General features: G+C 37.7%; 1 protein-coding gene and 1 long non-coding RNA gene across 3 annotated transcripts; both read left to right on the top strand.

The window, feature by feature from the left end:
- The first annotated feature begins 37,396 nt into the window (after positions 1-37,396).
- LOC145626995 (uncharacterized) lies at positions 37,397-38,072 on the top strand. The gene is made up of 2 exons (XR_014111245.1): positions 37,397-37,464; positions 37,634-38,072. It is a non-coding gene; the product is annotated as an uncharacterized LOC145626995 (long non-coding RNA).
- Positions 38,073-43,828: 5,756 nt separating this feature from the next.
- On the top strand, positions 43,829-66,522 carry LOC145629135 (pyruvate kinase 1, cytosolic-like). 2 transcript variants are annotated; one of them, XR_014111580.1, is made up of 17 exons: positions 43,829-44,126; positions 44,368-44,464; positions 56,781-56,878; positions 57,171-57,326; positions 57,783-57,860; positions 58,249-58,380; positions 58,625-58,705; positions 58,835-58,906; positions 59,008-59,097; positions 61,931-62,075; positions 62,287-62,375; positions 63,681-63,776; positions 63,907-63,974; positions 64,269-64,368; positions 65,052-65,144; positions 65,259-65,318; positions 66,037-66,116. XR_014111580.1 is itself a non-coding variant. In XM_081681664.1 (16 exons), the coding sequence occupies exons 1-16, from the start codon at positions 44,058-44,060 to the stop codon at positions 66,187-66,189; spliced, it is 1,584 nt and encodes a 527-aa protein (XP_081537790.1). In that variant the 5' UTR covers positions 43,829-44,057; the 3' UTR covers positions 66,190-66,522. The 2 variants fall into 2 exon arrangements, 1 of the variants encoding a protein (XP_081537790.1); XM_081681664.1 differs by lacking the exon at positions 65,052-65,144 and having other exon boundaries at positions 66,037-66,522.
- Positions 66,523-72,089: the final 5,567 nt, after the last annotated feature.

Genomic DNA, 72,089 nt, shown 5'->3' with positions numbered 1-72,089 from the left:
TTGCTTCATGAGATTTACCGTCTGAGAATGACTAGAGCCTACAACAAAAAAGTACACAAGCGTCCTTTGAAAGTTAACGACTTAGTGTTACGAAAAATGGAGGCAACCGGTAGGGCCAATGAGTTGGGAAAGCTAACACCAAATTGGGAAGGTCCCTACCGGATCTATGAAGAAGTAAGGGAAGGCACCTATCGCCTGGAAACCCCAGACGGCAGGCGCCTGCCTAGAACTTGGAATGTAGACAGTCTAAAAAAGTACTACTTCTGATAATGTAACTTTTTGTAAACAATGAGTCAATTATTGAAGATTAAGTCTTTGTTTGCAAATTTGAGTTATCGTTTGACTATCCATCCGGGTAATATCCAGGCGGATTCCCCATCTACCTAACTAAGTTCGATACTTGGTAAAGGTTACATTTGTCTATCCGCTTGGGTAATGCTCGGATCCCTTGTTTATTTACGTTGGATACTTTGTTTATTCAACTGCTTGACTATCCGCCTGGGTAATACTCAGACGGATTCTCCATTTATCTAACTAAGTTTGATACTTAGCATGATCAAATATTTGCCTGTCCGTCTGGGTAATACCCAGATAGACTCGTTTGCTTAAAAAACTAAGTTCGATACTTAGTGTAAATTCAACACTGATTAAGAAACTAAGCACAAAAACGTTTAGTGGCTACACTACCGGTCTCAAACAAGACCAGAGGCTAAAATGGCCGGATGGTTGCTCTTTTTATAAAATCGCCTGTCCCAACATGGACAAAGGCGTCCGGCGACACCCCTCCGGGTGCAATCGTCGCAGAGAACAGATTATCTGTCGGTTCTACGTATCCATGCAGACGGCAAAAATTGAACGACCAAATTGGTCAACTTATAGCCGTCTGACCGAAATAACCTACGAAGAACGAATAAGTTCCTAAATACCGGATGCCCATAGGCATCAGTCGGTCACCGGCTGAAGTTCTCACTTACAAACATATCATGCTCTTTGCAGCATCAGACGTTTTCAAGTCAATCAACCAGCTCCAATTGAAACCAATCACACAGCCGTCCAGGGGCAAGGAAAGCCAGACTATTGACTAGTTAGGCAAAAAATCGCCGCATGCTTTTCATAAGATAGGCAAAAATTAAAAATTCAAATGCAAAATAATCAAAACCGACTTAGTCGGTGCAATTCATAAAAGTCCATCCAACCAAACGGTTGTAATGGATCAAATGTTAACCGGACCCCGTCCGGGAGAAAGAAATTGTTAATTAACACGGCTCCACAGCCGGTAAATACAAGAATACTCGGCACGCAGGCCGGAAAAAGCAAGTTTTGGCATACAGCCGCTGAATAAAAAGGAATTAAAAAAGCAAAGACTGGCATATTGCCGCTGAGGGGTCACTTCTGGCCTGCAGACGGAGCCTCCTGGTTCTCCCCCTTCTCCTCATCATCTGAGAGAATTTGGTGCGCTTCGCCGGGACCAGAAAGCTCAGGCGCGGTCGGCTCATTGTTGCTGAGCCAGGCTTCAAAGGAGGCAGGCTTTGGCTCGCCTTGCTCTCTCAAGTACACCACGTACTCGGCATAGCTGTGTGCCATTGTCCAGATGCTATAATCAGCGTCTGGATACAAGGCAGCCCAAGCAATCTTCATACGGGCGTCGTTGTCAGCATCACTCTCAGCAACAAGGCGGTTTTGCTCCGCCTCCAGGGTTGCTGCAAAGTTTTTCTGAGCTTGAGCAGCATCCTTCTCAAGCCTCTCAACCTTGGATTTCAGTTTGCCAAGGTCCGCCTGGGCCTTCTTGAGCGCCTCATCAGCCTGTTTGGCGCTCTCGTCTGCTTTCTTCTGGGCCTCCTCCGCCCCCTTCTTGGCCGTCTCAGCATCCGTTACCCGCTGGTCGGCCGCCTTCAGATCTAGCTCCAGCTGCTGGATTTTAGACGCCTGTGTCATAATTATTGCTTTAGTTTCAAGTTCATTTACGATAGTTGAGTGGAAAGCAATATTATCAGCGTCTATGGCGGACTTCTTGGCCCTTTTTACCTCTTCCCGTTTGCGGGAATAAGGACGTTTGAGCCCGTCCACCCGCAGCATGGCCTGCAAAAAAGCAGGCGGTATAAGAATTGCAGGCGGGGTAAAACACTTGGAAAAAATAACATTGAATTGACAAGTTTCTTACCTCAGCCAGAAGGGATAGAATGCGTTCAAGATTGAACGTCTCTATCCCAGGGATATTGTCCTTATCCCTCTTCCGGACAGCATCCAGCATGGCCTTGGCGTGCTTCTAGACGTCTGGCCAGCGGGGAGATTGATCTGCACCACAATCAATACGTGATGAGTGCGAAACTAAGGCAGCACCTATCTGTTGCCGACCGTCTGAGGATGACGTCTGTTGGGAGTGGGATTTCACCCGTAAAGGCCACCCCAGCTCAAGCGGGGATTCAAAAGGGTTCTTACCTTTAGAGCCGGCCAAGCGGGAACCGCTTGCAGGCGTGGTGAACCCCGCGGCTGCTGAGAGGTTGACAAGATCAAAGCACAGGCTGCCGCCTACCTTCTCGAGTCGCCCCGCTATCCGCATCGTCTTAGCCCCGGCTGAGGCGCCAGGAGTTGACGTAGAGGCGGACTTTTTTATCTTGCTAAGAACGGCTGGGGCCTCCTCCCTAGCCCGTTTGAGGTTCTTCTCAAACGATTTCCCAACTTCTCCCCCCTGTGAAAATAAACAAGTCAAGGTTAGTATCCGGGCAAGACAGTTTATAAAATAAACTTAAGAAAGGGTCAGGCGCTCGTTACCTTGGCCCTGAGCTTGGCCGCAGCTTTCTCCGCAAGATCTTTGCGGATGGTCGCAGAAGACCGCTTGGGGGTTTTCTCCGACCGCAACATGTTTAGTGCTTCTTCTGCAAAAAGAAAGAAATTGGTCAAAATCATAAAACAAACTCCGATAGAAAAATACTACAGACGGTGTGAACCCAGGCGCATAGTTTATTAAACATGTGCCCTAGCCCGCAGGCGGCTAGGAAACATTCATCCCTGAACCAGGCGCTCTTGGGAATCCAATTCTTAGGGACTTTTATTGTTTCCCCGGTTGACAGAGTTGCGTCCGTGAGGCCGAAAAAGTCTGCCTCAATCATTTTGTCAAAGTCTTCCTCTGGGATCCGGGGAAGAGCGCATTTCCTGCCCAACAAGTCAGGCTTCTTATTGTACAGACGGAATTCATAATTTTCCCGTCTGGTTGGGGCTGACATCAGGTAGAACCTGTGCTTCCAGCCATCGAACTTTGAGACCTTGTCCAAGGTCATCATATATTGCGGCTGCGTGGTCAGAGTGTACCACGCCCTCCAGCCGCCTGGGCTTCTGCTGAGGTAATGCATGCTTGCAAAAGCCTCCCAGCCGGGGTTAAGCCCTTGGAACTCGCAGGCGGCAACATACCCCAGAATGTTGGTCCAAGAGTTGGGGGTAAGTTGCCAGAGCCCAAGGCCGTAGCCTCTCAAAATTGCCTTCACCGCCTGGTGAAGGGGGAAGCGAAGGCCGGCTTTGAACGCCGCCTCATAACAGCCAAAATAGTTGTTGGCGTTCTCTTGATCATCCCCCCAAGCGATGGTGCCCAGCTCAGGCGGCACCCGGATCTTATACCCGTCTCCAAGCGGGTGCATTTTTTAAAGTTCTCTAAGTTCTCCCCCATCTGGATTCGGTCCTTGGAGGAGACGTGGATGCTGAAGGGATCGTCCTTCTCACTCCACTTTTTCCTTTCTTCCTCCTCGCTATCCAGAAGAGGGGGCAAGTCATCGCTGCTCTCGGAGGTAGAGGCGGAGCTGTCGCTCTCCGTCTCCCCCTCGCTTTGGTCTATGGGGGCAGAGGCGGCCTCGTCGCCGCCTTAGTCGCACTCTTCCAAAAAAGAGTCTGCAGGGGTTGAAGGGGCGCGCGGAGGGGATCTCTCCAGAGCCGTCTGGTTTCCCTGACCAAACGTTTCTCCCTCAGGCGTTTGGCCGCCTGAGCCTTCGCTTTTATAATTCGGATCCGTGGCCGTCTGCATTGTCCGAGCCATGGTGTCCTGCACAGACACATAACTGGTCGGAATCCATGGGAAAGGGTGGTCCTAACACCCCGAGCCGGCACTCCCAGTCCTAGACTCAGCCGACCCTGGTGACCGGCTGGACTCTAACCTAGGTCGTGTCGTGTGTGTTGGTGATGCATCCATTTATTGCAAGAAATATGTACAAACGGTGAAAAAAGAAAAGAGCTGAGAGAGACAGAGAAGGTACCTTTCGATTTGGTATCTGAATATAGGCGGGACCGGCTGTATTGTTGAAGAACAAGCTTTCTTGCTCACGTCTGACTCAAACAAGTGACTTCTGCTCTCTCGAAGTTTTTCTCTCATAAATTTTTGTAAACGTACAAAATTATGAGGGTAAAATGGCTATATATAGAGGGTAAATTTGGGGGAATTTCCGTAATTTACCCAGAAGGTGAACAGTTACTTTGTAACGGTAAAAATACCGCCAACCGGAGCGTGACATGTGTCACAGATGCCACGTGGCGTGCCACGTCACATCTGTGAGGGGCAAATGTTTAGGGTAATTTTACCCCGCCACGTGGTCCAATCAGAGGATGACACGTGTCAGCCTCAGGATGGCCCAAAGTGGACCAATCCCTGCTTGACACGTGTCACTCCAGAAAATAAGGGAAAAAAGGCGGCCTTCAGGCCCAAATCCCAAGAATGCCGCAAAACGGCGCAGCCCACCAATGATTAGGGTTCAGTGACCTAATCAGGGGCACAACTCCCAAAGACCCTATAAATAGGGATATACCCCTCATTTTGAGGGCAGAACGTTTTATCATTTAATACACCTGCATTCTCTTACATCAGAGAAACACCTGAGCTTGGAATCCGAGCAGATACCCACCTAAATTTCCGTACTCTTTATTCCTTTTCAAGTTACTAACTTGATCGTCGGAGGCGGAGCACCACCCAACAGGTGTCTCCGTTTGTTTTGCAGGTACAGCTCATCCCGGATCAGTCTTCGTGTTGTAACTCTCCCGAGGGACAAAAACACCCAAAACAGCTTTAACAATGTACGGGCCTGACCAATTCGGTCTGAATTTTCCTCTTGGATCTAACACATTTTTACGAAGTGCCTTAAGCACTAGGTCACCCTCTTTGATGTTCCTAGTCTTGACTTTTTTATTAAAATGTCGCGCCATACGTTGTTGGTAGGTTTGGACATGATGCAAAGCTGCCAAGCGTTTTTCATCAAGTAAGACTAGTTCATCATATCTTGCTCTAATCCAGTCGACTTCATCTAGTTAGCTTTCCAATGCGATTCGAAGAGAAGGGATTTCGAGTTCTATTGGTTGTACAGCTTCAACTCCATAAACCAGAGAGAAAGGAGTAGCCCCCGTTGATGTACGAACAGAGGTTCGATAACCCCAAAGGGCGAAATGTAGCTTACTTGGCCAATCCTTGTAATTTTCTGTCATCTTTTCGATGATGGTTTTCACATTTTTGTTGGCCGATTCGACTGCACCATTTGTTTCTGGTCTGTAACGTGACGATCTGTGATGTTTGATATGATATTTCTGTAATAATTTCGCGCATTCGGCTTGGAAACGTGTTCCATTATCACTGATCATCTCATGAGGTACCCCATAGCGGCATATGATATTTTTCTCAATGAATTGAGCTACGTGTTTCGCCGTTAGCTTAGCATATGAGGCAGCTACGAGGATGAATTCATGCCCCCCTTGTCCTGGTGGCGTTATCTTTCCAATAATGTCAATGCCCCAAGTGGAGAAAGGCCATGGAGAAGTATATGTGTAGAGAAGCGAAGGTGGAACATGCTGTAAATTTGCATAGACTTGACACTTCATACATTTATTGACGTATTCGTGTGAATCTCTCTCCATAGTAGTCCAATAATAACCTTGTCGTTGAATCTTTTGGACTAACATCTTTGCATTCATGTGCGTTCCAGATATACCAGCATGAAGGTTTTCCATGGTTCTGTGTGCTTCTTTCTTGGCTATGCATAAGAGATTTCTCCCCATTGTAGTTCTCTTGTGGAGTTCTCCCCTGATGAGCACATACTGTGAGGCCAAGAGCCTCAAAGCACGGCGTGCCCTTTTATCAGTATTGGGAGGGTATTCTCCTCTTGTCACATAGTTAAGGATATATGTATACCATGGCTCTTCATCTTCTTCTTGTGGTTCTTGTTCATCGTCGAGTGCGTGAACATAAGCCGGTTCATATCTTCTTTCTATAGTCGGTGGCATTCTGATTGTATCCGTTGGAATTCGCACCATTGATGCTAATTTAGCTAGTACGTCGGCGAATTGGTTTTCTTCTCTCGGCAAATACGTGTATTCCACTTCATCTAGTTGCTCCGTGAGAGTTTCTAAATGAGCTTAAGTAGCGAGACTTTCACTTCTCACTTTCCATCTCTTGGAGATTTGGTTAATGATTAGTGAAGAATCACCGTAGATTCTGAGCTTCTTAATTCCCAAGGCGACGACTGTTTCTAACCCCAAAATACATGCTTCATATTCTGCGGCATTGTTGGTGACATCAAAGTCGAGCTTCATGGAAATTGGGATGTGCTCTTCATTGGGTGATACAAGCAAGACTCCTACACCACATCCTTTTTGGTTTGAAGCTCCATCGAAATAGAGCGTCCAGCTATCATCTTCGGTCATGAGTAAATCTTCGTCAGGGAAATCGTACTCATCATCTTCTTTCTCAACTTCTTCTAGCGGAAAGTCTGCTAAGAAGTCAGAAACCGCAAAACCTTTGATGGCTTTTTGTGGTACAAATTTCAAGTCAAACTGAGCAAGATTGACTATCCACCTTGATAATCTGCCATTGAGCGTTGCTTTTTCGAACAAGTATTTGAGAGGATCCATCTTGGACACGACATGCACTGTATGAGTGAGCATGTAATGTCTTAGTTTATGTGCGGCCCACACAAGTGCGAGACACAACTTTTCAAGTGGTGTGTATCGTGTCTCATATCCTTGAAGCTTCTTACTGAAGTAGTAGATTGCGTTCTCCTTGCTTTCAATCTCTTATGCTAGCATTGCCCCCATCATTTCTCTTGTGACCGTAAGGTAGAGTCGAAGAGGAAAGTCAGGTATTGCTGGCGTTAGCACAGGTGGGTTTGCCAGGTACTCTTTGATTTTGTTGAAAGCTTTTTGGCAATCGCCGTCCCATGTGACTGGGACATTTTTCTTAAGCTTCTTGAATATAAGATCACATATCGCTGTGAGCTTTGATATGAACCTACTTATATACTGCAGCCTTCCAATGAAACCTCGAATCTCTTTCTCATTCTTGGGTGGTGGCATGGCCATGATCGCTTTTACTTTTGTGGGAACTATTTCAATCCCTCGAGAACTGATCACATATCCAAGTAATTTACCTGATGTGACTCCGAATGCACATTTTGCTGGATTTAATCTCATGTTGTACTTGCGGAGTCTTTCAAAGAACTTGAGAAGTGCAATAATATGGCCTGGGCGATATTTAGACTTAACGATCATATCATCGACATAGACCTTCACCTCTTTGTGCATCATGTCATGTAACAATGTTGTAGCTGCTCTTTGGTAGGTGGCACCCGCATTTTTCAACCCGAATGGCATTACCGTATAGCAATATGTACCCCATTGTGTGATGAATGTGGCTTTCACCATATCTTCTTCAGCCATCAGTACTTGATTATATCCGGCGTAACCGTCCATGAATGATAGGAGTGCATGGTTTGCTGTGTTATCGACTAGAATGTCAATGTGAGGTAGAGGGAACCCATCTTTCGGGATTGCTTTATTGAGGACCCTGTAATCAACACACATTCTGACCCTTCCATCCTTCTTTGGAACTGGAACCACATTTGCTATCCATTCTGGATACTTGGATACTTTGATGAAACCTGCGGCCAACTGTTTTCTGATTTCTTCTTTGATTTTGAGAGCCACATTCGATTTCATACGGCGCAGCTTTAGCTTGACAGGCTTCGTACCTGGAATGAGTGGTATTGTATGCTGAGCTATATCCCTGTTAATTCCTAGCATATCTTGGTATGACCAAGAAAATACATCAACAAATTCACTAAGAAAGTTAATTAGCTCTTTGCGTTCATCTTGACTTAGTGTTAATCCAATTTTTACTTCTTTAACAGTCGTATCATTGGAAATGTTAACTATTTCTGTATCTTCGATAACTGCTGTTTTATTTTTGTGTTCTTCCATTGCTTGTATTATTTCTTTGTCATTTTTATCATTAGCAAAGCAATATTGATCAGGGCTAGGGGAATGACACGCATCGTAAGCAAAGGTACTCATTTCATTGAATTCATTGGCTAATACATCAAGAGGGGCAAGGTCAGTTGCGACCTCACCGGAATTATTTGGACTAGAAAGAGAGGACTCAACAAGAGACTTAGGATTGAACTCTATAGCATAAAGAGGGTCGGCCTCAGACTCTAAGGACTCGTCTACAGACTTAGACTCAGACTCGGAATCGGACCCAGACGACTAAGACTCATCAAACATAGGACCTTCGCCAGCAGTTATTTCCAACTTCTCTCCATTTGGCGTAGTGATCCTCAATGTCTTGCGCCATCCCCTTGAAATATTATCAGCTTGGACGATTAACTCGGAGGGGTCAAAATCCTTGTTGGCTATAACTGCTTGAACGAGCTCGGAGTTATCATTGCAGACGGGTTTAGACTCATTCTTCTCCATTCCAAAAAGCAGGTTGATGCCTAGATAATCAGAGTTTGGGCTAGCTGGTTTCTCAGTTGCGAAGAACTCTTCGTCTTCATCAACAAAGTCACAATCGAGGAACATCTCGAATCCTGGTTCACGCATCCCATCGTGGACGAATGGCTCAGGGAATTCATAGCATGGAAAGTTTTCCCCTTCTTTGATGTACTGGCCATTGAGTGTTAATGGATATGGATCCATGGCCATTTCCTTCTTCATGATTCGAGCGTTATTGCGAGCCTTCATCTTCAATAGAGCTTGTTTCACATCTTCTTTTGTTGGCTTAAATCCCAAGCCAAAAGTATCCTTCTTGAGTGCACCGGGATGGCCCCAAGATTCAGCCATTTTCTTTTTGAGTCCGAGGGTCATTCCAGGGAAATGACCTTTCTTCTTCATAATGGCATTAATGTTGGTGTTTGAATAGGGATCAAAGTCAAGATGGCACTTTTTCTCTTCTTCAATCACGAGAACATCATCGAGTGAAAACCCCCAAAGATCTTCGTCTTCTTCGTCATGTTCGACATGGACGATAGGAGTGTCGATAACTTGAATGCGCATAGGAGAAGCATCGATGGTAATTGGAACCCCTCCAACTATGGCTTTTACCTTCTGGTTCAACGATGATGGAATTGCCTTTAGCTCGTGAAGCCAAGGGCGTCCTAATAACAGATTGAAGGAGGCCTTAATGCCTACCACCTGAAACTTGGTGCGACGTTCAATGGCCCCAGTAGTTATGTTTAGTGTGATAGTACCCATGGCTTGACGGCGAGTATTATCATAAGCACGAATCCCTTGGGTCGAGGGAGTCAGTTCTTCATTCTTTATGCCCAACTTCTTTGCAATGCGGAGTGGGCATACATTGATTGCAGAGCCGTTATCAACCAGGCTCATAGGAACATTCATCTGCCTACACACCACAGTGAGGTGTAAGGCCTTATTATGTTGATCCCCTTTCGGGGGCAGATCCTTGTCAAAAAACGAAATCAGATTGCTAGTACTTGGCAATTTAGTAGTGAGAAAGTTGACCAGTCCTTGAGGAGTCATGTCATCATCAACTCCTATTTTCACCAGAGCATTCATCACAGCCTTTCGATGCTTGTGGGAGGTGGCCAAAAGCTTCCATACATTCATCTCCACCTTAATCTTTTGCAATTGTTTGACCACATCGCTGTTCACAGGGTCGATGGGATCAACTATCAGATGTGATTGTGGTGGAGGTGGCTGTGGACTAGGTTGTTGCAACCGTCCACTTCTGGTGAGAACCTTGACCTCAAAGTCTCCCCAAACATCTTCACTTGTGCCAAGAGATGAACAGGCTATATCCTTGAGATAGACGTCTTCATCGTCACTATCCCAAATTCCATTCACTTCTTCAGAACTCTAGACAAATACAACTTCCGGCAGAGGTTCATTCACAGGTTGAATGAGTATTGACGGATCAAAGGAAACTTCATCTCCTATGATAGCCAAAGCATCAGAAAGAGGACTTGTTTGAATGTTAGGCTTCTTACCCCCTGGAGGGACAGGAAGTTGATTAGCATCAATTAGGTCTTGGATTGCATCCTTCAACTTCCAACACTTCTCAGTATTATGACCCTTGCCTTGATGATACTTGCAATAAGCATTGGGGTCATAGCTAGAGGTCCTATTCTTTGGTCGAGGTTCTGGAAATGGTCCAATTGGCATAATCAGTCCTTGACCATGCAAACGGTCATAAGCAGCATCATAAGTCATTCCCAAAGGCGTGTAAACTCTCCTTTGCCTTTGGAATCTTTGAGGAGGAGCATTAAGGGCCAGCACATCATTGATATTGATATTGTTGGTAGCATTATTGGGCTTGGAAGACGAAGAAGATGGAGTGTCGTTCTTCTTGTTTTTCCAAGTGCTGTTATTATTGTTGCTACCAGCAGTCTTCATCAGTTCATCTTCGATATTGATCCCAATATCATATACAGCTTCAAAGGTACTCAAAGGCAGAAACTTCAAATGTTGCTTGTACTTATGAGTCAGATTGGCAATGAACAAGCGAACCATCTCCTTTTCCTTGGGGGGATCCACCAAGAGCGCGACTGTTTCCCTCCACCTGCTTAAGTAAGTGGTGAAGCCTTTATTCTCTTTCTGTTTGAGAATGGAGAGTTCACGTTCAGAAGTCTTGGTCTGAATGTTACACTTGTAACGATTCATAAAGCTTTCAACAACATCCTCCCAAGTCGCAACATGTTTAGATTCCAAATAATAGAACCATTGTCGACAGGCATGCTCCAAAGAAAGAGGGAACACTATAGGGAAGAGTGTCACATCTACTCCCTTAAGAGCCATAGTTGCAGAAAAAGCCTTCAAATGGGAAAGCGGATTATTAGTAGGCTTGAATTTGGGAATGTCAGCAGTGGAAAACTTCTCAGGTTGCTTGTCCCTTATGGACGAAGAGGTGACAGGTTGTTCCACATAAGTGAATTCTTCAGAAATTTTGCTCATCTGTTCCTTAATCTTGTCCATTGCAGCGGTAGTGACATTGTTTTGATTGTCTTGCTCTACCGTGCTGACTCTAGTGGTGAGTGTTTGCATCATGTTAGAGAACATTTCAATTAACTTGTTGATGTTCTCGATATCTTCCTTAGTAGCCATTGGTTGAAAATAGACTTGAGATGGATCTTGTGGAGATGATTGTGGTGGTTTCCTTGTACGCCTCTTTAGTATAAGAGGTTGTTGAGGTATTGACTCGAACCGTAACAATCTACCCCTGCTTCTTGACCAAGTGTTGTGACACCGAAACAAACACACCTTTAATGACCAAACTTAACCTTAACCCATCCGGATTAAAAAAAAAAAAAAAAAAAAAAAAAAAAAAAAAAAAAAACCAAAAAAGAAAAATGAATTTTTTTTTTTTTTTAAAAAATCTATAATTTTGAAATTCTATTTGTTTATATTTTTATTATTTTAAAAATATGGGAGGATACCATCCGACTTACTCCAAAAAAAAAAAAAAAAAAAAAAAAAAAAAAAAGACACAAAAACAAGACTACCCTAAAATACGGTCAAAAAGTAGTGCACGACTAAGGAAAAAGGTGTGTGAACACGATATGTGAGTGATTAAGTGAGGTTATGGACGCGTGTTTTGACCGTACAGCTAGACATGACACCAAACTGGACACATCAACCACATACGTACGCACAAAAACAGAAACACGACTGACGGGACACTTTTCCTGGGCACCGTGTCACGATGCTGACTGTCGTGACACGTTGCAGTCTACCGTCAGACGGTAGAAAGCCCCGTGTCACGGCACTATTCACCGTGGCACGGCGGAACATGCCGTGACACGGTGCGCAGTTCCAGGTCAGTTTTGTGATTTTTCCAGATTTTAATCGATTTTAGGTCCGTACTAATTAATATGTGAGAATAAAAACCCTCGGTCATGGGTTAAACAAAAGAGTAAACACATGAAGGTTAGCACCAAGCAACCACATAGCATTTAGGCACGATGATGTAAAAAAAGTTCGCAACCTAGAGTCAAGATCTATGTTCAACTATTGGTCAAGCTTTGGGTGTCAAAAAGGTACCATGGTTAAGAGTTTGGACGCGTTGGCAAGGCAGCCTCCCTTGAGGGTGTATGCAACGGGCGGCTCCGCGAGTTCGTGATGAAATCGAACTTGACTCCATGGTTTGGGTGGATTTAATGACTCGGATGAACCCTTATTGCCATGAGCGTTTTTGGGTTGATAGAGCTTAAATCCCCCGGGGCTAAGACGCATGTAGAACACATACGTTTTTTTCAGAAAAATCGAAGGAAGTTGACTGTGAGAAGAGAAAATAAGCCACCGGACTGATTTTAGGACTGCCATGACACGACAAAAATTCCCGTGACACGGTACTGTACACCGTCAGACGGTGCACTGTACCGTGACACGGCTGATTTTGTCGTGGCACGGCAGTCAGAAGATCTGACTGGTGCCCTATTTTCCTTCGTGCGCAACCAAGTTATTCGATTTTTCCTACGGGACAGACCTAAATGCGACGTTAGAACGTCTATGCATATGCAAAAATGCCAAATTAATCACAGGGATATTTTTTCAAGAATCTTTCAAGTCTCGTCCACTCATCTTAATTAAATACCGATCACTCAAATCGATAAATAACCAAGAATCCTCCCCAGTGGAGTCGCCAAATTGTAGGCGTCGCTCGAAGTGCGCCTACGTAAAATCATGTGTGAATATGCTTGGCACTCATAGGAAGTGGGAATCGACATAATACGATAAGGGACACGATCGATTAGGGACAAGGGAAGTAGGGAGCCGCCAACAAGTTTTTAAGGAACTTGTAAACCGTTCACGGATCATAAAAGGCAACCACGATAAAGGGACAACGAAGGCAACAACGATTGACCCGTGAAGGTTACACCCCATTCATAATCCATGAGATTACTAACTCCATATGGTTCGAAACCACGAAAGGAGGATCGGGGATGATGGTACGAAGTGAGTCATGGAGTCACATTCGCCCGTATTGGCCTCTACTCAATTCTTATAGTGAAAAGTGATTCCTGCGATCTCAAAGGCATGAAAACAAAGATTCAATTTGCTCCAAACTATTATTATGATAAATTGGTTTAATATTAATGGAACACATAATTCTAAAATATTGTGATCACTTGATTTAATAACAAGATTAAAAAGGAACCTAAACCGGTTGTCCAAATTATCTTATTAGGCGTGATTTTCAATTACATATTCCCTTTAAACATGCAATATGGTGATCAATAAATATAATAGAATAAACATTAATATTGGAAGCAATTTAACAATAATTCCAACAATATAAAAATCGTTAGAAAAATAATAGAAATAAAAGGAACATAATTCTTACTTTGATTCTGTTTGTTTGCAACTACAAAATAATAAACGAGTTAGTAACTTCAAGGAAATAATAATAAAACAACAATTAAATTAAATTAAATAAAGTAGAGTTGATTTAGGGCTAAACCCTCAAACAGTTCTACCTTTCACGCCTTGGCTTAAGGACAGAACCACGAGTAAAGTATGGACTCCTTTGAGCACTTGAAGAAGGAATTTTGAAATAAGAAGGGTAGGCTAGTGTTTAGGCTAAAGCATAGAAGAGAAAAATAAACTTAGAGAATTAATTGATGCCCCGTACATCAGAAATGAAGGGGTATTTATAGAGAAAATGTGATGAGGGAGCACACGGAACCGTAAAATGATAAAAAAAAAAAAAAAAAAAAAAAAAAAAAAAAAACCTAAAAAAGTATCCCGCGACACGGTAAACTGTACCGTGGCACGGGAAATCCCACTGTCAGACGGGAAACATTCCCGTGACACGGTGCATTTTTGGTGTGATGCGGGAAATTTTCAGTAAACGGGGAAGAAAACGCGTTAAGGGTTTACGCGGAAAAGACACGGAAATTCCCGTGTCACGGCAAATTTCCCGTGTCATGGGAAATCCCACCGTCAGACGGGAAGGATTCCCGTGACACGGTGGGTGCCTGCCGTGGCGCGGGAATTCCCAGCCCGTTTTCATCCAAATACATTTTTTAACCCTAATTTCGTTCAGCATTTTAAGTGCCGATTGATAATTTCGGGCCATTTTCTGATTTATTATTATTTGGGCTAAAATAAGAAAATATTTAAATAAAAGGTTTAGGCCAAAAATAAATAATAAAACAATAAATAAAAAAAAAGTTTTGGGCTAGAATTAAATAATAAGTTTGGGCTGAAATTAAAACTATGCTTTTACCAAACATCAAGACTAATCCATGGACTGTTCAAAAATATGAATTTAATCAAATACAATTTTTTAAGCACTCTCGGGATTAAATACTGAACCCGACCAATAGTGGCGGTGAAAGGTTGTTCATCATCGGGTTTGGTTTTGGGGAGACATTTTAGGTGTCTACAGCAGTCATTGCCCATCTTTTCCCTACCTAGTCCTGATTTGACCGCCTTTCCCCCCGGGCAAGAGTCCTACACGTACGACCTTTTAGCTTCCAACGCTAGGGGGAAAGCACCACAAATAGCACCACCAGTTCCACCACCCCTGCCTGAGCCCGAGGTAGCGTTTTCTCCACGTCGCATGTCTCATTCTGTCCCCCATGTTGACTCTGACCAGTTTAGGACCTTCAGAGTATATGTTAGGCTTTAGGCCGTATCGAGCATTCTCACACTGTCCTTAGGAGGATGGTAGGCTCCATTGACCATAGGTTAGGGTACCTTGAGAGGAACCAGGGTAGAGCTCTTTACCCTATGTATGATGATTATGCTCGTTGGGACAACATTCCTGACGATGTTATTTACCCTGAATGGTTTCAGCCTCCACCCCAGGGATACGATAGGGATCCCACTGCCCATGGTATTTATACTGCTTATTCTGCCTTCCATGGGTACGGCCAGGAAATTCCTTTCGGGGGACCGGCGGGGGGGGGGAGTTTTCATGCTGATTATTTTGGTGGTAGCTCTTCTGGTGCAGGTGGCAGCGGAGGTGGAGGTTTCAGCTCCATGGATGAGGATGATGAGGACTAGCTATGTTGGGCTACTTCCCGAGCCAATGAGGACATTGTCTGATTTTGGCTTGGGGGAGATTTTGGATTTGTTATCTTTCTTTTTCTCTTTTCTTTTGTTTTGGTGTGTTTTCTTAGTTTAGATTTATTACTTTCTAGGTTAGTTTTATTTCTTTCTTATATATGAAAAAATACAAAAAAAAAAATGAAAAAAAATTCAAAAATACGTTCCAATGAATTATAAATCATGCTTCCCTATGCCCCATACTTGAGAAAATTTATTTTGATTCTTGGTATATGATGATAAGCATTGTGGATTAGTTAATCATTATTTGAAGTTTGATTGCTTAGATGTCCTAACATGCGTCAATTTTGCCCAACTGCTTGTGAATATAGTGCTTGACTAGTTGATTTTGTTAGGAATGTGTGATAGTTCCTGGTATGTCAATGAATTTGAGTATTGATTTGCAACTATAAGTAATGTTTATATGACTCAATTTTATGCACATTGTGGAGGACGAAGGCTAGGGATGGCAACGGGTCGGATCTGGACCGGGTCTAAATAGACCCGAATCCAGATCCATTTTCCAACCTTGGATCCAGATCCGCCCCGGATCCATTGGGTCTGGAAAATGAAGACCTTGATCTAGATCCGACGGATCCAACGGATCCGGGTCTGGATTTGGGTCCAAAACGGGTCCTGCATGTTTTGCCTACTTTTTTAAAACAAATGTAAAGAAATACGCATTTCAACCAAGTTCAATACGTAAATTAGAGTTATACAGCTAAAAATACCAAGTAAAACACATTTTGTCTTTGTAAAAATAAAATTCCAAACATTAAAAAAAAAAAGTACGATGTTAACCCACAAAGTTAACCCAAACAAAGATAAGAAAGAGAACATCACAAATTAACCCACAAAATAACTTGTACAGAAACATCAAAAACAAATGAACTACTACTATCTTACTTTAAAAACAAAAAAAAAAAACAAAAGATGAAAACTAGACAAAGGACCATAAGACTTATTGATGATCAGAACGAAGTCATGAACTCACGAGCCTGCTTCTTTACTTTCTACTCCGTATGTTTCGTAGATCTCCTTCAGGAGAATGTTTGTCGCCGCCATTGGAGGTCGCGCGCCGATTTGACAGGGAGTACGGCGTGAAGAGGTGGAGGATGGAAACTAGAGAGAGAAAGTTAGGGTTTGTAAAATTGTAAATTGTATGAATCTCTTTGGTTGGGCCGAAAGTTGTGAGTTTGTGAGTATTATGACCATTACTACTTTCAGTTTTTTTTTCCAGTATATATATATATATATATAACGGATCCACGGATCCGGGTTCGGGTCCGAGGGTTAGACCCAGACCCAGATCCGTTTTTTTCAGAAGGACCCGGATCCAACCCGGATCCGTTGGGTCCAAAATTTGAGGACCCAGATCCATAAAAAACGGATCTGGATCCACGGATCCGGGTCGGTTCTAGATCCACTGTCATCCCTAACGAAGGCATTTGTTCTCTTAGGTGGCCTTCAGATGATTGTAGATACATTTGTTCCCCTCTTGCTACCCATGTTGTTGTCTTGACTTTTTGTTGTTTATTAGCCACATTACAAGCCTATTTTTCCCCATTGGTTGCTAGTCCCAAGCTTGGCTTGGGGGAGCTATTAGTGAGTGCAGTGAGGGAGTTTGTGGTGTGCTTATTATTTGCACAATTTGGGTGGGTTTTGAGAAGTTATTTGTTCTTAATCATATTTTGTTTTGATGAGTTTAAAAGTTAAGTGTTCTTGAAAAAATAAAGTATGATGATATGAAAAAAAGAGAAGTTCAAGGAAAAAAAATAAGTGAACTTCAAAAAGAAAAAAAAAAGCAAAAAAAGGAAAAAGAATGGTTCAATGTTCAAATGTTCTAGTTGGAGGTTAATCAAAGGAAAGAAAATTGAGCTTCAACGAAAAAATTCAAGTTTGGAAACTAAAGTTTGTTTATTCACTCCAGTTCTTCATTATTATATCTTATGAGTGAAATTTGTAAGTGTTGGGATTGTTGTTTATAATTGGAGTACATTTGGTGGATTTTTGTTAGAGTTGGTTATGTAGGAGATGTTGATCATTATTTATTTTGATCAAGGGTTTTACTAGGATTTGCTCCCTTAAGCATAGCTTTTCTCTCACTTGTTCCCAAATGATTCCTACCCTTTACCCTAGCCTTACATTACAAACTTTAAAGACCTTCCGACCTTTGTGCATAGAGTTATATGAATGTGAAAGTGTAGTTTATCAGTGCAAGTTGTGATTTGACATATTTCGAGTCGACTAGTAGGTTGAGCGTATATCTTTTTATACACACGAGAGTGTAAGTTGGGAGGGCATTGTTCACATAAAGGGGTTGGTTGGAGAGCGATCGAGTACATCGTTTACTCGTCACATAAATGAGAGTTGAGTGTGTGAGCACTAGTCTTGAATTCTATATGCTCTTGTGGTTTGCTCTATTTGATAATTGTTAGGGAGGAAGAGTAATTGGATGGATTTGATTGGTTGACTTTGAACCATGTTTATTGGATTTACCTTGAATTGTTTGTGCTTGATTTTTACTTTTTGGGGTGAAGCATATTTATTTATTCATTGGTGAGATCTTTGCTTAGGGACAAGCAAAGGTTTGGCTTGGGGAAGTTTAATATGTCTATTTTATATAGTATTTTACCCCCGTCCCTTGGTCATAATTAGTGGTGTTTTTGGCTCTTTAGAGCCACTTTTATTACTAATTGGTGTTTTCTAGTGTTTTCGTAGATTTGGTTGACTTTTGTAGGGATTTGCACTTTTGGAGCATTTTCCCGGGATATTATGGAGCCACTACGAGCATTCGAGAAGCACGACCAGTTTTTATAGCCCATGGCCGGTTAGAGCCATTGAATCGGTGATTAAGGGCTCGATATATGTGATATCGGGGCATTTGGACCGAGTATTCAAGACCCGAAGAGGAAATCCGGATTGACCCGAAGAATTGGAGCCCAATCAAAGTCCAAATAGTGGCCCAAGAGTGCCGCCCGGCCAAAGAAGCTACCCCCCGAAGGCGCGCCCGGCCGGGCGGGGGAAGCAAGGTCGGCGCCCGAACTCGCGCCCGGCTGGGCACGAGAAATGTACCTGATGAGCAAAAAGGCGCGCCCGATCAGGCGGTGCCTCGCCCGATTGGGCGCGTGTTAGTGTTAGGAGACGATTAGCGTCGTTTAAGTTTGTTTTAGTTTAGGATTCTTGTTTAATATAAATACTTCTCCGTTAAGCGAGTTTAGTATACTCATTTACTCTTTCTTAATTCTTTTCTTAGATTTTCTCTCTCTACTTAGCTTTTAGATTAGTTTCTCTCTCTCATATACTTTGTTCTTAACTCTATTCTTAATTCCATATTTCTTTGGTAACGATTTCTTTTCTCTTAATCTTAGTTATTTATTTTATTCCTTTGATCATGTCTTGTTTTATTACTTTGATTAATTTAGATTTAACTATGTGTGAGTAGTTTTATTTTTAGGGTTTATGGGGATCCATAAATAATATGAAGGGGTAATTTATTGTTGTTAATTATCAATGCTAGATTAATTTCCTATTGATTGATTTAATGCTCTGTGACTAGATTAGGCCTGATCTTTTATGCATGAGTTTGACAATATTGATTCGAGATTCGAGAGATGAGAATTGATGTTTAGGTCTAGTTTCAATAGGCAGGTTAATTAATAAATGGTTAAGTCGAGATTCGAGAGATGAGATTTAATACCGGTAAATTAATTGTGTGATTGTAATACGTAGCGAAAGCCCTTTATGATCTGATTAATTTATGCATTGATGATTGATTATTATGCTTTACCCTGGAATATTATTTATCGGTGAACCTATGCCCTAGGCCTTTTATTCATTGTTTTCTCTTTACTCTTAATCTCTATAGTTTAGTTTTATATTCATATTAATACATTGGTTACTTTATAATTTAGATTGCTTGAATTAATTAGGAATAGAAATACCAGTTTCCCTGTGGATTCGACCCGACTTCCTTATCTATTATTAGTTAGTGGTTTTAGGAATTACTTTTGATTAGGTGATACGACTTTAGCCTGTCACTAAGCACAAGGTACACCAATGATTTGAGGCACCTTTGCAACCCTGTCGTTCCCTGTTACCCGTTTAATCACATTCCATTTCTTCATCAACCACTTTGATCCTCGTCTAATGATTGACCTTTTTTATTCAACCAACATTCACTTAACCCTGGTATTGGAAGATGTGTAATTGTATAACATTCAAAAGGCAAGTAAAAAAAAAGTAGCAAAGCAACAATAAAACAATGTCTAAACGCAAGTGTTCCAATGTCTTTGATATGAACACGTCTCAAATTGCGTCTCTCATCGAGTGCTTGGTACCGTGCCTGAGAAACATGAATGCTAAGTGAGTGATGGACCGCATGATCTGAGATTGCCTACATTGATTCAAAAGAATTAAAAAAAAATTCAAAACAAAAAAAGAATGAAAATAAACTTGCAAAATTCAAAATTTTCAAATTCACAATTACACATCTTAGGGATTCTCTCGGGTCTTTAGTCTTTTACCCTTTTCTTCTTTAAACCATCAACTTAACCACATTACAACCCTTGAAAGACCTCTTTGAGGTGTACATACACTTGTGCAAAGTTCGGTTAGAGCTACGTTCGGCCTGATTCCTAACGGATACGTAGGCAACCTCACATTGAGGTGCGGCTTTATTCATATTAATATCCATGCATGATCGAGTCAAAGAATATCCAATGCTTCTCTATATCCCTACCCATTTAGAGCTAGACTTGGGGGCTTGAACCCACATCACATTAGCTTACCCAGCCTAAAGAGTCATCATCTTTGACTCTTCACACATATATTTCCATCACCATAACCGTTGTAGCCAGCCTTAGTATCACATTCACACACTTTACTCACACATACATAGCCATATCATCTTTCCCTTAGGAACCCTTTATCGTGAAATCTTGTTTCCCTACTGTGCATGCTTCATCATCTTTCAAGACAACATTCATTAGAAGAAACATTGTATACTTGCTTAGCTTCCTGACCTGAGCAATGTTCATTGTTTCATGCATCGCATAATGTGCTGAGCAACATTTATGTATCAAAGATTTGTAATCATACAAAGCATGTCGTCTTGATTTGTAATCATAAAAGCATATCGTGCCTAGTTCCTTGACCTAAGCAACGTTCATAATCACTTCATTTATATACGTGCTTAAATTCCAGACCTAAGTGACGTTCAAGATCGCTTCTTTACACCATATATGATGCTTAGCTCCATGACCTAAGTTCATTAATCTATCGTGTCACATGATGTACGTGCTTAAATTACAGCCCACGTTCGGGGACAAGCGAACCAACTACAGCCCACGTCTGGGGACAAGCGGACCATCTACAGCCCACGTTTGGGGACAATTGAACCACCATCATTTCATGACGCAAGGTTCTCGATACACAGAGACTTGCAATCTCATCATCTGTCGACTTTCCTCAAGCATGGAAAGTATTATCCGATGGATTTCTTCAAGCATAGAAAATCGCCAAATTCCTTTGTCGGCTTTCCTCAAGCATGGAAAGCATTATCGGTGGATTTCTTCAAGCATAGAAAAACGCCAAAATCATATGTCGAATTTACTCAAGCATGGAAAGTGTCATCCGGTAGGTTTCTTCAGGCTTAGAAAGCTACCAAACTCATTTGTCGGCTTTCCTCAAGCATGGAAAGCATTTCAACAAACGTCATCCGGTGGATTCCTTCAAGCATAGGAAAATACCAAACTCATTTGTCACCAATACACTGGTGTCAGATAAGCGTTCTATCCCTTTACTCTTTTATCTATAGAATTAACAATTTTTGCAAGTATCAGCGTATACAGAGTGATTTAGGATCGCAGAACGTCTTAAATCATTCTCCGTCCTTATCGACTACTTTGACTATCGTTTTCAAAACTGACGTGTCTACAAACTCAGTCAAAGTGGGGGCTTCTGTAGACACCTAAAAATGTCTCCCCAAAACCAAACCCGATGATGAACAACCTTTCACCGCCATTATTGGTCGGGTTGAGTATTTAATCTTGGAGTGCTTTTATCCATATTTCCATTTCATAAACCAACCCAAATCCTATCCCATTTTCCTAAACCATAACTTAATTTCCTCTTTTCGTGCCTTTAAACCCAAAATAATTCATTTCGTGTCCTTAAAAATCATTCATTTCATGCCCTTTTTATAAAAACGTTTATCCCAGTTTATTTTGGTCCATAATCTGGGTCCAATGATTGAATAGTTGGATGGGTCTTTAAAATATCTTTCCAACGATATATTATATGCCCAAATCCGAGTAATAACGAATAAGTTGTGGCCAAAATATTAAACTGAGCCCAAACCGAACCTAAGCCCACCTTACCTACGACCCAGTGATCATGTGGAGGGTCAAAATGATTTAATCCAATTCCTAAACCAATTAGAATTAATTAGAAACTTCTATAATTTTCTAAAAGATCCTAATTATCCTTTTTGAAAAGATAATATTAAAGAGTTTGAAATTGAATAAAACTTTTTCTATTTTTGAAAGTCCTAATTCTATTCGAATTGAAAGACGTTCAAAGATAGACAGATATTATTTTCATGCCTCATACTTTTTATCCAAATTTTATATGGATGGATAGCCCTTGAAATTATCTTTCCCATGATGTATTATAATATCAATTTTGAGCTATAACGAAAAAGATATGAATAAAATATCAAACTCTATCCAAAATTGACATTGTCTCACTATTTCGGTCATATATTTTATTCTATATAATATTTTAATCTTATTCTAATAGGGTTAGAAATTAGACTTCAAGAAATTTCCAACGATATCTTATTCATCTTATTTTGATTTCTGGATCAAAAGATATGATAAAAACAAAAATTGCAAAAACTGCGGTCTATCGAGTTTTATTCCGATTTAATTCGGATCTTATCTTAATTCTTCAACCCTTCTTTTTTTTCTCTATAATTAGAGGTCATATCACCCATTTTCCAATCATCAACAAGTTTGATCATCAAATAATTCTCTTCTCCCTCTTTAGCCTAATTACTAGCCATCCTATTCTCTCAAAATACTTCCCTTAAACACTCCAAGGAGTTCATACTTAACCCGAGGTTCCGTCCTTAAACTAAGGCGTGAAAGGTATAATTAACTGAGGGTTTGGACCAAATTAACACTACTTTTATTTAGTTTAATTGTTTCAATTTGATTTATTTTTTTATTGAAGTTACTAACAGTTTATTCATGATGTAGCAATTCAAGGAAACGCAGAAAGTGAGTAATTAATTCACTTAATTACTCTTATTTTTATATTGCTAGTATCATGATTAGGATTATTATTATTATTTGATTTGAATAATGATATTATTGTTGAATTGCTTCCAATATTAATGATAATTCTACTATATTATTTATTGATCACTATATTGCATGTTTAAAGGGAATATGTAATTGAAAATCAAGCCTAATAAGATAATTTGGACAGCCGGTTTAGGTTCCTTTTAATCTTGTAATTAATTTAAGTGATCACGATATTTTAGAATTATGTGTTGCATTGATATTAAACCAATTTAGAATAATAATAGTTTGGAGCAAATTGAATCTCTGTCTGTATGCCTTTGAGATCGCAAGAATGTTTTTCACAATAAGAATCGAGTAGAGGCCAATACAGACGAATGTGACTCCATGACTCACTTCGTACCATCATCCCCGATCCTCCTTTCGTGGTTCCGAACCATGTGGAGTTAGTAATCTCATGGATTATGAATGGGGTGTAACCTCCACGGGTCAATTGTTGTTGCCTTTCATTGTCTCTTATTCGTGGTTGCCTTTTATGATCCGTGAACGGTTTACAAGTTCCTTAAAAACTTGTTGGCTGCTCCCTACTTTCCTTGTTCCTAATCGTATATGTCAATTCGAACTTCCTATAAGTGCCAAGCATATTCACAACATGCTTAACATAGGCGCACTTCGAGCGATGCCTACAGGGCCCCACTAGTTGCCATTTCATAAAACCTGTGAGAGAATATACATTTCATTCATCCATTCACTATTTGTGAATGGCCCATGCATTTTACAACGATAAACAAGTAACAATGCATAACCGCGCGAGAACTAGTAACTAATCTAGGTGGTTAATCCAATTAACACGTCTAATTAAAACTAGTCAAAGTTGTTTTAACCGGTTATGTAAATAAACACAATTAATATTTGAAGCTCCCACAAAAATCCGCATCCAACTCAATTAATCCAATTAATTAAGTCGGTAAAACCCAAAACTTGTCAAAATAAATTTTGCCAATGTCGCTCAAAACCGAGGCCTAGCCTCCAAAATTTATTAAAATAATTAAAACAAATTAGATGAATAAAATAATTAAAACGACAATTTAAGCAAAAAAATTACGTAGTCCAAAATGTCTAAGTGCCTTGCACTAAGACATGGAGCGCTCACATTCCGCACAACCGTTTGATGCTCAATGAACGTGGGAGTGGGCCTGATATCGCTAAGCGTTACACCGCCCACATCAAAGAACTTTCACACATCAATAACGTGGCCCTTGATGGCCATGTTGTACGAACTCATTGCACTACATTGCTTCGCAAGCAACATCTACGTATATTCCCTATTACTCGACGCATGCACCAAGTCCAAGTACACCATGCTCGTGCCATCACACCCGCGCCACAGCAGCCCCACGCACCACGCAACACAGCACGCACACACGCACGCACAAGGCAGCGTGCTGCCGCTATGATGCTGCTGCTCTGCTGCTCAAGGGTGCTTATGCCTTCATTTGCGTGCCATAGCCTTGGGATTTTATCCCAAATTTTCTGTGACATTTTTAATTAATTCTAAATTATTTTTAGAACTAATTTATTGAGCACAATGAAAATTTTAAACAAGTCTAACTTAAAATAAAATTTTCAAAGTGCATGTAACCAAAATAATTCTCAAGAACCACTCTTTAATTAAATTGGTTTAACTTGGTGCAACAAAAATAAGAGGGCAATTACTCACTATTAATTTAATTAATTTAAATTAATTTTGAGTTTTTGACAAAATAAGAGGGAGTTGGAAAAAAATGAACATAAGTTCAATAAAGATTCCAACTTTAATACTTGTGAATCCTTGAAAAACTATATCTTCCAATGTGAAGATAAACAATTTTCTATCACAAATATTCAAACTTTATGATTCCAATCAACTAAAAAATGATTAAATCAACAAAGTTTAACAAAAATTCATGGAATTTAGTAACATAAAGTTTCAATCACTTAACATAATTAAAGATTGAATCTTTAATACTTGGAAGCCTCAAAGAACAACAATTTCACACTTAATGCAATTAGTTTGCAATTATGTGAAAAATAAAACCAAGCTTTCAAGCACAAATTACTGCCAAGTAATCATGCCCAAAGAGGTTTAAATTGCATATAAAATATGTATTGAACCAATTACATAACCACCATAAATATGCAATTAATTTTCAAGGTTAGAAAGACTTAAAATTTTTTGTAAAAACGAAAAAACCCTCAAAAAGTGCATTTCTAGTCGTTTTTTGGCTAAAAATCGTTCCCTGGAAGAATAAACCCATTTCCAGAACACATTTTCCACCCAAAATTCACTATTTTTAGGTCAAAATATAGGTTCGGGGCTGATGATAGCTTTAATACGAGGTTAAAATAAATAAAACGAGCTACTAATCTAATTAGCACTTCAAAACCAGAAAAATTAAGCCATAAAACACCTTGAAAAAATATTAAGATTTTAAAAATAAACGAGCGAGGCTTTGATACCACTGTTGGGGTTTGGTGAGTCCAACTCACCGCGGAAACAAACCCAAAACCAAGACCGCACTCGCAATAAATAAAACCATAAACATAAATAAATTAATCACAAGATTAAGACAAGATAATTACCTTTGGAGCGTGCTTCGCCCAAACAGAACGGGATCTTACTTCGAAAGCAAGCCTCGAAAATACGACGGCCTCCAACGATAGTCCACCCACAACCTGACCACCGAAAATGGTCCAATGCCTTGGAGTTAGCAAGGCCCGACCAAAAACCCGAGTGATTAATGAGTTCAAAGGTTTTCACAATGGTGATGCCTTTTTCAACTCTCACTCAAATGATATTCCCAATACCCCAACTTGGGTATTTATAGGGAAAATAAGAGAGTGAAAAGCTCTCCCATCAATGTAGGAGAATTTGATTTTTCCATTTTATTTTAAAGCAAAAATAAAATTAATAATCAAACTAGTAATAAATCAACAAGTGGCAAGCTCATGTAAGAGGTTAGGTGAGGACCATTTGGAGGAGGGGGGGACCAAACTTTCTCCCCACTCCCTCTCCAAAAACCGGCCAACACACCCCTCCAAGCTCCTCTCAATTCACACCACGTGGCACCGACGCTTGGGCACCAAGGCACCCAAGGTGGGCTGCCTTGTCGTGGCTGCCCAGCAGGCCCAGCAGTCCTAGCATGCGCGCAATGGCCTAGCCATGCTGCGGCTGGCGCGCATTGCGTGCTAGCTGCTGTGGCTTGTTGCGGCATGGCTGCTAGCCAATGCGCGCACAAGGCAGCCTCTTAGCAGCACTAGCACGCACTAGGCTATGCCTAGTATTGTGATGCTAGCCACCATGCCCCTAGCACTCGGTTTTCTCGGGGCTTTCCGATGCTAGGGGTATTTTGGTCTTTGTTGATTTATTATTTTCATGTCTCGTCTTTTATTATTTTCCGACTCGACTTTCGACGTTCAGTTTCGACGCTCTAAGCTCGAATTCCCGATGTCTAAATATTAATTACTCGGTTGACTTATTAATTAATTCATAATTAATTAGTCGCTTCGGTTCGTTAGTTGCTTGGGTGTGACCCGAAGGGTTCAGTCAAGATTAAACAGTAATATTAATTATGCATTAATATTACTGATCGGAAGCGACCTCCACCCAGGCATTCCGAACACTTGACCTTACTAAATATATTAGCTTTCTAATAATTCTGAACCCACTAACGAAATAGTACACTTGTTCGAAGGACATCATTCCTTTCAGCGGTCTATCACTCACTTGGCATTCATGTTTCTCAGGCATGGTACCGAGCACTCGATAAGAGATGCAATCTGAGACGTGTTCATATCAAAGACATGTTCATGTCAAAACATTGGAACACTTGCCCTTTTGTACACTTTTATTATTATTATTATTATTATAATAATATTTTTTTTTTTTTTTGCTATTTTAATCTTTTGAAGTCACTCAAGCTTTTTATGAAATTGAAAATTGCATAAGTTGCACACAATCCCATCCCAAAGTTAGGTAGGCATGGGTTGAAAATTGTTAGACGAGGCTCAAAGTGGTTTATGAAGAAAGGATTGTAAATTAGAAAGGTGAAAGGCAATATGATGTGGCTGCAAGGGGTGCCTCAAATAATTGGTATACCTTGTGCTTAGTTTGACATGGATTTTATTTAGTTATTTTTTTTATTGCAATGCAATGCAATGATCATATGCAAGGAAATAAATGCTCATTTTATTAAAAGGGAAAAAAGAAAGAATCTACAAAATTAATCTAAGGGAAAATAAAGATGTCTATGCTAGACTTATTGGGGAAAGGAAAAAATGAAAAATAAATAGAAAAAAAAAGGTCATGAAATCTTGTCGTTGCAGCTCGCCTCTTGTCTTGTGTTGTTTGCTTCATCATCACCCTGTCTTCTCGTTAGCTAGAGGCAATGGGATCTTATTTGCTTCTATGAGATCTTGAATGAGATTTTGAAACCTGTAGTATTCATCAGTAGTATGACCGCGTCCTCGATGGTACTTGCAAAAGAGTTGGGATTCCATCTTAAAGATCGATTTTCTGGCGTTGGATCCTCGGTAGGGCCAATAGGTTTGATTAATTCCCAATCATAGAGACAATCGAAAGCAACAACGTAGGTCATTCCAATGGGTGTGAACTCTCTCCTGGGTTTCCTTTTAGATTCTTGATTGTCTTTGGCTAAGACACCATTATGGTCAAAGGTACTAACATTATTACTAGAGTGGGCGTTTTCGGAAGAAGAAGGATTGTCGTTCTTCTTTCCTTTCCAGCCACTGTGGTTACTATTGTTAGTAGCTTTTTGTTTTGCGAGGTCACCTTCGATTTCAATTTCAATGTCATAAACGGCCTTGAAAATATTCAGATTGTGTTGATATTTTAAATGCTTCAAATACTTCTCTTGGATATTCTTGATAAACATCCTCACAGATTCTTTTTCGGTGGGCACCTCAATCATCTTAGCGGAAGTTTCCCTCCACTTATTGAAGAAGGAAGTAAAGCCTTCGTTCTCTTTCTGTCTTAGCATCTCGAGTTGTCTATAATCGGTTTCAACTTGAATATTACACTTATATCTATTAATGAAAGCGTTTACAATAGCATCCCAAGTAGAGGTTTTTTCTTTATCAAGAGAAAAGAACCATTGTTGACAAACGGTTTCAAGAGATAAAGAAAACAAGGAATGAAAGACTTTCCTATCAATCCCCTTATTGTTCATTATAGTTTCAAAGGCTCTTAAGTGAAGATAAGGATAATATGTTGCCTTGAATTTAGGGATGTCAGTGGCATTGAACTTCTGCGGAAGAAGCTCCTTGTCCACCAGGACCCCTTGCGAACTAATGCCCTGGAACTTATAGTCACTAGATAGCTTGCTCAAGCTTTCTTGCATGAGCTCCATTTGTTGTTGCTTCACAAGGGTCTTTGATTTGAAGGGTTAAAGTCTTCAACACCTCAGTTACATTAGTCAATTGATTACTAAGTTCGTTGACTTATTATTGACTTGCCATTATCTTTTTAGATTTCCTCTTTTGACGAATCGGTTTATCAAAAAGTAATACTTGAACAAAGAGGTTATCCTTGATTAATCGCCCTTCTCTCCTCGACCAAGTACTGTGGAAAGGGAAATTAGGGATATTCACTGTTAATTATTTGACTCAAACTCTATTCAACATGCATAGATGGAAGAAGATAGGAAGAATGAATATTGTGATATGGGGAAAGCATGTAGAGAATGGAAAGATGATGTAGATGGAGAGATCAAAAAATTAGGAATAGAATGTACCCCCAACTCAAATGACCGAAAAACCCGACTCATGCATGAACCTAAGACATGGTCATGGTGACATATACACAAAGTGTGTGCTAAGACTAGTGAGAGTATGTGACATGTTAAGACTTGTGTCATGACCATGTGACTAGACTATGTGACTAGACTCGAAAAAAGACCAGGTTAAGACCTCACGTGTATGCATTAAACTGGACAGGCTGTGGTATTTTGGTCATAACTTTTGATCTGTGACTCTGATTTGGATGAAACCAACTCCAAACTAACGATAAAACTCGGGGCTACAGATCCATAGTTTGTACGACTCTTAGTTCTTCCTAGAAATCCGGCTATGATCAAAACAAGTTGACGCTTGTGCAGTATACGGGAATAAAAATCCGGATTGACTTAAATGAACTATGACTCGATTTTAAGTTTATTTTTTTTAGCTCAAATTAATTAATCAATTAATTAAGCAAAGTATTTTAGTCCGTTTATTAAGATTTATTACAAACACAAGTTAAACCAAACGGTTAGTTTAGTCACATAATAAGTATGCACAAGTAAGAGATGCAAAAGTAGTCAAGTAGTCACAATATGATGCAATGAGTTTACAACATAACCATGGCTCTAGTTCTCTAAATTTCAGGATATGGGTTAGTCAAATAGGGTCCATGGTTAATTGTCCGAATGCACCGCGCGGAAGCCTAACCTTTTGAAGGGTTGGCGCGAGTGGATGGGACACCGCGAGTTAAAAAACTCGCTTCCATGGTTTGGTGAATTCAACATTCTCGGATGTACCCTTTGTTGCACAGAGCGTTCAATCAAGTAGATGGAGCATGAATTCCCAGAGGGTTATGTCCATATGTAGAACACATATGGGATTTAGAAAAGTGAGAAAAAACTCAATCAGGAAGTAGGATCGAGCAAACATTGCTAAAAACTGGTCAAAATTAGAAATCACATTTCTGGCTCGGTATTGGAAGAACTTGGCGCCAACGAACAGAGGTCGGCGCCGCGATTTGGCTCTGGCGCTTGGTGACACTGTCAGAGCCAAATAGCGGCGCCGGCCTCTGTTTTCTGACGCTAGTTCCTACATGCCTCAGCAGCTTTCTATGCTTGATAAAATTTTCCAGTTTTGCGCAGCATTATTTCAATCCTAGTTTTGAAAGATATTTCTCAAATTTCCTACGTGTAAAAATCCTATGTTTTTAACTCATTACGGATGGACTTTCCAATGAGATTTTTTTTATGCATATGACAATAATGTTAATCAAAATTACGAACATGAAATACTTAGAACTTTTCGAGTCTCATCCACTCATTCTAAATCATTTCCGAAATAAATTTCAGGAATTAAAATAGAAATCCTTCCCAGTGGAATCACCAAAAACTGTAGGGAATATTTCAAGCATTACCCCAAACTTGAACCCCACTGTGATCATACACTTAATCATGGTGGCGTCCAAAGGGAAAGAAGATAGAACAAAAGAGTCGCCAACAAGTTTTAGGAACTTGTAACCGTTCACGAGGTGAAGGTTACACCCCTTAGTGATCCAGGAGATTGTCAACTCCAATAGGCCATGAACCATGACTGGTAGTTCGGGGATAAAGGTACAAATCCAACCTAAAAGATATTGAACCTGCCCTAATAATAGGCCTCTACTTTATTTTGATCGTATTCATGTGCGCTTTCTGACTAACATGCAATCAATAAGATTAACCCTAAACATGTTTATCTATGTTGGTTGAATATTAATGCACAAACAAATCTATTATTGGCGATCACTTGAATTATAATCAAATTAACCTAAATAAGATTATTAATTGTCTTATTAAGCGTGATTACAAGTACAAATTCTCTTTAAACATGCATAAAAGGTGTGATTAAGCAATAACAATAAATATCAAGCAACATAATAATAACAATAAATTATAACCACGATCATAATCATGTTAAAAATAAAGCATAATAATAGCAAGATCCTAGGCATAAAACTAACAAGATTAATAACAAACCCTAGCATGCCACTAAGCAATAAAGATCAAATATATAGCCCTAACATGACACTAACATGAATATTAGGAAAGACAATCGAAGGCATCAAAGAAATCATAATTGACATTATATTCCTTACCCTAAACATGATACTAGGAACTTATTGTTGTCATTCTAAACATCAAATTAAGAAAAGCATCCTAACATGATACTAGGAATCAAAATAACAACCTAGACAGGATTTCTATATCATAATAACAATGCAAACAATTAAATTACTTACTTGGATGCCTCGTATCTCTTTCTAATAACAAAATACACACATTAGTAACTTTAAGGAAAATAATAAAATCAAATAATTAAATAAAATAATTGAAAGAGAGATTTGGGACCAAACCCTCAGAAATTAAAACCTTTCACGTATAGGGAAAAGGCAACCTCGAATTTGGCTAGGTGTTTCTAGATCTTGTAAATGCGGAATTTTGTTTGCAAAAGCTAGTTTAGAAAATAGAGAGCCGCCAACGTTAAAGCATGTGTAAATATGCTTGGCACTCATAGGAAGTGGAAATTGACATATACGATTAGGGACAAAGAAAGTAGGGAGCCGCCAACAAGTTTTTTTAAGGAACTTGTAAACCTTTCATGGATCATTTAAGGCAACCACGAATAAGGGACAACGAAGGCAACAACGATTGACCCGTAAAGGTTACACCCCATTCATAATCCATGAGATTACTAACTCCATATGGTTCGGAACCACGAAAGGAGAATCGGGGATGATGGTACGAAGTGAGTCATGGAGTCACATTCGCCCGTATTGGCCTCTACTCGATTCTTATAGTGAAAAGCATTCATGCGATCTCAAAGGCATACAAACAGAGATCAATTTGCTCCAAACTATTATTATGCTAAATCGGTTTAATTTTAATGCAACACATAATTCTAAAATATTTGTGATCACTTGAATTAAATAACAAGATTAAAAAGGAACCTAAACCGGTTGTTCAAATTATCTTATTAGGCGTGATTTTCAATTACATATTCCCTTTAACATGCAATGTTGTGATCAATAAATATAATAAAATAAACATTAATATTGGAAGCAATTTAACAATAATTCCAACAATATAAAATCGTTAGAAAAATAATAGAAATAAAAGGAACATAATTCTTACTTTGATTCTGTTTGCTTGCAAGTACAAAATAATAAACGAGTTAGTAACTTCAAGGAAATAATAATAAAACAGTAATTAAATTAAATTAAATAGAATTGATTTGGGGGCAAACCCTCAAACATTTCTACCTTTCACGCCTTGGCTTAAGGACAGAACCACGAGTAAAGTATGGACTCCTTGGAGTGCTTGAAGAAGGAATTTTGAAAGAAGTAGGGTAGGCTAGTGTTTAGGCTAGAGCATAGAAGAGAGAAAAATAGAGAATTAATTGATGCCCCGTACATCAGAAATGAGGGGGTATTTATAGAAAAATTGTGCTGAGGGAACACACGGAACCCTAAAATGATAAAAACCCTAAAAAAGTATACCGCGACACGGCAAAGTGTACCGTGACACGGGAAATCCCACCGTCAGATGGGAAACATTTCCATGACACAGTGTACTGTTGTGTGACGCGAGAAATATTTAGTGAACGGGGGAGAAAACGCGTTAAGGGTTTACGCGGAAAGGACACGGAAACCCCCGTGTCACAGCAGGTTTCCCGTGTCACGGGGAACCCCACCGTCAGACGGGACAGTTTCTCGTGACACGGTGGACTGTTGCCGTGACGCAGGAGTTTTCAGTCCGCTTTTCCGTCTAAATTCATTTTTAACCCTAAATTCGTGCAGCAGTTTAAGTGCCGATTGATAATTTCGGGCTATTTCTGATTTATTATTATTTGGGCTAAAATAAGAAAATAATAAAATAAAATAAATAAAAAGTTTGGGCCAAAATAAGTAATAAAACAATAAAATAAAAAAGGTTTGGGCTAAAATTAAAAACTATACTTTGACTAAACATCAAGACTGATCCATGGACTATTCAAAAATTGAATTTAATTAAATACAATTTTTTAAGCACTCTCGGGATTGAATATTGAACCCGACCAATAGTGATGGTGAAAGGTTGTTCATCATCGAGTTTGGTTTTGGGGAGACATTTTTAGGTGTCTACAGCGCCACGGTGGGATTCCCCGTGACACAGTGCCAGTGCTGTGACACGGGGCAACTCCGTGTCCTTTCCGCGTAAACCCTTCACGCGTTTTATTTCCCGTAACCTAATTATTTCCCACGTCACATTGTTTTCCCCCGTGTCACGGGATTTTCCCCCGTCTGACGGTTCCTGGCACCGTGTCGCGGTGTCCTCTGCCGTGTCGCGATGTTATTTTTTAGGGTTCCGTATGTTCCCTCTACTCATTTTTTCTATAAATACCCCCTCATTTCTAATGTACGGGGCATCAATTAACTCTCTTTTTCTCTTTTCTATGCTCTTGCCTAAACACTAGCCTACCCTTCTTCTTTGAAAATTCCTTCTTCAAGCACTCCAAGGAGTCCATACTTTACTCGTGGTTCTATCCTTAAGCCAAGACGTGAATGGTAGAAATGTTTGAGGGTTTGGCCCTAAATAAACTCTATTTAATTTAATTTAGTTATTGCTTTATTATTTTTCCTTGAAGTTACTAACTCGTTTATTATTTTATAGTTGCAAGCAAACAGAATCAAAGTAAGAATTATGTTCCTTTTATTTCTATTATTTTCTAGAGATTTTATATTGTTGGATTTATTGTTAAATTGCTTCCAATATTAATGTTTATTCTATTATTATTTATTGATCACCATATTGCATGTTTAATGGGAATATGTAACTGAAAATCACGCCTAATAAGATAATTTGGACAACTGGTTTAGGTTCCTTTTTAATCTTGTTGTTTAATCAAGTGATCACTAATATCTTAGAATTATATGTTGCATTCATATTCAACCAATTTAGCTTAATAATAGTTTGGAGCGAATTGAATATTTTGTTTGTGTGCCTTTGAGATCGCAGGAATCACTTTTCACTATAAGAATCGAGTAGAGGCCAATATGGGCGAATGTGACTCCATGACTCACTTCGTACCATCATCCCCGATCCTCCTTTCATGGTTCCGAACCATATGAAGTCAGTAATCTCATAGATTATGAATGGGGTGTAACCTTCACGGGTCAATCGTTGTTGCCTATCGTTGTCCCTTTCTCGTGGTTGCCTTATAATAATCCGTGAACGCTTTACAAGTTCCTTAAAAACTTGTTGGTGGCTCCCTACTTTATTTGTCCCTAATCGTATTATGTCAATTCCCACTTCCTATGAGTGTCAAGCATATTCACACATGCTTTAACGTAGGCGCACTTCGAGCGACGCCTACAAGTCCTCTTCATTTTCAGCAATCAGGCGGTCTTGCTCCGCCTCAATTGTTGCCCTGAGAGTCATTTGGACTTGCTTCGCATCCTTCTTTAGCTTCTTAACCTTCGCCTTGAGGTTTACATTCTCCTGAGAGGCACCCTACAAGGTCTTGAGGTCTTCCTCTGCCTTCTTGAGGTTGGTTTCAGCCGTGTTGGCCTTCTCCTTAGCCTCATTCAGGACTTTTTTAAGACCCCTGATCTAATCCGCCTGTAGCATCAATTGGGCTTTAGTTTTAAGTTCATTAAGGGTACATTGATATTCAACAACATCTTGTGAATCCCTAGCTGATCTAAGGGCTCTTTTTACCTCCTCCTTCTTCCAGGCATATGGCCGTTTAAGTCCATCAACCCTGAGCATAGCATGCAGACACAAGCGATGGGACCATATCAAAGCCCACTCCAAAGCCTCCCACGGTGACATTCTTCCCCCCAATGCGAAGACGGTTCTTTTCAGAAGACCCTTCGGGGCCCGTCTTACCTTATGCTACTTTTTCAGACTTAGCAGGTTTGACTGGAGTAGAGGCGGTCTCATCCCGACTCAGTTTGAATAGGTTCTTCGTAAAGGACCTAAGAATTTCTCCACCTTGAAATTTAAGAAGTATTAAATAAGGAACCGGCAACGCGTGTTGAAAATTTAGACCAAGGAGTAATTGTTACTCACCTCCCACTAGTGGAAAAATTGTCATTTGTAACACCCTATTTGTAACGGACATGATAAAATCCGTTACAAAAAGAGTAATTGTAATGGGCAAAATTTTTGATCGTTACGGAAAAACTTATTTGTAACGGGTAAAAAAAATGTCCGTTACGAATAATTAATAATCGTAACGGGCAAATTAATGCCCATTACGAATAGTTATTAATTGTAACGGACAAATATAAATCCTGTTACAACTAAATAACTCTCTAGGGTTAAAGATCGGTTCCTATAGGAACAATCCCCAGCCGCATTTCTTCCTCACTCCTCTTCTCTTTCTCTCTCCTCAAATCACTCTCTCTTTCTGCATTTCTCTTCTTCTTCACTCATCTTCTCTTTCTCTCTCCTCAAATCACTGTCAACACTGCTCATTTCTCTTCCCGCCTTTCTCTTCTTCCTCACTCGTCTTCTCTCTCTTCCTGTTCTTCAAGCTCAACAACAATGGCGGCGACTCCATTGTCAGTCGAGAAGACCACCTCTGGTAGACTCGAAATTGAGCTTGCTGAAGTCGAAATGCCTGGAATTATGTCTTGCCGTACTGAATTTGGTCCTTCTCAACCTTTTAAAGGTGCTAAGATGACTGGATCTCTTCATATGACTATTCAAACTGGTGTTCTTATTGAGACTCATACTACTCTTGTTGCTGAAGTTTGTTGGTGTTCTTGCTACATCTTCTCTACCCAGGTATAATTTCATTTATCTCGTCATTTTTCGATTTAATCCCCTTTTTTATCAGTGATTTGCCCTTGACTTTGGAAATTTCCAGATCTTAAATGGGGTTTTATTGTTTTTGTGGATTGGATCTTGTTGGGTTTGATTCATGTTGTGATGATTGTAATGAAATGAGTAAATGATTTGTAGAATTTTTGATTTGAAATGGACTGTTTTTTCTAGGGTTCAAGATCTCAGATCTTGTGAATTTTTATTTTAAGAATTGTGGGTTAATTGATTAATGATAAAATTGGTGGTATATACTTAAATTATTTAATCAATTTTAATGGGATTTGGTATATAATTAGAGTTTAAAATGAATAAGTGTTTAATATGTGCAATAAATAATTCGAAATGTGTTGTTCATTTCTGGATTCTTAAGATCTCAGATCTTATAGAATTATGGGGGAATTAATTAATATTAAAATTAAAATGGATGATTAAATGGTGGTATTACTGGTATATACTTAATTTGACTCCATGAATAGTTGCGATTTTAAGATAAAGTATGTAGTTGGCCGCTTAGATTTGTGACGTAGAGAGGTTAGCTTCTCGGTTCGACGAAGAAGTGCAACGTCATAAAGCTTGATTTTCAGTTTTTAAGGGTAATGATTTCTACTAGTCGGGCTCCCGGAGTCAGATTGCTTAATAAAATATGTTTTCGGAAATGGAAACGGGCCAATGAGTCCAACTCACAGCGCCGTGATTGACAGGCTTTTTAAGCCATCCGAGTTTGTTTAAGGCCCGAAAATAGCGTTTAAACATTTTCCGGATTTTATTTTTATTTTATTTTCGCATTAGGGTTTTGTTTAGACTACTTAAACGTTTTAGCCGTCTTTAATATTCAGTTTTTGACATTTTTATAATAATCTCAAGAGTTATACTCTTTTCTAGTGGATTCCGGAGTATTTTAACAGATTTATCGCTTGTAAATCTGTCTGTTCGCGAAGGATTAGCGCTTGCTTTTCTTGCTACCTTTCCGACTGCGTCAATTTGAGAAGAAATTCAATGACTTGTTAAGATTGTATTAATGCATAACCTGCCTATTTGTTATCAAAGAGAAGATGAACATTCAAGTTGGTTATATCAGAGAATTACAATTGATACTGATATATGAGTAAAAGCATCAGCTGTATACGTTGTCTAATTATAGAAAGTTAGCGTCTGCATTTATGCCTGCTATTCAAAGGTACTGGTGAGATGATGTTTATGGTGGTTTAACTTGGTAGAATTAGAGGAAAGTTATGATTTTGGGAACGAATGCAGTTCGAGTTGTGTACTTTGGCAGTTGTTCATCTTTGTTTTCTGGTTTGTTCTACAAAATTTGTAGGATAACTTGACATATGACTAAGATTTGTTTTGATTCTTGTTTATCTGTTTCGTTCTCAAGTGTCCTTGAAATGAGGAAATTGATACCATTGACATTCCTTATGATCTTACTTTCTGGTGATTTCTCATCCAAGATGTCGTGTGGTTTAAGTTGCCACTTAAAGAGATACCTGCTACTGTCATTTTCATGTTTATTGCAAGATTTATGAACATAGATACTAAGTAGACTCTTAGCAAGGTCCCATATTCTAAACGCCCTACCAAATTGTTTCTTATAAAGTTTATTATATGATTTGTTGTCGGATTTGTTGTCTACCGTGTTGATTGTTGGATGGGATTGGAGCTCATTCCACTCCCCAACAGATGCCCTGTGCTTTTATTAATAATTCTACAACTATTGATTATAAGTTATGACAGCTTGTTTTAATTATGAACATCTACCCTAATGTTTTATAGTTTTTGTTTTACAGACTGAGATGTCAGACCTACAGGAGAAATACAAAGAGCTTCTGGCCACCCATCAAGAGACTATTAAGCAGGTATTTTCCTTTCCTTTTATTGTATTCATTGTATGATTTCCATAGGCAGTATATATGTAAGCCTTTCAAGCACTGGAACTGTCATAGTTTACTCTGGTTTCCTTTCGAATTTTCCGGCTCTCAGCTTGATAAATGTGTAGTGTGTGTGTATGTGTCGTTATATAATTTCCATAGGCAGTATATATGTAAGGCTTACAAGCACTGCCCTCAGCCTGATGTGTGTGTGTGTGTATTTTTAACTATGCAGATTAATATTTAATAGTTCTTTTTTTGCAGGTTCTTCTTGAAGAGGAAATGAACATGACAAGTAGTGATGGCTCTAGCATTCCCGGTTCACTTGTTGTGCCTATGGGAGCTGAAAATCAGGTTTGTAAAATTGTAAAGCTAAAATTGTATATATTATTTTTTTTAACTTTAATAAATAATATAGGCATGTTGTGTTTGATTCTTCACTAGTGTAGTTTTCATTTTTTTGCTTCAGATCTATCGATTTTATTTTATTTTATTTTTCTGATTTTGGATCTTTCTTTGCTAGTTTGGGTATGGTGATAAGTAAACCGAGAGTACGGCAAGATATGCTACTCAGATCTTCTCCGGGGGCTTCAACAGTTCAACAATCAACACAGTTGGTAGTGCTTCCTCTAGTTCCTCCTCCACTGCCCCCCTTTGCTGAAATCACGCCAAAATTAAACAACAACAGGAACAACCCGAGAAAGAACAACAATCTGCTGTTGTTGCTGAAAAAGTTTCGAATTATGAGCAAACGAGAGAGCAACGTATTGAATTTGAATCTCATCTTAGTTATAGCAATTAGCAAGTGCATGACTTGTTTTTAATTTCTTTAATTGATAAAATCATTTGAATGTTGTATAGCTTTTGCTAATTGAATAACGGTATATTTGTATAAAATATTATTTAAAATTATTTATTTTTTGTAATTGATAATTTATAATAGTAATTAAAATTTGGCAGCATACTAGTAGGTATCACCTGGTGGGTTTTTTTTTTTTTTTTAATTTGGGTTCAATTGTATTCGTAACGGGAAGTCAAACTGTCCGTTACAAATAACCCATTATTCGTAACGGACAATCAGACTGCCCGTTACGAATAACGGGGTTATTCGTAACGGGCAGTCTGATTGCCCGTTACGAATAACCCGTTATTTGTAACGGGCAACATATCCTATCCGTAACGGCAGCATACGTAACGCCCGCTGCCCGTTACGGATAGGCTGTTTTTGCCCGTTACAGATAGCTATTTTTCCACTAGTGTCCGCCTTCAGCTTGGCGGCTCTAGCCTCCGCCAGGTCCTTCTGGATTTGTGCAGAGGACCGTTTGGGAGTCTTCTCATCAGCCACCATCTTCAAAGCTTCTTCTACAAAAATAATGAACATACTTAGTACAAAATCATTATTGGCTAACAATAGTACAAGCGGCATTTAACCGGATGCATGTCAGACGTACACTTTGGAATCATTACGCTAAGCCCGCAGGCGGATAGGAACGCCTCATCTCTAAACCATGCGCACATGGGAATCCAATTATTAGGGACCTTTATTACATCCTAGGTTGAGAGAGTCTCCGGATGAAGCTCAAAAAACTTGGTTTCCATGATTGCACCATAGTCATCCCCCGGTATCAGGGGAAGGGCACATTTGTGACCGAGAAGGTCGGGCTTTTAATTATACCGGCGCAGTTCCCGATTCTCTCGATGGGTTGGGGCAGACAACAAGTAGAAGCGGGTCTTCCAACCGTCATATTTGGACATCTTGTCCAATGTCATTTGATAATGAGGAAAGGTGGTCAAGGTGTACCATGCCCTCCAGCCGCCTAGGTTGCGGCTTTGATAGTGCATGTGTGCAAAAGGCTCCCAGCTGAGGTTCAAGTTTTGCATCTCACATGCGGCAACATATCCTAAAATGTTGGCCCATGAATTCGGGGTGAGGTGCCAAACTCCTAGGCCATAACCCCTAAGTATGGCTCTCACAACATGGTGAAGGGGGAACTGGAGGCCTGCCAAGAATGCCTCCTCATAGCATCCAAAGTAGGCGTTATAATTCTCTTGGTCATCTTTCCACGAGATTGTGTCTAGCTCAGGCGGCACCCGGATAGTATACCCCTTCCCCAGGGGCCGCTTTGTTACAAAACATTCAATGCCCTTTAGCATTATCCGCCTGTCTTTAGTGGAGATATGGATGTTAAGGGATTATCCTTTGCTTCCCACTTTTTCCTCTCTTAGGCTTCACTATCCTCAAGCGGGGAAAGAAGGGCATCACTATCATCCTCAAAGCTAGACCCTGAGGTGGAGCTCTCGCTGTCTCCCTCTTCCCCGGCTGACCTCGATGTAGACACTTCCCCTTCTATATCTAAAGGGCCAGCTTCATCAATGTCCATTTAGGAGACGACTCCCTCACCGTCTCTACCCTCATAAAAAATTGAGTCACTGGGGGTCCTAGGAATACCAGACGGGGAATATTCCCCGAAGCCTTCATTGCTCTCTAACCCCTCAACCGGGGTTATCTCATTGGACGACACTTCCAAAGTACCGTATCTTTGACGCCGTCTGGTGGCTGTCTGTTTGGTTCTAGCCATCGTGTTCTACACAGACACATAGATGGTCGGTTGAGGAGTATAAAATTGCTTCATGCACCCAGAGCCGACACTCCCAGTCCTAGACTCAGCCGTCCTAGGTGACCGGTTGACTACTGACCTAGGTCGTGCCGTGTGTGTTGGTGATGAGTCCATATATTGAATGAATTGAAACAAATGAAAATGAGTTGAAGGGGGTAGAGGCGGTACCTTACGTTTGTCTCTAAAAGGGGGGCAAACGGTGATGATCGACTGAAAATCTGAGATTGCTGCTGAAGCTGACCTTGCTTGGTTGGGGTACAGACGCTTGAGAACCGGCTAAGGCAGGCTGGAAATTAGCAGAGTTTGTGTTCACACACACAGACGGAAAGCAAACTCTCTCTCTAGCTTTTTTATTTTCTCTCTCTAGAATGTTTAAACGTCCAAAATTAGAGGGATAAAATGAGTATTTATAGAGGGGTAAAAGCGAGGGCAATTTCGTAATTTTTCCCGGAATGTGAAAAGTTAAATTTTCACAGTTAAAAAAACCCTTTATTACTTTCCTATGGCAGAGTGACATGTGTCACAGATGCCACGTGGCCTATGATGTAAGAAAGTTATGATGGTACCAATAAGAAATGTATTCAGATATCATAGTAAAATAGCATGCGAAATGTACGTTAAAGGAATTTTAAAATACTGGTACACAATGGAACCGATGAATAATATGCATATGCATAATAGAGTGGACTAGTGAATAAGGGATCTGAAATATATGTCCATTTTGATGTCGACATAATGATAATAATCATAAGTTTATCAAGGACCAGAAATCTAATGAAATATGGATTTTTAAATCCACACTGTACAGTGTCTTGCATTATTTAGAGTCTTATGTATGTTCATATACATGTGTGAGTCATAGGTTAATGGATTATTCTTTGCGTATATTGAAAGTTGTTAGATGCATTACTCATTGTATATTTTATTTTCTATATCTCGTATTGATGCATTAGTTCTATACAATAATTGTGGTATATGTGAATATTTGTTCAAAATATATATAGTATGGCGTATTTGTAACTTTGAAGGAAATTACAAAGAAATATTTATATTCCAATGGGCTTATAGTTGTGATGAAATAATTGAAAACGTCGATTTAATAACATGTTATGAATCATGTAAGAAGAGTTCCTGAAGAACTTATATAACCAGCCTTACAAATTTTTTTAATATTACAATTATCAAACTCTTGAAAATTTTATGTGACTACATCATTGACATCTCAACCTGAAGTTTGAGTATATAAGAGTTAGTGAGATTTACTATTTGTATTCGTAGAAAAATTATTGTGTAGTTAATTATGAAACTTCTAAAGAAACGGGATACTTATGCGTGAGACCGTTTCTTATGGTCCAGAAGAACCATGATTAATGTATATATTTGCATATGTTATATTATAATTCATATGAAATTGAAGAACGACATTAATAATGTCAAGTTTTGTCATCAAATGATTATTAATGAATGTTTGATCAAATAATAATTATCAATTTTTATTATTAACGACTTCTAGAAGAAGTCATAACCGCATAAGTAATAATGATATTAGAGATAAATACATGTATGATGAAATGAAGACACTTCACATGTTCACGTGAAGACTTGAAAAATTGAAGATGCAACTTCAGCTTAGGAGAGTCGAAGATCAACGAATGATACTTTACTTACTACATATGAGAAGATATCCAAACATATTGGATTCATCGTTGCGGCACTAGAAGATCTCAAGTTATGTATTCATCAGGGGGAGAAAATACGCGCTGCACTCTTTTTCCCTTGACCATGGTTTTGTCCCAAATTGGGTTTTCCTGGTAAGGCTTTTAATAAGGCGGCATCTCGAGTGTATTACGAAGAATGATGTACTCTTTTTCCTTCACTATGTTTTTATCCCACAGGGTTTTTCGTAGTAAGGTTTTAATGAGGCACAATCTTCGATAATGGACATCGAAGGGGGAGTGTTATGAAATATTTGTGGATATCCATTATCCTCCTTTGTATCATTCCGGAACAATCTAGATCTAGAGTTTATATTCTTATCCAATCAAACCCTGATATATTGTATGTATATATACACCTTATCATATGGAATAATATACACAGATTTATTCTCTTTCAATCTCTCATCTTTCCCCTTATTTCACAACAAAAATTACATTAATTCGTAAATTTGAATAATTTGCCACAACTTTTTTGTTTTACAGAGCTAATGGCGCCTAAATTTTTCATCTTCCCTCCAATTATACATTTTTTATACATATCCCTCCTACTTAGGGGTGTCAATTCGGTTAAACAGTTCGGGTTTGGGTTGGGTTTATCAGTTTTGGGTTATAATGGGTCGATTTATAACGGGTTGAAATAATAAGCGGGTTGGTTTGGGTTGGTTTTGAAAATTATCGGGTCTGTTCGGTTTGGTTTTTTAAATTGCAGTTTCTATTCGGATCGGGTCCTTAACGGGTCGGGTTCTAGTCGGTTCGGGTTATAATCAATTTGGGTTGAACCGGGTCTGTTTGAAAACGGGTTTAGCCAGTTTAATGTGGGTTTCGGTTAAAAACAGTTCGGGTCTTAATCAAGACGGGTTGTAATTGGTTTGGGTCATAATCAGTTTGGGTTTAACTGGGTTGGTTCGAAAATGGGTTTCGGTTCAAAATAGATAAAAGTGAAATTGGGTCCAATCATTATCGTTTCAGGTTATAATCGGTTTAAATTGAACTTGGTTGGTTTGAAAACGAGTTTACCCAATTTGAAGCGGGTTTCTAATCAAATCATATCAGGTTCAAATTGAGTCGGATGATTATCGAGTCGAATTAGTCAGATAACGGGTAGGAACGAGTCATGTTATAATCAAGTCAAGTCATAAATAAGTTGGGTTTATCGAGTAGTGGGTTGAAACAGATTAGATCATAAAGATATTGGGTAAAAGGTTGTAAATGACTCAGTCATAACGGGTTACGGGTTTTAAACGGTTTGGTCACAAAGGGTTACGGTTCATAAACGGTTCGGTTACAACGGCTTACGGATTATAACCGGTTCGGTCACAACAGGTTACGGATTGGAACGATTTAGGTTTATCGGATTTTTATCGGGTTTTAACGGTTTAAACGTATCGGTTTGGGTTGCTTTCAGTTTCGGGTTGTAACGGTTTGACCTGATAACGGGTCGGGTTAGTAACGGTTTGCACAAATTCGGTTCAGTTCAGTTTCGGGTAGGAAAAAATTGGGTCGGGTCAGTTTTCGGTTTCCAAAAAACGGATTTTAAACAGTTCAGTTCCTTTTCGGATCGGTTCGAAACAGTCGGGTTTAACGGTTCGGGTCAGAAACTGACAGCTTTACTCCTACTATATATTGAATTATACTTTATCGTCCTTTCTTCTTGCATTCAATGAATAAAGGCAAAATATTTGGGTTGATTAAACCTGTGCAATAGCAACCTCAAGACATACCGTTGTGACTGTTATGAAATTGTGGGATAATTATTTATAACCTCTTACATTCATTAATTTTTAATAATCTATTACCACTATAATCTTTCATTTACAAATATTTAAGAATTCAACTACCTCACTTACTTCTTATTTGAGTTATTGTTTAAAATTATGTATCCGTCAAAATGTAATACTTATACAAAAACCGAGGGAGTATTGTGTTCATATCATCATTTTTTGGGTTTGAATGAGAAGTTTTAATTCGGGTGTTCAAGTTTGATTCGGTAAGGTCAGGTTGGGTCATATCTAATTTCAAACTTAAGTCATGCTAAATTATTGTGTCAAACGGGTCGAAATATGAATAGTCTAACTTTTGGGGTCGGGTCGGATGTGGTTTTGACACCTTTAATTTGAATAGATTAAGTCATAATCGGGTTAGGATTAACTTTTTCAAATCGAGCCCCCGATCTAGCTCTAGGTCCATGTCTATTACATGTTTTAAAATATATACTACCTCCGTATCTTAAAATAAAGGGCATTATTTGTGAGACATAAAATATTCTTTTGTTGCACATAATAACAAATGGAGTTACTAATTACAATTTACAAGTTTGGACCACTTCTTAATATACAATAAAGCAATTACCTTTCTTATCCTTAAAAACTCTCTACTCCCACATAATCTTAGTACAACACTACATCCTGCTCTCCTCAAAAACCACCAACTACAACTCATATTTTATTGCTCATTGTTTCAATTTCCTTGGCTTCACAACCAATCCATCTTCGCCAAATCAATAAAAAATAAAAAATAAAACAAGCTTTTTATTTTAATCAACTTTACATCACCAATTTCTTCTAATCCTAAATCATAAGCATCAAATCAGAAACTTATACAAAATTGAAAGATGCATTCAGGTCCATTGTTACTCGAAGAACCCATTAGGATGGCTTCAATCCTTGAACCTTCCAAGCCTGTAAGTTGATCTCTCTCTCTCTCTCTCTTTTTTTTTTTTTTTTTTTGTTACTCTGTTAATTTCAATATGCAAGTATTCATTTTTATTTATTTTTTCTCTCTATTTTGATTTTTGGGCATTTGTTTGATTGAATGATTGACATAATGGTCAACTCTCTATTTATAGTAAGCATTGGTTGCATTTTATAGTTAAATTTGACTAATGGGTATTTTTCATTGAATTTTGATAAACTTAAAATCAGAGTTTCTTTCCTGCAATGACTAAAATTGTTGGGACTCTTGGACCCAATTCGCGTTCCTTGGAAATAATTTCCGCTTGCCTGAATGCTGGAATGTCAGGTATTATTAGTTAATTAAATTATTTATTGCTTATTTCGCATTTTTTATTTTATTTATTTTTTTTGAAGAAAATTGTTTCGCATTTTAAGTGTGATTTAGTAAAGGAAATATATTCGTGTGATTTAGTAAAGGAAATATATTCCTTAAAAAAAAAAAAAAAAAAAAACAAAAAATAATAGTAAAGGAAAAATTTTGGAAACTACTCTTTCCGTCCTTGAGTAATAGACATGGACTTTTTACCTTATTCATATATTACCTTTGACTCTCAAAAAAAAAAAAAAAAAATGTTGTGAAACAAGGAAAAACTTGAGAGAGAATTAATAGTATTCTACTGGTATTTCATATGATGGAGGTAACAATAAATAATAGGGCTTGTTTGGAGAATAATAACCCTAAAATCTAGAAAATTCTAAAATGATACAAGAGTATAATGGACATCCACAAATATATTTCATAACACTCCCCCTTGGATGTTCAATATCAAAGACTGTGCCTCGTTAAAACCTTATTAGGAAAACCCCTGTGGGATAAAAACCTAATGAAGGAAGAAAAGTACAACATTCTTCGTAATACGCTCGAGATGCTGCCTCATTAAAAACCTTAGCAGGAAAACCCAATGTGGGACAAAGCCATGGTCAAGGGAAAAAAAGTGCAGCGCGTATTTTCTACCCCCGATGAATACAAAACTCGAGATCTTCTAGTGACGCAACAATGAATCCAATATGTTATATATCTTCTCATATGTAGTAAAATATCACTCGTTAATATAATCTTCGATCCTCCTAAATTGAAATTGCATCTTCAAGTCTTCACGCTAACATGTGAAGTGTCTTCATTTCACCATAATGTGTTTATCTCTAATATCAATATTTCAAATCTCTGTTTAACAGTTGATTTAAAGGTTAAGCTTATACACTTATGATTTCTTCTAAAAGTCGTTATTGATGATCATTACTTGATCAAACATTCATTAATAATAATTTGACGACAAAACTTGATATTATTAATGTCATTTTTAAATCTCATATGAGTTATATAATATAACACATGTAATTATATACGCTAATCATGGTTCTTCTGGATCATAAGAAAACATTCTCACGCATAAGTATTCCATTGATATTCTTTAGACGTTTCATAATTGACACGATAGGTCTCTTGCAAATACAAATAGTAAATCTCATTTACTCTCATATGCTTAAACTTGATGTCATTGATGTAGTTACATAGACTTTTCAAGAGTTTGATAGTAATTGCATTATTCAAGAGATAAACTTTGTAGGGTTGGATATTTAAATACGTCGTATATAAGTTCTTCGGGAGCTCTTTTTACATGATTCATAACGTGCAATTAAATAAGTGTCATCAATAATTTCATTACAATTATAAGCCCATTGGAATATAAATATCTCTTTCTAATTTTTCATCAAAGTTGTAAATATGTCTTACTATACTTTGAATGAACATTCACATACACCACAACCATTGTAAGAAATTAATCCATGCAATATGAGATATATAAAATATGATAACAAATTATACAATGAGTAATGCATCAACTTCCTACATATGCAATAAACCATTAACCTATAACTCACATGCACATGAATATAAGACTCAAAATGATGCAAGACACTATTCAGTGTGAATTTAAAAATCCATATTTCATTGGACTTCGGGTCCATGATAAACTTATAATCATTATTATTATGTCGACCTCAAAATGTACATATATTTCAGATCCCTTACTCATTAGTCCATTCCATTATGCATATGCATATTATTCATCGGTTCCATTATGTACCGGTATCATAAAATTTCTTTAACTTACATTTCGCATGCTATTTTACTATGATATCTGAATACATTTCTCATTGGTACCATCATAACTTTTCCTACATCATAGGCCATCTATTATAATAATTCAGATATCTATACCACTTTTAGGGTATTTCATACACTATGGTATTTATATACTATTACACTATTTGTGTCAACTGCACTATCTTGCCAAATATCAATCTATTAGACATATATTTATTTATTTTTATTTTTATTGGAACTGATCATACAACCTACACTTCAGGTGTAGTGATTCAAGTATAATTGGCAAGATTCTATCTCAATGTATACACATAATTAATATGACCAAAATGTATCTTCAACGCTATGCAACATGAGTCATAACTGAATACAAATCAAATCATAAATGTGCAACATATCTTGATAATATATATACAAAAGTTGGCATATAACTTTTCAAACTACCATTATAGGGATCATATTTATTTTAATTAATTTTTCCAACTTTTGCTAATTCGTTCTTCTCCCCCTAAGTTTGGTAAAATATCTCATTTATAGGGACATCTTATTATATACCAACTTAGTAGACAAATTTGCATTAATAAAATTCACTTCATTAGGAGGATAACAATCAAAATTTATTTCTCAGAAGATTTGTATTAAACAAGTTTCATCTCTTCTGGAGAACAACTTCAATGAAGAATCATTTCTTCGTTAATTTTACATTGTAGGTGTATTTATTATATATTATCCTTTTTATAATATCTTCTGGAAAACAATGTCAATGGGAAGACATGTGTTGTGCACTTATTCGTTTTCCATTCGTTCCAATTTTTTATGTGCTGACATATAATAGCCCCAATCAAAAGAATTGTTATACAAGCATAGATCACTTGCTTGTAATTATACTAGGTGGTGATCTTCTAGATCTTTAAAGCCTTAAATAATGTATTTGGTGAGCTTTTGTTCTCTGATAGTTTACAATAATGTATACGTTATTTTGGTCAACTTCTGGTCACCCATTACTCCTTTTTATAACCTATTAACTCTTGAAATTTTCATCAATACAAATTAGTATGAATCACAATCCAAATATATATAGCTCAATCTCAATGTTATGTCTTGCCATTCAATTCATTTCATACGTGTAACATTGAGAGAGCGTCAGCACAGTATCAAACGAAACTTCAGGTTTCTATAACGGGTAATTATTAAACCCGGATGACCTAATTTAATTATCACATCCAGTCACTTCTCTAAATTTCAACTCTGGTGAGTTTTACACTAGTGATTACTTTATTAAACTTACTTTAAGCGTGGCCGTGAAATATGATGTGATATTATAACACCAACATGTGTTTCTTTATACAATTGGCAAGACAATTAATTAATATTTTATCCAATAATTAGTCATATTCTAATGGAGTTTAAACTATAAACTTGATACATGTTAATCTAGTTGGATATTTTATACTCTTCTGGAGTCTTTTATATAATCATGAAACATATGAACTTTACTAAAAGTGATTTCTTCTAGAAATGTAATGAGATTTACCACTTCCTCAAATTTGTCATTGTTAATAGTAATTCCTTTCCTTTTCAAAGATACTTCAGGCATGCTATAAGTTCATCAACAATTGATGTTGTACTTTTAGGACATCAATTTAAATTAGAGCATTTACAACTAGTATATGATAAATGTCATTTGTTTATGTCCATCTTCAGGATGGTATCGTTTCAAAATATTTAATTAACATGTGGTCACTTCTATTAAATAAATCGTTGATATTTAAGTTATTGTATGTATCAAACTAACCATCAATATATTTTATTATTTACATGCACGGATTACATACAATATCCCCCTAATCCTTGCACATGGGGGTATGGAATGAATCAATCCAACAACCTTTAAAATCCTTGCAACTTTTAAGACATAAATTCTTTTGGCAATGTCATGTATCAAGTAACGTGTTCCTTTTAGCAAAAACATGCTTATATAAAATTATACTTATTGAACACTTGTTCCTCATGCCCAATTACATTCATCTTAAAAAAAAAAAAAACGAAACCTCTTATATTTATGGGCATAATAAAACGTCGTATAGTTTCTCACAATGTCATATTGCAATTTATAAAATTAAAAACATTATTTCTTGCTCCAATAGTTAATATGTAATCATCTTTGCAATTCTAATTAAGCTTTTCAATGATTTGTAATTACGAAAACATAATGAAAATATGTTTCCTTTAATCACATGAACTCTCATTCACTTATGGAGTGAGTAAATATAGTAATATATGTATTTTCAATACTCACTTAGAGTTCAATACCTAAAATACATTCAAAACCTTTTGTAAATTCTTTCTCATGGAATTGTGTCTATATATAGACGCTTTAGTATCGCAGATGCTTATTATTTGCATAGTGGAATTTTTTGGCTAAATTTATGAATCCCGCCGGTGAGTTTAATTTTTTTTTAACCCACCGGCACGAGGAAAATTTTTATAAACGTCCCCAAGATTTTGCTGTTGATACCATGCTAAATTAGAGAGAAAGAATGACTTGTTTATTATTCATCAATAGGTAGTGTATTTATATACAAAACTTAGGCTCATAAGATAGGAAACAATCTTCCTAAAAGATATACTAGCATAACCATAAACCCTAAAAATATATTCTCTAAATAATATCTTAACATAAGATAATACTAAATATATTATTCTCATAAGAATATCTATACGGAAAATATATCACATATATTTTCCGATATATCATATCTTTAACACTAATAATCCCATCTTTGTCTTTTCTGCTCAAAACAAGCCTCGATATGGTTTGGGTTTCGGTTTTTGAGTGCGGATTTGGGTGGGTTCAGGTGAGGGTAAGGGTGAGAGGGGGAGGCCAAGGGGTTCCGAGCTGTCGGCGGCTTTGGTAAGGGGGAGATCAGGTGAAAATTTAAGGTACAACATCATGTACCTCGCTTGGTACAGAAAAAAAAATGCGGAAAGAACATGTATTTGTTTTGTAAAGAACATATATCAATTTTTTAAAGAACATTCAATTTTCTGTTTTTCGTTTATATCTAAACAACATCTATAACTTAATAAAAAACATGATAATATATACTAGTAATGAACATTGTTTAGGGTATTTTACCCTAGACACGTGGACCAATGAGAGAGGCCCACGTGTCAAGCTTTGGCAGGCCACCATAGGCCACTCACCGGCTGACACGTGGCAACCTCATAGAATAATCAGAATTGCGGCCTTCAAAGGCCTAATTCCCCAGAAATCCGCTTTTTGCGGCGCAGCCCATAAAACCTAGGTCAAAGTGACCTAGGGATGGGCACTTTCCCCAACGACCCTATAAATAGGGAGATATTCCCCCAAAATTAGGGTCAGATACAATCATTTATTACATCCATTTTCTCTCTCATCAGAGAAAACCTGATCTCGGAATCCGAAAAGATCCCACTTAAATTTCCGCACTTTTTCCTTTCATTTAAGTTCTGACTTGTTCTTCGGAGGCGAGCTCCTACCACCCGGAGTCTCCGTTGCTTTTTTAGGTACAACTCAGCTGGACCAGTCTTTGTGACGTAACTCTCCCGAGGGACAAAAACACTCAAAACATTTGGCGCCGTCTACGGGGAGAGTACCTCAAGGATGGTTCAAGAGTCTGTACCAGCCGGTTCACCAGGTCTTTACTGACAGGAGGATGACGATCCTCATGTCGAAACCTACATAGCCAAAGATGACGCTCTGATTATCAAGCGCCTCCGTCCAAGAAACACTCTGAAAAGGGGTGCAAGCCAGGCGAGTACAAGCCGACCCCCAGCCGGAAGGGGAAACCCATACGACAGGTGGATCCGCTCCAATCGCCTGGGACGAACTCATGAAATTCATGACTAGTTTCAAGGGTGAAATCAAGAATCTGATCACCAAGAGCCGGGCTGACCCGTCAGTCGGCAAGAAAGACTCCTCAAGAAAAGAGGAAGCCATTCAGGGGCAAGGCAGCCGGGACCCTTGACTGGTCCAAGATTCTTCTACCCTAGAAGCACCCGCCGGAGTGAACGGTGGGAAATAAAATTCAACTCCCGATGCTCGGGAAATCATCACCCGCACGAGGAATCAATAGCTGTCTGAGTCAGCCTCCACTTCAAGCTTTCCAGACAGCTTTAAGAATACACCTGCAGGGAATGCACAATCCTTGCATGAGAGCCATACAGGCGGTAATACCGTCCACTCTGGCCCTCAGATGATTGGGAATGCATCGTACGTACCGCCTATGGTCTACGACCCGTATTCTCCTCACTTCATGCAGCCGACTCTCTTCGGAGGTCAGGCGGTATACAGCAATGTCCAGTCACTGGACTGGCAGCTTCGCCTGCTCTGCCTGGCGTTCACCCAGGAAATAACCGAGGCGGCACAACCGGCGAAGGTTAAAAACGTGTTGGTAGGTACTTATGATGGTACCTCAAACCCGGAAGACCACCTCATGGCATACACCAACCTCATGTATTTACAGGGGTTGGACGATGCCACTTGGTGTCGATGCTTCCCGGCTACATTGAAGGGCATTGCCCAACAATGGTTTGACAACTTGCCAACCGGCTCTATTGATAGCTTCAAGAAGCTTGCCTTCTTGTTTGCTTCCAACTTCTCAATGAACATCCCTGCGAAGAAAACAAGTGTTGACTTGAGCACCATTAAGCAGGGAGAGGAAAGGATTACGCTCCTAAGAATTCAGATTCAAGGACTGTCTGACGAGGTGGCTTTCACATACTTCTTTAAGGGTTTGAGAGATGGGTCGACTTTTAAGTTCGACCTTGTCAGATAAGGGGCATTTACCATGCAGGCGGCCCTGAGGGAGGCGGAAAGCTACATTCAAACAACCGACCTCTGCTCGCCTGGCACCCAGTCAGACTCCAAGAAGTCTGACAAACAGAAAGACAGCCAGAATGCTCATTCAGCGAAGAAAAAAAAAGAGAGCAAGAAGAGAAAAGAAGTCTGGGCGGTCAGAAGAAAAAGAAAGAGTTTAAACCGTACGTCCCCAAGTACGAGTTTAACAAGGGCTGCAACTCCATCCTCATGGAGATCAAGGACCGGCTGTCTCTTGAGAAGCCGAATGCAATGAAAAGTTCCATTCAATCAAGGAACAAAAATAAATTCTGCCAATACCATGAGGAAGTTGGCCATGACACCAACGACTGCTTCAGCCTTCAACGGGCGTTGGACCAGCTGGCTGACAAAGGGATGTTAAAGTCCTACATTTCAAAGTCCAAAGGGACTAATAAGAAGAATCTGGGACATTCATCTAAGACTCTCCAGCCTGCTAGTAGCTCGGAAACTGACAAGGAGCCGGTCTACGCTATAGCAGGCGGGTTCTCATGTGGTGGCTGAACCATCCGGGGCACCAAGAGCCATCTTCGAAAGATGGACAATGTTGATGATGAGTAGGCGTCAGCTAGCTCCACCTCCACCTTCCCAAACGTTTTGATCACTGAGAAGGAGGCAGCGTTCGTCGCCCGCATGATGATCCGGTTGTCATTGAATGTAAGGTCGCCAATCAGTTGGTTGGGCGAATTCTTATTGACACCGGCAGCTCGTCGGACATCATAAGTAAGAGGTGTTTGCAGAAGCTTAAGTAAATCCAAAATACAGGCAGCCCTACCAAATTACATCCACCTAAATCTAGATTAGAAAAATCCTAATTCCTAAAGCTGTGTTAGTAGATGCAGCTTCATTAATTACAGGAATAGGCTCCGTTGAAGACCGTCCAAAAACCACCAGCCGCCACTTCATCACCAAAAAACAATCCTGAAAAAATAAAAAAGGGAAGGGACTCATGGCAGAGTTCATAGATGAACTTATGGATGAGTTTATTCAACAGCAGGAGCTCATGGAAGATGAATTGAACGAAGCAGAATTCATCCAAGAAGAATATCAATGGTCGTCTGATTCAGATCGGGAACAACACCAACAACATGAAGATGATGATGCAGATGGATATGATGCAGATGATGATGAAAACCAAGAAGAGCAACAACAATATGTCAGAGCAAGCAGAGAGATGACAGTAGAAGAGAAAAGAACAATTATTGATGAGATTATGTTGCACATGGAGGGGGACTCACTATCAAGAGGCTTTTTAGCCAATTTGGCTAGAAAACATTCAGTGCACAAATCCACATCAACAAGGTGGTTTCAGGTGATAAAACAATCTCTAGCACAAGGTATTGTTGATGTCAATACAAAAAAATTAGGTAGGACAGGACGCAAACCAAAAGAATACATAGATGAGTTCCTGACTTCAGTACCATTGTACAAAAGAACAACTGAGAGGGGATATGATGCTGCACTTAAAATTCCAAAAAAGCATTGCATAGGCTTAGGCAGCAAGGCAGGCTCAGAACACACACAAGCACAAATCACTCAGCATTGACAGAGAAGCACAAAGTGTCAAGACTAAAATGAGTTTTGAGTCTAATTCACCCTATACCAGCTCTTGGGGACCTAACATTTACTGATTTGCAACAATGGTTACATTTAGATGAGAAATGGTTCTACATTAATCCAGAAACAAGAACCTTCTACCTAATTCCTACAGAAGAAGATTCATACAGGGCACAACAATCAAGGAGGTTCAAGATCAAAGCAATGCTCATTGGGATTGATAGGGAAACCATTGTTTCATGAAGAAAAAAACATGATACATGATGGAAAATATGGCCCTTTTCCTTTTGTAAACTATGAAATGGCAAAAAAGAAATGCAAGAACAGAGATGCAGGGACTCTAGAGATAAAGGCAATCCAAAGTGTTATAAAAGAAAGCATAAAGGGCCACAACAGCTACCAAAAGACATCATCATACAATGGCCAAAAAGAAATGTTGCTGACACATGTCATCCCCACAATCTATGAGAAATGGCCACAACAGCTACTAAAGGACATCATCATACAATGGGATAATGCTAGGCCTCATCAAGTACCAAAGAATGAAGAATTTCAAGCAGCTTGTCATGCACATGGATTCAACATTCAATTTATTTTCCAACCAGCTCAATCTATGAGAAACTAATGTTTTAGATTTAGGCTTGTTTAGTGTGATTCAATCATTACAATATCAATCATTTCCAAGGAATCTAGATGAATTAATCAAGGAAGTTGCTATTTTGAAGAGTTTGATCCTATATTGAACAAGTATAAATGTATCACACTTCAATCATGCATGATTAAGATATTAGAAAAGCAAGGTGGGAATAACTTCTCCCTACCACACATGAAGAAGAGAAGCTTGGACACCCAGGGTCTACTACCACAACTACTACAAGTTCACAGGGATCTCATTCGTCAGGTAGTGCATTTTTTGGACACAGTCACAGTTATAGGAGATGATCAAGGGCACATGGTAGTAGATGCAGACTGACATATTTGCATAACTTTTGGAAGGTTAGTTTTAAGGGACTTAAACATGACTGCCACACATAACCTTTTCCTTTTCAAACAACTTTTTGAATTAGATTATGTGTAGGTTATGTGTACTTTTGGTAGATACAAATGAATCATTTATTAGGCAGTCATGTATGAAGTGAAGTTCATATCTTTTGTTTAAACAAACATTTAACGATAGAAGTGTATCTGTTTTTATGTTTTAAAACCTATTATTTCCATCAGAATAGGTGTGTTTTCAGTCAAAGTTTTAGTGAGTGTTGGTACCTCAACAAAAGGTTTGTAGAGCATCCAGACCACCCAAGTAGCTATCAGATGAGTCCCATCATCATATGGAAAACCAAAAGGGATATGCATTAACAAAAAAAGGGACTCAATGCATGAATGGCAGAATACAGGGGACAAAATTCAACACCTTCATGGCTTCCATGCCAACTAGTTCAAGGTCGACAAATACAACAGGGGACTCAGATTTTACAGCCATGGTAAAACAAACATTCGAACAAACAAGCAATGCAACCAACATATAGCCAACTTCCTCAACAGGCACACTGCTTTCCAGCTTGAGCACAAAGCTTCTCCAACACCACACAACCAACAAATGCAAACCAAACCAGTAAATTACCGTCAAACAACTTACATGTCCAAATACACCAGTTTTAACACAAACAAACCTAAAAAATTATCAAATACCAGCATCCTAACACACAGAGCCAAACAATATTAAGTACTCAGATAAGCCAACACAAATGCAACAAATTATTAGGAAAGCAAATCACAACCAGCAACATCCAACCAAACAAGTATTCAACCAAGAATTTGACAGTACATGCATAAACAGAGGAGCATAAAAAAAAATTTAGGGTTTATAGAGTAAACGTTGCGCATTCAATTACGAGGAGGGTTGAACTGAGTGTAGTAGATCTGCAGGTAAGCCTCAATCACTTCCTCCCTCGTCATGCAGTCCGGAGATCCAGATTTGATGCGTTTAGCGCCACAGGAAGGCCCCTCTTCACGGTCGTGGGACTCTGGTGGCTTAACCACCCCAGAAACCTCCAGATGTACTAGGGTAGACCCTAAGTAGCAAATCTGGTAGCAGACACCTCAACCTCAAGTCACTAGAGAACAAGAATCCCCAGCAGAAACCCCAACAGCAACCACGGAACCCTCAGATGGTGGTTCATCATGGGCTGCAGCCTCAGAGATCACCGCCTTAGGCTTCTCCTCCTCATCGCTGACATACTTAGCGAGTTTTGCCCCCCAGATCCGCCTCCTTGCAATCATAGAAGCACGGCGAACGGGTTTCATGTTACCTGTTCCACGCTGGGGCTTGTAGGTGACGCTCCCAGATCGGCGGCTAGAAGCACTAGATTCTAGGGTTTCATGGCAAGTTAGGTCTAGGTTTTTGTCGGTAGGAGTAGCCATTGAAGGAGTTCAGAAGTTGAAACAGAGAAATGACGAAGAGAGGAACTCAGAAACAACGAACTAGAGAAGAGAGAGAGAGAGAGGGGATGGGAATCGGTGAGTGAGGAGTGAGAAATTAAGAGCTAGGGCTTGTGGGGGAGGGATTTATTCTGGAGAATAAATGAACTCCACCCAATTCATGTGATGAATTGAATTAGGAGCATTCAATTGAGGTAGTTGGGGAGTTGTTGAATTTGAAGGGTTGGGGTATAATTTTTGTGGGAATGATTAATTTAATTAATCAGTTTTGTTGTGTAATAAGATAAGGTTAGTTGTATAATAAAGTTGAATTAAAAAAAAGTAAGCGTAAATTGGTAAATTTGTCCAAAAAAATTTACTATAAAAGGAAAGAAATGGGAAAGTTGCAAGTAATGTGGAACTACCCAAAAAGGAAATAGTAGCAAGTAAAATGGACTGGAGGTAGTATTTTATAATGAGTGTTTTAATATACTGATGAATAGGAATAATGACAGTTACTATATAAAAATTAGAGTCAATTCAATGTAATGTCGGATGACACATGTAGACCTCAAGTTTAAAATAATATTGTTGTGAATCAGGTGCACATAACTATTTAATATAAGTCATTGTGCTTTTTTTTTGGCAAAAGTTTTGATAAAAGTCACTATAAAAAACATAGTGACTTTTATTAAAACTTCTATGATAAGGTAAAAAGTTAAAAACCATGCACCTCTTGGTTTCCATAAGATGATAGAATAAAAAGAAGAAAACAGAGGGAGATAACAGAATAGAGAGAGAAAGAGAAAGAGAAGTTGTAATTCATTGCATAAAACCACAATTACAAACTTAGGTGCATTAATAAAGCATGACCTCTAGCAGAAAGATTCTCTCTCAAACTGTAATAATACTAAGCACAAAAAGACAAAAATGAAAATAACAACAATTAACTACTTTGCCAATTAACAAAATTTCCCGCCAAAACCAACTGAAATATCTTTTCTTCTTAGAGTATCTCCAATGGCAAGCTAATTCTCAAATAAGCTCGTTATGCCACAAAGGATTTTAAGCTGATTTTTTGTGTAGCTATTTTGTTTCCCAATGGATAGTTAATGGCTTGCTGTTTAAATGATCATAACTTTCTCAGTTATTTTTAAAAGTTAATTGTATTAGTATATTAAACTCTATATTTTAGAAACTTTGCTTGGCCAAGCTAATTGTAATTTTTAGCTCCAATGGTCAAGCTAATAGCTAGAGACTTTCAGAAGTTGCAAGCAAGTCCCTTACTACAACCATTAGAATTTCTCTTATTTCTCCTATATCATTCTGTGACCTAATTCACAATAAAAGTCACTATTTTAAAGTTAGGGTTACCATGTTGAGCATAACGTCAATTGTCATGTATGAACCAGGTTCACATAAGTTTTTTTTTCCAAATGGCGAGTTGGACACTTGATACGTACCTGTGTCGAACATGGTAACACACTTTGACATTGATACATGGCTCAGATGGTTGTGTACTACATGGGTGTTCGAGTCCGAGTATCACCGAAAGAAGTATTGAACTAGGTTTATTATTGTTTTCTTCTACTATAATTTTTAAATTACATGATAACCTCTATAATTTTTTGGTGGTAGTGGCACGGTTTGATTTTTCATGGGGAGATGCTGAATTTCACCAAGAAACTTTGGACACTTTGAAGATGGCAATTAAGAATACTAAGAAACTTTGCGCTGTAAGATTATATTATTTGATTTATTTGTATCTTATGCTTTCCCAATTAATTTTTTGTGTACCTAGTTTGTAATAAGTTTATTGTGTCACAACTGGCATGCATAACATACCATCTAATGTTTTACATACTTTCATGTGTATATGACTAATTTAAAGGCCACTAAGTGATATAGAATAAATTAATATTGTCCATGATTATTCGTTTAAGATTATAAACCTGATGTTTTCATAGTTTTTATTTGTAGTTGCCTTTGTATATTAATAATCAAGCCTGTATGATTTTTTTCCTGCAGGTCATGCTGGATACTGTTGGCCCTGAGTTGCAAGTTGTCAATAAGACAGAGCGTCCAATTTCTCTTGAAGCAGAGTCATTTGTTGTTCTAACACCTGATCAGACTAAAGAGGCCAAATCAAATCTGTTACCCATCAACTTTCATGGACTATCCAAGGTAAAGAATACTGTTTAAAATTTTCAAATCTAATTGAAATACATTTTCTGCATATGAACTTTGCGTTTAATGACCCAGCAGCGTTATGGAGCTTCAGCCTCCGCATCAGGAAACAAATGTAGCTCTTACCTTTTCTTGAAACACCTTAACATTGGGCAATCTTTTGGTTATTGAAGTAACATTTTATATTTAGTACTCCTATATTGTTATAATTTTGTAGAATTTACCAGAGAACTAATTGGTACTATGACTAAGTCAATTTCTGGATTTATAGGGCATGTATTTGTAGTGGTATATCTGTACTTTGAGCATAAGAAGTTTTTGTACAGCCCTGTTTTAATGACCAAACTGTCTAATTTGTTTTTGCAAATTTTCAAGCATATGAAATATTTAGTTGGATAATTAACTTATTCTCTTTCTATGTTGCTGTGCTAAATATCGACCTACATCTTGCAGGCTGTGAAGTTTGGTGATACAATTTTTATAGGACAGTATCTATTCACTGGAAGTGAGACTACTTCTGTTTGGCTTGAGGTCAGTCAATAAAATATAAAATGAAAAAAATTCTTGTTATGTTATTACATTGGTTTCTTTAATTATATATGCCATGTATTGTAAGGGATTTTCCATTACAGTGTGCAGCATTTATAGAATCTCTAGTAATTTGAAAATGAGCTGATTTTGTATGAATTCTCAAGGAAATATTTTAATTCTAGCCTTGTTTTAGAGTTGAATACTTGATGCAACTAAAAAGTAAAAGCCAATCAAGAACATAAATCCGATGCCTTTGATTGGTGCTGCCTATTCAATCTTCTGTTACCTAAATTTTGAAATGTGTATTGGTTACCTGGCCGTTGAAAATTGTTTTTTTAATTGGGAATTGCATCAAGTGGAGATAATGGGTTCTTTATCTGCACTGCAGGTGTCTGAATTGAAAGGAGAAGATGTGGTCTGCCTTATCAAGAATTCAGCTACATTGTCTGGGCCTCTGTACACTTTGCATGTCTCCCAAATTCGTATAGATCAACCAACCCTGACCGAAAAGGATAAAGAGGTAGTAATTCTTGCTTTTTCATTCAGTGGAAAGTTTTTGATTTTGTCAGTAGAGAAGGCTGCTTAGGAACCGAAAATCTAAAATGAATGTTTAATTCAATCTTAAATCAAGCTGTATGTTGTTTGTCTTCAACTGTAACAGGCATAATAAAAATGAACTTGTTTGTCTAGTCCTTATGCATTTCGTTTCATAATATATATCTTCTAGACTTCTACTACATATTCTCATTGAACAATTGCCTCAGGTGATAAAAACATGGGGTGCTCGGAATAATATCGATTTCCTCACTTTGTCATATACTCGCCATGCTGAAGATATCCGTGAGGTAAAGACACTTCTAGTTCAGACTTCAGGATTTTGGCAATTTATTTCTTGAAAACAAGTGTCTTTGATATTTTATTTTAGAGTGACTTCACGACTAGTCCAATATATCCTTTTGTTACTTGCTATGTAGGCTCGGGAGTTCCTTTCTAATCATTGTGATCTACAGCAGACTCAAATTTTTGCAAAGATTGAAAATATTGAAGTAAGACGTGAAGTATCTCTTTTATTATTTTTTATATTTGAAATCCTGTGTTCTCTCAGTTGATCAGCTTAATATGTGCATTTCTACTTATCTTTGTATAGGGATTGACCCATTTTGATGAGATTCTACAAGAAGCTGATGGAATTATCCTTTCTCGTGGAAATTTGGGAATTGATCTCCCACCAGAGAAGGTCTACTTCTTTTTCACATGCTGCTTTTTGAAGATTATGTGTGGTCTTATGGTCTTTAATTCATGCTTTACATGTTTACATGCCTAATGTATCTTCATATATCGCTTGAAGAGACCACTGAGCTACAGTTTATCTGTGTTATTATCATAATTACATTTGTAGGCGTGGGTAACAATTGGTGTCCTGATATTAATATACCACGTCTACAATTAGCCAAATTGGTATAAAAGTTAGCACCCTTGTGACAGATTGATATAAAAGTCATTGTCGACAACAGATTGGTATAAAAGTTCTAAGTTGTGACATATTGGTATAAAAGTTAGGCCCTGTTTGATTCACCTTAATTTTACTGAACTGAAATTATTTTTACTGAACTGAAGTTATTTTTGCCGAACTGAACTTAATTTTACTGAACTGAAATTATTTTTACTAAACTTAAATTATTTTTACTAATTTTCTATTATATTTCTTCTTTACGAAAACTGAACTTATTTTTACTTAACTAAAATTATTTTTACTGAACTGAAATTAATTTTACTGAACTGAACTTATTTTTACTAAACTAAAATTATTTTTACTTAATATTATTTTTTTTAAGGTGAAGAGAACAGGGCCTTAGTCGCCGGCGACAGATTGGTATAAAAGTTCCAAGTTGTGACAGATTGATATAAAAGTTAGTCACCGGTGACATATTGGTATAAAAGTTACCATGTGATGATATATTGGTATAAAATTTATTAGTGATGATTTAATCCTTTTTCTTGTTAGAAAAATAAGTGTATGTTGTACAAATGATTATTCTTATTTTTGCTTGTAGCTTAAATAATAAATATATTGTTTTTCTTTACCTTCTTTTTATATTTATTTTATTTTTCTTGCTTCAAATATTTAAGGTAAATTTTTTGGACACTATTAAAAGCCCCAAAAAGATAAAGAATATATAAAAAAAAAAAGGGAAAAAATAGGAAAATATAGAGAAATATTCTAGAATTAATCAAAAAAAAATTACAAGATCAAACTCTTTCATTAAATATTTTCAAGATTATATAGATTTTTTTTTTCCAATAGCCAGGTCACGAGGCAGCGACACTTGGCGTTCCATCTTTTCGCCAAGTGTCACGCCACGTTGGATAGATATAAATAGACTTCATAAGATAAAAAAGTTAGTTTAGAATTCTATTTGAATAGAATTTTAGGATAAAATTGTTAGTTTAGAGTTTTATTTTCGATAAAATCCTAATATTTTAGACGTACAAATTGAATTATAATTTTATTCAAAAAAATTGTTAGATTATAATTCAATGAACAATCCGGGCATCGCACGGGACACCAAACTAGTTATATATAAATATATTTGCTCCCAACTTCTTAAATATTACGACTTATTACATGCCAATTATAACTTTGAGACATTAAATTATAAAAATTTCTCTTTCCATTCATTTGAGATTTTTTTTGAAATCACAATTTTTTTTTTTTTTTTTTTTTGTTTTTATTAGTCGATTATCTTTGGTGAGTGACCATGGAGGAGAGAATTATTAAGCATAAAATGAGAATTAACAACAAAAAATTCTTTTAAAAAAAAAAAACTTATTCGGCAAGAAAAGAAGGGTGAAATGTCACAGCTTATTAATTTTTATATCAATTTGTCACAATTTGTTAACTTTTATACTAATATTTGGTCAGTGACTAACTTTTATACCAATCCGTCACAACTTGCTAATTTTTATACCCATATGTCGCCGGCGATAACTTTTATACCAATATGTCGCAAGGTTGCTACCTTTTATACCAATTTGGCTAATTGGCCCAAGTTAATTCTCTTGAAGGAGTTTCAGTAACGATCATGCTGTATTATAAATGTATGTTTTAAAAGTATATATATACATATCATATAACTAATATATAAAGGTAAACTTTTAGCCAGGCGACGAGGCAGCGACACTTGACGTTCCAACTTTTCGCCAAGTGTCGTGCCACGTAGGATAGATTTATATAGAATTCTATTTGTAGGATAAAAAAATTAGTTTAGAATTTTATTTTCAATCAAATTTGGATAGAATTTTAGGATAAAATTGTTAATTTAGAGTTTTATTTTTGATAAAGTACTAATATTTCATATGTGCAAATTGTATTATAATTTATTCAAAAAATAATTAGATTATAACTCTCATAAATTATCATATAAATTTAATTTTTATATCATAATATTTTTCTGGAGCGAAGGAATTAATTCTAATCAATTAAAATAATATACTTCACAATATATCTAAAAATTCAATAAACAACCCGGGCATCACACGGGCACAAAACTAGTAATTAATAAAGCTAAACATAGCTAGCACAATTATAAGTAACTCTTGCGATTTGACTGCGTTTCACTTAGCTATATGTTTATAGAAACAATACCTTTTCTAGGTTTTTTCTTGAAAATAAACTACAGAGAAGATATTATTTTTCCAATTTTGTGTCCTAATGATTCATAAGCTATATCTAAATGCTTGTGAAGATATTGTATCATGATTTCAGAATCATGTCAGCATTTTGGCCCTTTTGTTCTGACTTTGTGGTGTTCGACAAAATTGGATATCTTCTAGGTACAACATAGACCAAATATTAAAGAGGACAAGGGTTTTCTGAACTGTAGCATAAACGGTTTGTGTTCTAGTGTATGATATTCTTCTGTATTTCGTGAATGTGAATCAAGGTTATAATGAAGCAATTTAAACAATCTACGGAGAATGGTTACTTGTTTATATCTTAAAAGGCCTAGAGATAAATATTAAAAAGATGGCTTATTGATTAAATGTACTTGTTATAATGGATTTTACAGGTATTTTTATTCCAAAAGGCTGCTCTGCACAAGTGCAACATGGCTGGTAAGCCAGCAGTGGTAACTCGTGTGGTGGATAGCATGACTGATAACCTTAGACCCACACGAGCTGAGGCAACTGATGTTGCAAATGCTGTATTAGATGGTACCAGTGTTTTTCAGATTCTGAACATCTACATGTTACTTACTGGTTCTTGTCAATTTTTAGAGTAGATACAAAAAGGCATGTTTTCAACTTATTAATACTCATAGTGAACTTCAACTTATTTAGAAGCCTTCTACTGCAAATTTTCTTCATGAGCGTGTATAGCATCAATTTGCTAATATACTATCTCCTCTATTTCTGATTGATCCAGGGAGTGATGCAATTATTCTAGGCGCAGAGACCTTGCGTGGCTTGTATCCAGTTGAGACCATCTCTACTATTGGCAAAATATGTTTTGAGGTGATTTCATGTACTTTCTTTTCAGTCATCTGTATTCGGTGCTTTTCTTGTTGGACTATGGAGTATGAGCTAGTTAACTAGTTTAATGAGATTGAGATGAGGGAGAAACAAATAAGTGGAAAGGCTTTTGTTTTGGAATTAGAAGTTATGGAGCACTGGTAGTCCTAGCTAAAAATGAATCAACGATATAAGTCTATAACAATAAAATCTACTGTGGAAAGTGAATTGAAGGTATATAACTAAGTAAAAACGATGTCAAAGATTAGGAAGCTATGATAAAAGTTTCATATGCTTTCTTGACATGCTTGCTTGACATTTGTCATTTGAGGTCTAGATAGTTGGGGTTTATAGTTATTGCTCCAGTATTGTTCGGGGAGTATTGTGTCATCCATTACTAACAATGAAATACATAATTCTTCAAAATTCTTTTGGATAAATCCTTTGTAATCCATATAGGCTCTAGCATTAGTAGCCAGACGATATATAGCCTTTTCCAGCAAGATAATGACTGAAAACTCTAAGAAAAGAAGCTAAAGCCACTAGACATCAACTTATTTGATTCTTAATTGCTATAACAGAAAAATTAGATGCTTAGAAGTCTAGCAAATTGATTTGAAAAAACCTAACTGAGTTGATGATGCATCTGATCTTCCATAAAGGACAAATGTTAGGTTGTTCTAGCTTGGTGTAGGCTATCTTCTCTTCACCAGTTTCCAGGAACTTATTGCTTAATCCATTTAAAATCAAACAAGGTATTATTAAACTAGTCAATTTGATACCAAACTAAATAGCATACCTCAACAAAAGGAAGATTAGGCTGTTAACCAACCTCATAAAAAAAAATTTACAAATTATATAAATCCTAAACTAACCCCTAAACATGAAAAATGTAGTCGTTAGAAATATGACTACCATAATGTTTTAATGATTATGTATTCGATTCAGAATGAATGCCTTAATGGTAATGATCGAGCTTACTTTGGTTTGTATTAATTAATTTCTAAACTTCTAATTAAAGTAAAACTATCAATTAGAATGAGAAGAAAACACAATCAAAACAAATGCTAGGTGACAATGGATACACAAAATCTGATCTCAAGCTATTGAGATTCAATTGAAGGAGTGATCATACATAGACTAAATGTAATGGGAATTAATTGCAATTTCAGAGTGATTTCTCAAAGACACAAACCTAGTTTCTACTATGATTTAATTATGTTGGTCAATACTGCAAGGCTTCACCTTCTTGTCTATATAATTACTATTGACATAAATTAATAGTTGTGATAAAAAAAATATCTGCAGGCAGAGAAGGTGTTCAATCACGATACATATTTCAAGAAAGCTGGAAAATTTGCTGGAATGCCTATGTCACACATAGAATCCATTGCTTCCTCTGCGGTACCCTTTTTTTCTTTTTCCTTGCACATTTTGGTATCTAATCATATTGCATTCAGCTGTAATAAGTAAGATTAAATCGCATATTGCTGATAATATTACTTATTCTTACAATTGTAATTGCTTAACTTAGGTACGGGCAGCCATCAAAGTGAAAGCGTCTGCCATCATTTGTTTCACATCATCTGGGAGAGCTGCAAGGTTTGATCTAAAATATCTACCTTGGGTGATCTAAATGCTAAAATCTTTCATTTTTGGACTTTCTGTTATGAAGTTAACATCTACTCTTGGAAAGTTTTTTTCTTCTTTGTCCCTCTCCTTAATCCTCATCAAAAACAATGAAAAAAAAAAGAAAAGAAAAGAAAACATAGTAGATGCTAACTAGTGGGATGGGGGAATAGTTATTTGTTTAATCTGGTGGAGTTAATTGTGTTTTCATTTAGAATAATCTAATGTTGGTGTTTTTGGATCTCCAATATCATTTGTACTCAACAGGCTGCTTGCAAAATACCGCCCAACAATGCCGGTTATATCTGTTGTCATTCCTCAGCTCAAAACCAATCAACTCCGGTGGACTTTCTCTGGTGCCTATGAGGTATTTTCGTGCATTTAGATGAACGTTATAACATTCTCACTCTGTTTATAAAATTGATTTTCTGCTGAGATTTACAAAAAACTCAGGTTTGAACTAATGGGCCTTACATGAAACTGATCCAAATCACTTCATTCCAAGATCAATGTGTCACTATACCTTATTTTGTTATTTTTCTCCATTCATATGATTCTCACTCAACATATTTTATCATTTTTTTTCTCTCATCGTCCTCCCTCAAAATAACTTTATAAACTCAATCGCTCACATTCTCTCTTTTTTTGTCCCCATTGTTCTTTTATTTTGATAAAGAAGTCACCCATTTGTCCCACTTGCACAATATAAATAATCTACGACTAAACTCTCCTAAAATCTTTGTGCTAGTCCAAGTGATGCATGTATTTTGCAACACGAGTAGTGTTTGCTTAATCTGCGATGACCTATATCCTAAATCACCTGATGGACGATTGGTCAGTTATTCACCAAATTGTAATCGTTAACTAATGATATTCGCTTTTGTGATTTCCTTTGGTAGCTGTTGTGTGCTCAACTTTGATGAGTATTAATCAATTTTTCAAACTTCCAAAATAATTCCTATGTATATTTTCTGGGGGAGTATTGGTTGTGTTTGTTTGTGTGCAGCATGTGCATTCATGTATTCATGTGTGCTTGTTTAATTGCATCAGTTGATGTGCGAGAAACTAAGCAGTAATGAAAGATTGATGAATTGTTCTTGAAATGAGGCTCAATAAACAAGTTCTTCATGACTAGATGAAAGAGTTCAGATACCTATCTTTCTACAATTTTTTTCCTGTGTTTTTGAAGGCGCACTACAGACAAATTGCTGTTTTTCATATCTTAAATCTCCATGCTTCCTGCTTTGTGACTTGCAGGCAAGGCAATCACTCATAATTAGAGGCCTTTTCCCAATGCTCGCAGATCCAAGACATCCTGTAAGTTTTTCTTTATCTTTTACTATACGAGTAGTTATTTTGCAATCGAAGCTCTGATATTGTTGTAGCATTATATGTAGCATTTCCTAACATATATGTAGCAAAGAGAAGTGGAACATCTCAACTGTAAGGTCTGTAACCAATGATAAGAATTCAAAATGCCTAGAAAATGAAGCAGAATAGAGTCTGCAAGGCCACTATTATAAGAGCTGCATAGTGAAATTCTAGTTGCATAAATTATACTTCCTCCATTTTTTAATACTTGCAACACTTCTCTAAAGCGGAAATGTCACAATACTTGCAACACATCATAAATAGAAAGTTATTTGTGGAAAAGCTATACTACTTCCTTTATTTAAAACACATGATCCACTAAATTACACTCTTAACAACCACTCACCTCATTTTAAAGTGTATTATATCATGTGAACCCCACATTTTTTAAATACCGTGAAAAAAATGTGTGTTGCAACTATTAAAAAACAGAGGAAGTAAAAATTAAGAAATGTATAAAAATGTCAACTTTATGTAAATAATAGAATTATGATCTTCACTACTATAATGTGGGCACTAAGTTTTGTTCAATTTACAGCTAGAGCATTTAAGTCCATGCTTGCCTCAGTGTTTGTAAACTAGCTTGCCGCTTTGAGTTGATTTATCAGTTTCTGTTTGCAAAGTCATAAATAGCTTAAGATTGCTATGTTGTTTTATGGTGTAGGCTGAGTCCACAAATGCAACAAATGAAACAATATTGAAGATTGCTTTAGATCATGGAAAGGCCTCTGGTGTAATAAAATCACATGATCGCGTAGTTGTGTGCCAAAAAGTCGCTGATTCCTCTGTTGTGAAGATCATTGAGCTTGCAGACTAGTTTATGCTTTTACTGCCTGAATTGTCTTTGTTTCTAGTTTCTCTCGAGGTTTTCAGATTTGTATGCCAAGCTTCATTGGCTCTCAATGCTGCTTTAAATAAATAAGTAAACATCTTATGCATCCGAACTGTTAGACGTTTCCAGCATCTGATATTCGTCTAGCATAGCTAAATAAGGAAGTAGGCTTGGCATTTGCGCAAGCCTTGTACTAAGAGAAGCTTTTATTCTTATGGTAGAATCTATATGTATTATACAAAATAAAATATGTTAGATGCAAAACTAACACGTGTCATACGACAATATTGTAGTTAGAGGTCAAATTGGGTACCCAAATTGAGGTTGGGTTGATATTAGGAAATAATCCCTTAGTCTTCTCATTATTGAAAAAAGGTTTATATACAAAGATTACAAAACACTAAGCTAGGGTTAAGGTGTGAACATAATAAATACACAATTTTATACATAATCTCATACACCCCCGTAGTCGAAGCGGGAGGTTTATGAACGCTTAGACTCTTTCGAAAATCTTCAAAAAGAACTTGAGGAAGACCTTTTGTGAAAATATCCGCGATTTGATATCGGGAAGGGACATGTAGAACACGAACATGGCCAAGAGCAACTTATTCACGCACAAAATGAATATCCATCTCGATATGTTTAGTTCGTTGATGTTGAACCGGGTTGCCGGAGAGATAAACGGCACTCACATTATCACAATACACAACCGTGGCTTTCTTGATGGGGACAGTGAAGCTCGAGGAGAAGGTTGCGCAACAAACAAGATTTAGCCACAACATTAGCCACACCACGATATTCAGCCTCCGCACTTGATTTAGAGATGGTGGGTTGCCGCTTGGCATACCACGATATTGAGTTGTCGCCTAAGGAAACACAGTTGCCGGAAGTCGATCTTCGAGTGTCGGGGCAGCCACCCCAGTCCGCATCTGACAGGCTCAAGTCGTAATCACCTAAAAAAAAATAATACCTAAATCCTCTAACTATGTAGATAGGGAAGAAGGGTCGAACCACAGGGAAATGAGTTAATTTATTCCTAATTAATCAAAATAATCTAAATTATCAAGTAACCAAATTATTATTATAAAGGGTAACTAAATTACTAAGAGTAAGAGTAAGAAGGAATAAAAATAAGAGGGAAATCAATGAAATAAAAGCCTAGGGCATAGGTTCACCAATAAACAATATTCCAGGATAAAACATAACAATCAATCATCAATGCATCAATTAATCAGATCATAAAGGGCTTTCGCTATGTATTACAATCACAGAGTTAATTTACCGGTATTAAATCTCATCTCTCGAATCTCGACTTAACTATTTATAAATTAGTCCGCCTATTGAAACTAAGCCTAAACATCAATTCTCATCTCTCGAATCTCGAATCAATATTGCTAAACTCATACAATTAAACCAGGCCTAATCTAATTGCATAGCATAAAATCAATCAATAGGAAAATAATTAACCATTGACAATCAACAATCATAAATTACCCCTTCATATTATTTATTGGATCCCCATAAACCCTAGAAATAAAACTAATCACACATAATTAGATCTAAACTAAATAAAGCAATTAAATAAGTCATAAGAGAATAAAGGAATAAAATTGCTGAAATTAATAGAGAAGGAATCGTTACCAAAATCAATGGAACTACAAAGTTGAGTCAAGAACAAGAGTTGAGAGAATTCTAGAGAGAGAAATAATCTAAGTAGAGACAGAAAGTCAAAGAAAAGAAGTAAACAAAAATCAAGTACTAAAATCGTACTTAAACAAACTCTAAAACAATCCTAATTAGAAACTAAGAATTCAGCAAATCAGGTGCTCTAGAAACACGCGCCAATCGGGCAAAGGGCCGCCCGATCGGGCCCGCCTTTTTCTTCGCACCTCTTCTAAGTACGTAGCTGCTCCCGATCGAGCTAATGCTCACCCGATCGGGCGCGCCTTGCTAGCAACACTTGACTGTGCGCCCGCCCGATCGGGCGTAAGCTTGCCCAATCGGGCCCGGCTTCACCTCGAGGCTTGGACTTCGATTGGGCTTGAATAATTGGCCCAATACGGATCTCCTCTTCGGGTCTTGAATAACTGGTCCACATGCCCTAGTATCACATAAACCGAGCCCTTAATCACCGGCTTGATGACTCTAGCCGGCCTTGGGCTTCAAAAACGGTCGTGCTCCTCTAATGTCCGTAGTTGCTCCATGAAAACCCGGGAAAATGCTCCAAAAGTGCAATTTCCTACAAAACTCAAGCAAAACTACAAAAACACTAATTAGTAATAAAAGTGGCTCTAAATTAGTAATAAAAGTGGCTCTAAAGAGCCAAAAACACTACTAATCATGACAAAGGGACAGGGATAAAATACTATATAAATTAGACACATCAAACTCCCCCAAGCCAAACCTTTGCTTGTCCCTAAGCAAAGAGCTCATCAATGAACATATAAAACACGCCTCATCCCAAGTAATCAAAATCAAGCACAAACGATCCAAGGCAAATCTAAAAACATGTTTTAGTGTCAATCAATTTCATTCATTTAATTAGTCTTCCTCCCCAACAATTGTCAAATAGAGCAAACCACATGAGCATATAGAATTCAAGACTAGTGCTCACACACTCAACTCTCATTTATGTGGCGAATAAAAGATGTACTTGATCGCTCTCCAACCAACTCCTTTATTGTGAACAATGCCCTCCCAACTTACGCTCTCATGTGTTTAAAAAGATGTACACTCAACCTACTAGTCGACTCGAAATATGTCAAATCATAACTTGCATTGATAAACAACACTTTCACATTCATACAACTCTATGCACAACGGTCAGAAGGTCTTTAATGCTTGTAATGTAAGGCTAGGGTAAAGGGTAGGATAAATTTAGGAAAATGTGAGAGAAAAGCCATGCTTAAGGGAGCCATATCCTAACAAAACCCGCGGTCAAACAATGATCAAATCATCTCCAATCATAACTTAACTCCACAAAAGTTCACCAATCGATCCCATACATAACAACAATCCCAACACTTACACATTCACTCACAAAAAATATGATAATAAAGAACTAGCGTGAATTAAAACTAACTTTGAACTCATTCTTTTTTTCTTTTCTTTCCTTTTTTTAAACTTGAACTTCTTTTTTTTTTTCATGAATTTTTCTCTTTTTTTTTTTCTTGAGCAACCTTCACATAGAACATTTGAACATTTGAAACAATGTTTTTTCTTTTCTCTCTTTTTTTTTTTTTTATCTCACATTGGAAATTTTCAACTTTGAAACACAAACTATCAACATTTTTCCAATCACAATATCAAAAGAATAATCACTCTTCTTTTATTCCCACATTGTGCAAATAAAGTGCACATCACAACTCCCTCACCTCACCAACTAATAGCTCCCCCAATCCAAGCTTGGGACTAGTAACCAATGGGGCTCATATAGGCTTGTAATGTGGCTAAATAATCAATAAAAAGGGCACAAGCAACAACATGGGTAGCAAGAAGGGAACAAATGTATCTAATATCGTCTGAAGGCTACTTAAAAGAACAAATGCCTTCATCCTCCTCAATGTGCATAATATTGAGCCATACAAACATTACTAATAGTTGCAAACCAATACTTAAATTCCTTGACATACCAGGAATTATCACACAATTCTTAATCAAATCAACTAGTCAAGCACTATATTCACAAGCGGTTGGCAAAATTGACGCATGTTTAGGCATTCGAACAATTAAACTTCAAATCATGATCAACAAATTCACAATGCTCATTATCAAATACCAAGAATCAAAACAATATTTTTCAAGTATGGGACACAGGAAAGCATGATTTACAATTCATTGGAACGTATTTTTGGATTTTTTTATTTTTTTATTTTTCAATTTTTTTATTTTTATTTTTTATTTTTTTTTTTTTTTTTTTTTGTATTTTTCATATAGGAAAGCAATAAAAACTACACTAGAAAGCAATTAAATCTATACTAGAAAGCGATAAATAGAGAAAAGGGAGAAAGAGTTACCATATGTACAAGATCATCTCCCCCCAAGCCAAATCAAGCAATGCCCTCATTGACTTGGGGGTGTAGCTAGGAGTAGCTACTCCTCATCATCATCCTCATCCATCCTCTGATAGCCCCCTCCATGGCTAGAGCTGACATCATCATCTCTCGTACCAATGCCACCATAACCCGAACCACCTGCAAAGTAGTTAGGGTCTACATTCCCCCCATCCCACCAAAAGGAGCATCAACCCCATAACCATGGACCGAAGAATAGTCCACGTAAGTACCATAGGCTCCGAGGGTCGAATACCCTCCTTGGGGGTATTGAAACCATTCGGGAACAAGGGCCTCGGGGGGAATAGCCCCTCGGTGTGCATAATCATCGTACATGGGGTATAAACCCCTCCCGAGGTTCCTCTCCACATACCCAACCCTCCTATCTAGAGAACCTACTCTAAAGTCCAGGTTTTGCACCATACCCTCTACTCTCCCCTGCCCCCTCTCAATCCTATCAAGTTGGCTCCTAAAAGCCGAAAAGTCATATGAGGCACACTAGTAGAAAATATAAAAAAGGCACCCCCTTTATTGCCACCGGTTCAGTCCAAACCGGTGGCAAAAATGGGCAAAACATTTGGCGGCCTAATGAATCAGTATATAAGGCACCGGTTCACTTCAAACTGGTGGCAAAAACATAAAGGTCCCATTTAATTTAAAAAAAAAACCACCCCTTAAATCCCCCCAAACCCTATGCTCTCTCTCCTCACTTCCTCAGTGCGCCTCTCTTTCTCTTTCTCTCTCCTCTCCTCCTCTTTCCTTCTCTTTCTCTCTCCTCTCCTCCTCTCATCTCCTTCGTTCTATGGCTTCTACCCCTTAAAGCTCAGTGCTCACTCAAGACCACCACGAGCCACGAAGACCACGAGCCACAAAGACTATGAAGACCACCACGAGCCACGAAGACCACGAGCCACAAAGACTATGAAGACCACCACTTCCTCCTTCTCTTTCTCATCTCCTTCTACCATGAGCCACGAAGACCACCACGAAGACATGCAACACCATTTTATGAGATTTTAATCGATTCTAATTAGATTTTTTTTTTTATTTTAATCGATTTTTATTAGATTTTTTTTATTTTAATCGATTTTTAATCGATTTCCATTTCTGGGTTTTTGTTTTTCGAGTTCTGGTTTATTTTTTTTTATTTTGATTATTTTTCGATTTCTGGTTTTTTCGTCCCATTTAAATTCGATATTAGTTGGGTTTTTTTTTTCGATTTTGTTTTTTTTTTCGATTTCTGGGTTTTTTTTTTTTATTTCAATTTTGTTTTTTTTTTCCTGATTTGACTTATTTTTAATTTCGATTTTGATTTTTGGGTTTCAATTTTGATTTTGATTTTTGGGTTTCAATTTTAATTGGTTTTTTATTTTGGATTTTTTTTTTTTTTTTTTTCCGATTCCAATTTTGGTTCTTTTTTTTTCGATTTTCACTTTTTTTTTTATTTCTATTTTGATTTTTGGGTTTCAAATTTTAATTTGTTTTTTCGATTCGGTTTTATTTTTTATTTTTTTTTCGATTTTCAGCTTTGGTTTTTTTTTTTTTTTCGATTTTGATTTTCGATTTCAATTTCTGGTTTTTTTAAAAAAAAATTTCCTAGGTTTGAATTTCTGCTGAATTCTTATTTTCTAAGTAACAATCCTAATTTTTGCCATCGGTTTGAACTGGTGGCTTTTTAAACTAGTAATTGGCACCCCCCACATTGGCACCGGTTCAAACCGGTGGCATTAAGGGGTTTTGAACCGGTGCCAATGTCGTTTTTTCACCTAGTGGCATGGGGGGTCAATGTTGTAGTCAACGGAGGAGGTAGGGATGTCATATGTGTAGGGTTGG

This window comes from Chenopodium album, chromosome 4 (assembly GCF_948465745.1).
Source record: "Chenopodium album chromosome 4, dcCheAlbu1.1, whole genome shotgun sequence".
NCBI lineage: Eukaryota > Viridiplantae > Streptophyta > Magnoliopsida > Caryophyllales > Amaranthaceae > Chenopodium > Chenopodium album.
This window is presented reverse-complemented; position numbering and strand designations above follow the sequence as displayed.

What these genes read in the sequence shown, in the direction of transcription:
- LOC145629135 (XM_081681664.1), top strand. Translation starts at nt 44,058, where the DNA reads ATGCATTCAGGTCCATTGTTACTCGAAGAACCCATTAGGATGGCTTCA. An exon ending in AATCCATTGCTTCCTCTGCG is followed by an intron (nt 63,777 to 63,906) that starts GTACCCTTTTTT and finishes TGCTTAACTTAG; the next exon opens with GTACGGGCAGCCATCAAAGT. An exon ending in TCATCTGGGAGAGCTGCAAG is followed by an intron (nt 63,975 to 64,268) that starts GTTTGATCTAAA and finishes TGTACTCAACAG; the next exon opens with GCTGCTTGCAAAATACCGCC.